At 45.8% G+C, this 52326-nt stretch overlaps 1 long non-coding RNA gene across 1 annotated transcript; it reads left to right on the forward strand.

Moving 5' to 3' along the window:
* Positions 1–23363: 23363 nt before the first annotated feature.
* LOC135821911 (uncharacterized) lies at positions 23364–41986 on the forward strand. Its single transcript, XR_010554407.1, has 3 exons — positions 23364–23434; positions 28825–28896; positions 41935–41986. It is a non-coding gene; the product is annotated as an uncharacterized LOC135821911 (long non-coding RNA).
* Positions 41987–52326: the final 10340 nt, after the last annotated feature.

Below are 52326 nucleotides of genomic sequence, written 5' to 3' on the forward strand. Positions count from 1 at the left end.
TAGTTAGTTTCCAAGTGCACGTGCTGCGGTGCGCGTGCGGAGATAGTGTGACATTATTGGCCATGGTCCCGCGGCCCGCGCGTGCGTATGGTGTAAAATCTACCTAGCAGTGCAGGCTGGACAACCACACACACACAGTCTAATCTAGTCACAGTGCATGGCGCGCCATCTCGTGGCGCCAAACCAGCCACACACACTGTAAAGCTACACATGTGCATGCGCTACGCATGCACTACTTAGCTAACATGTATGTTGTGTCGCAGTTTACCACGACTCACTACGAACTTCGAATCGCAGACACTGTGTTTTGCGTCGCAAACTGCGATGCGATACCGGTTAAATTAGTCCCTGCAGTCCATATGTTCATGTGACGGCCGAGCATATGTTGCCCCATCTCGTTCGATCGGCCGCAAAGTCCCGAAAAGCTGCAGCATGGTGCAAATCTAAACAATCTCAACAAAAGGAATGAGCTTGTGTCAAATTGTCGCCATGAGAATAGGTACTACCTTCGGAACTTCAAACCATCCACAGCCATCACCTAATTAAGTAAGAGACAACCGGCTCCAGTGGTTGTCACCTTTCACCACTGCTGTCATTCACACTATTACTTTTGGATTTGCCTCATAATGCAGTCATCCACGCTTTGCACTGCCGCCGTTCACAACGTTTAGATTTGCGCCGTGCTGCAGCTATTTACACTTTGATTTGTGAGTATATAAGGGGCCGTCCGTAAATATCGATGTTTTTTTAGAGACGATATTGGTGCTTCTCTCCCTTGACCCCCCTCCCTCCCCCCAGAAGACGCACATGTACATCTAGATCATGGAATCAATATTAATTTTTTTGGATGCTCATGAAGTGCCCAGGATGTTGTCATGTTGAGGGTCCGGTGTAGGCGTGAAAATCCCGCCGCACTCACGCAATAGCTGCATCGCCTGGGGGGAGCGAACCGGGTTGGCGCTGCAGTGCAGTGCTCACAGCCACCATGTACTGGTGTAGCCAAAGCGGCTACGCTCGGGCTTGAATTTTTTCAAATCCTTGTTCAGACAGTGAAGACTGGAAGCTCTTGTGGAGTTCGTCCGTGTTTGTTCGCACTGCCTCTACGTCTTGAAAAAGGTCTCCTGCAGGCATCGTTCGGCCGATTTCCACAATCAATAGCTCATTCTTTTGCTCTTGAAATTCGCCATGGGCGTACAGCTTCCAATTTTTGATTTTGTTCTTGTGTCGCGAGTTTTAGCTCCGTGAACGGAAGCTGGTTTCACATTTCTTGTATAGCCATTTAGACGTCCGCGTGCAGGGATCGGCGAAACTTCAGATATTTACATCGATATTTTTCTGATGCTCGAAAAGACGCACATGGCCCAAACCCCCTCCCCCCCAGACGCACCAATATCGTCTCTAAAAAAACATCGATATTTACGGACGGCCCCTAAACCAATACTGATCCAGATTAATCTCATTACTGTTTTCTGATGATCGCTTAGTGCGTGAAACTCGGAGTAAAAACACTTTCTCTGGCCTGTTATTGTTTGTACTTCATCCGTTAACAAAACTTCGTGATGGATTTATGAGGGACTGGTTTGCGCAGAAACTGCTGTGATACGAGTCACTGTCACTTTCTCATCCTTCCCTGGCATGCCATGAAAGGAATACTATGCAAGACAAGAGACCTTTCACAACAAACTGAGCGGAATCGATGGTTGCAATGTGGCAACTTAGGTGATGACAGCCATGGCGAGCGAAACTGAAAACTACTCCCCGAGGGGCTAATGCGCTGCTTGGACTCTCTAGCACTGAGTTGGAGAGTGATGAAAAGCGATGGAACGGATAGGCAAACTCAGACAATGAGCGAGTGATCAAAGCAGCTTCTTGCGATTGCACGATGCAATGAGATTATTATGCATTCAAGTTCTTGTTCAAGCCAAGATTCGATTGCTGGTGACCATGCATTCTGTAGAAGTCTGTATTCCGACTTAAGTCTCGTGGCTAAGAAAAGTGGACGGAACTTGATAGCCGCTGCCATTCAGTGCTGGCAGGAGTAGAGAAAATGGAGTGAGTTTGGCTGTGCCTTTTACTCCTCGTTTCGCGGAGTTCTGGAGAAACCAGAGAGTCATATAATATTTTTCGACTCCCTGGTGGAAACGAGTATTCGCCACTACAGCGACTGTTCTTGACCAGTTCTAAGCGTTTTCATATCTATCAAAGTCTTATAGTTTTTTATTCTTTTTCTGTACTGTGCCGTGCTAATCACGCCCATGTGTTGCAGCTGCATGTATTAGAGGCTATCATACATTCACTTGTAGAAGCCCGAGTTGTGTGTACAAAAAGAATCTGTCATAACCATCAAGTTCTTTTTTATGCGCCGCTGTTTTTTTTTGCTTGGTTTTCTACCCCTTGTTGCGTATGTTCACTGATGATCATAAGGATAAATCTGTCCTGAACATTTGCTTCCTCTTACATGTACATTTCTCTCTCTCTCTCTTCCATTTTCGTGATTGTAGTCATAATAAATAATGGTTACCACGCTGTTTGGCCTATTGGTTGCGATGTTAAGATATTTGCTCCATATTCGTAATATCACATGTCGTATTGTCGCACTGTATACCATTACACACACACTACCAGCGCAGAGCTTTTCGTATGCCTAGCCTGACGTCACAGGCATCTGCCTTGGCAGCGCCAAACAAAATGGTATTGTGCCATGCATGTGGGCAACCACTTGCTTTCTATTTCTTTCTTGCTGTTGGCTTCACTGCAAAGTCATAATATTGGCGACTTTTAGCTTAAACCTCTATCCCACCCATCGTAACCTCTTGCTAATGGTAGACCGAGGTGCTCGAAGTTCGTACACTTTTACAGTGTGTGTTTGCCGAGCTGAAACTCACACTAGCAATGATCACTTGCCAGAATTCTGCTCGTGGATGGAAGGTATCTTGTCCAAGTTTGTTCTGAGGCCAGGCTCGATTGAACCAGGCCATCTTTCGATCCGATCTGTTTCTCTGGAGTTCGCAGATTTTTCATATCAAATGTTGGTGTCGCAGAGGGTACTCTAAGTCCGTACTGATCAGAGGTGACTCGAAATACACACATATTTCTGCTAATTACGACGAAAGCACCGAAGGGATATGTTTGGCATGTGCCTCCACCAGTATTTCTTGCAAAAGCGTAGTTTGTTGCCGAAATGCAAACTGATTTTAGTCGGCTCAGAGAAGAAGCAGCTGCGCTGTGAAAACCGCGGCAAAACAGTGGTGGAGATGCCTGGAGTGTCAACCTTTCTCCAAGGATTGGTGGTTCTCTGTAAATTCTTCTCCTCTGGCCATTGTCAGCTCTAAGCTGGCTCTTGATGATTGAGTGAAGGTCTGTTTGACGCTGTGTCCGTTCGAAATCGGTCTTGGCAAAGTTGATTTTTGCATGAAATGTAACCCAATTTGTATTTCGTATGGACACTCGAAAACCCACTCGCGTGGTATGGGACTTCTGCTAATCGTAGATCCCTGAAAATTGCTACGCGAGGAGAACATACCACACTGTCCCCTCCATTAAATATTTGAGTCGAATACAATAACAGAACATGAAATTATGGGCGTATGAACTTAGGATACCATGTACGGACTTCGAGAACCTGGGTCTACTAGGGAACATTGAGATCTTTTGCTCAAAACTGGTCATTTGCTTCGCTAGTTGGGACTCATTATGAGCCAATTGCAGCTCTTCATGAGCCAATTGCTTCCTATTGTATTTGCATTGCTTGGCAACCCCGCCGTGGCAAGAATGTGGGGTTGGTGCAGCTCCTCACGGACCAGTTGCTGCCACTGGCCTGGTAGTAATTTGCATCACAAGACCAGTTACTGGAAGCAGTACACGTACACTGAACATGAATGTGTGAGGGATATGGTTCTAACCACCAAAAGGTAGTTGAACTGCTGTCTGCTTCCCTGCTTTTCTTCAGCTACCTTGAGAATAATGCACTGAAGGAACTACCTGGAGGAGTGTTTTCTCCGTTAGTGAAATTGCAAACTCTGTAAGTTGTGTAATGAAAGAATTATTGCCGGACTTACCATATTAGGGACCGTCCGTAAACACCGATGTTTATTTAGAAACAAAAGAAACTAGTCATTTATCCCCGCACTACCTCTATGAGAAACGAACACATACAAGCGGTACGTAGTATCGATCTTTTTTCTTTTTCTTGACGTGCCCACACAGACAAACTGTGCATTGATATTTGTTCGAGAAACAAACAGAGGCTTCTGCGAGTTACTGACACTGAATCTGTCCTCAGCACAAACTGTCAACTCCATCCGGAATACAATCCTACGACTCGTAGAGTACAGAACTATATCTGGTCTTAGGGTGGTAAGTGCAACACAGCTAGGGAAAGAAATCTTTGCACTACTGAGTCGGCAAGAAGTTTTCAGTCTGAGGTCGCTGACAGGAGATCAGTCGTAACCAACTTTCGTCTGGGCTGAACGCGAACTTGCTTCTCTCCCGCCTTGCAAAACGAGATGAAGTCAAGCTCATTCGAATTTTCAGTTTGTATGGTGTTTGCAGCAGCGCGGATTCGAATCTCCTCACGCATGTTCCTGACTATGACCCCTAGTACGTTGTGCCTCCAGGTGTAACGTCTCTGGTCCAGCGCTACGCGACAAGTTCCAAGCACGTGATGCATAGTACAGGCCCAGGCACGGCACAAACTACAGTACGGATCCACTACCGTGTTTCCCCAACGGCGTAGGTTCGTCGGAGAAGGTAGCACGTCGAGGGTTGATGTGAGAAGAAATTTCAAATCCTTCCCAGTACCACCGTACAAAAGGGATTTTCACGAGAGGAGAGAGAGAGAGAGAGAGAGAGAGAGAGGGGGGGGGGGAGAGAGAGAGAGAGAGAGAGAGAGAGAGAGAGAGAGAGAGAGAGAGAGAGAGAAAGAGAGAGAGAGAGAGAAAGAGAGAGAGAGAGAGAAAGAGGGAGAGATAGAGTGAGTGTGAAAGTGAGAGGGAGAGAGAGAGAAAGAGAAAGAAAGAGAGAGAAAGAGAGGTAGAGGGAGAGAAAGTGAGAGAGAAAGCGAGAGAGAGAGAGAGAAACACACACACACACACATACACACGACCACAAACGGAGATAGAGAGAGACACACTGATAGGTAGAGAAACAGACAGAGAGACAGGCAAAGAAAGAGAAGCGAGACTACTTGTAGCCTATGGGCACGGTGCTCCAATTTCTGCCGAGCTGAAGTAAAAATCTGTGTACATTATTTTTGCGTAGTATTCCATCCGTATCATGTATGGTGTCACTCACAGGGGATGTGATGGCATTGAGCACACGTCACATTTTAGTCTTGAACGTGATTTCAGCCAAAATAACACTGCAGCTAATTGGTGGCATGCTTCTCCCAGGCTAATATCATAAGAAAACCAAACCAGGATGCCATCCATCCAACAGCCATGACAAACAAAAGTACAAGTGGTCGTGACGCCCTCTGGTCTACTGCCCTAGGAACCACGCACATGTCTTCGGGCCCTATCAGAGCGCCATGCCCTTGTAACATAAATAACAGAGTCCGCCGCGTCTGATCCGTATGGACACTCAAAAAATTGAATTTTTTTAAAGTTTCTGTAAAAAATTGAAAGTTTCTATAACAGTAAGAGTGAGAGTGAGAGTGGTGCATGACAGCAGTAACTTGCCAGCTTACTGTCAGGCTAAGGCCTGTCACAGTGCAATGTGCACTCAGTTCATGTATGAAATAACCTTCTTGTTATAATAGCAATGTCGAATCCAACAGCGCCGTCCTTCTCTGCGTGCTGAACAGATACAGTCACCCAGTACACCATTCTCAGACTGACCATGTGTTCACAGTAGGGAAAAATAGATTGGATCTATATTTTCGGAAAATATTTGGACATAAATATTGGCAGGGGACAAAATATCTATTTGTTATCAGTTAGTGCAACACGTATTGTGAGCTGCCTTTAGTGCTGAGCAAATTCAGCACAATAGTGGTTTCGTGCCGTACATTACTTCCTTCTCAATTTGACTCTGCTCCGTGTTCGTTATCTCCATCTTGTGTGTTGTCCTTTTGTCTGCATCCCTGGCATTCTTCAGGACTTTGAACGACAATCTATTGACTCAATTACCAGCCAATTTGTTTCAACGCACAACTCAACTGGGGTTATTGTAAGGTCTCTAATAAAACAAACAATTAGAGGACAGAGAAAGTGTTTTTACTCCGAGTTTCACGCACTAAGCGACCATCAGAAAACAGTAATGAGAAATCTAGATCAGTATTGGTTTATATACTCACAAAGCAAAGTGTAAATAGCTGCAGCATGGCGCAAATCTAAAAGTTGCGAACGGCGGCAGTGCAAAGCGTGAATGACTGCATCATGAGGCAAATCCAAAAATAAAATCATCCACAGCCATCACCTAATCAAGTAAGAGACAACCGGCTCCAGTGGTTGTCACCTTTCACCACTGCTGTCATTCACACTTTTACTCAGCCGGTTGTCAGCCGGTTGTCTCTTGCTTAATTAGGTGATGGCTGTGGATGGTTTGAAGTTCCGAAGGCAGTACTTATTCTCGTGACCACACTTTGACACAAGCTCACTCCTTTTGTTGAGAGAGAGGTGCTTGTCTGCTTCCGCGATCCGCCAGGTACAGGTTGCACCTTTTGCTTTTGTTGCCGCGTAGGCCGCTGCTCTGCAGTGTACCAGCCAATGAATGCAGCAAGCCTTACCTTCATCCTTCTTGGCCCAGACGTACTGCGATAGACGCGTGTCCTTCTCATGTTGTCTGTGGTGGAATGATGATTGGTGGTTATAGTAGCGTGTTTGAACCAGCTCTACCACTCGGTATTGAGCACTCTCTTGGACAGCCTGGAACCTCTCCGTTTTAATATACTTGGTCCGACTTATTAAAACGTGCGCTTAATTTCAGAACTCAAGCATATGTACAAAGGAGCACCTGTAGTAAAAAATCAACCAAGAGACGGTAGATAGATAACTACTGTGTCGTTTCTTGGCCTGACCTTCTAGTTTTCGTCGCTGCTGGTGTTTCAGGGCGCATCTGCAAGTGCGTCAACCTGCAAAACGTCGACATTTTTTCATCTCCTCCAAGCTACACTGTGCTTCCTTGATTTTTTTTCACTCTATAGGCACGATTTAGACGATCGACTTCGCCTCCTCCTCGTGCAGTACGACTGCCAGAATGGTGGCTGTAGGTGTTTTCGCCTGACGCTCCCACGACACCTTCAAATGAGGCGAACAAGTAAACCACCAAGCGTAAAAAAATCACTTCTCATCACCGTGTGCCGCGCGTACTGTCACTACTGAGTCTGATCTGTGTCGACATGTCATGCAGTCAGACCATGCGTGCTCTTCCCTGCCTGTTTCACGAATCCACTGGCCCCGGAGACTGGCGATCTTGTGACATATCGCGATCGCGGCTCCGAGGACTCCGCACCGTATCCGCCGGATAATTCACCCTTTCTGCACTTCAGTTTTCCAGCCAGGTTGTCGCCTGAAAGTCGACCTCAAGGCCGGTTATTTATTTCGATCAACTTCTCGATCTGCAGAGTTGAACTTTTTTTGGCGGGAAAATCCCTTTTCACTTGTTTTGTGCCATCCAGGGATTTTGCAAAAAATCCAGGGATTCTGCTTGTATTGTCAAGGGATTGAGATTTTTGTGGTTGGTCAGTATGCTACGTGGTCGAAATTTCAAATGATATTCCTGGAAAACAGGTTGCAGCTAGATCCCAAATCATGAAGTGCAGGGCATCGTGCCTCTTCATGGTTTCACTCAAGCAGCATTCCATCATACATCACAGTAGTAGCATAGCAAAATATCATGTTGCTGATCAACCTGATCATCTAGATTTTGATTATGATCTTGATTGTCGATCAAATCGATCAAATCCGTCGATCTGATATGTCACGCGGTGGTCGGCACACGGCCAGCTTCAGGACGTAAAATATCGTGCTTCGATCGCACAAATCGAGATTTGTGTGTGTTAGTGTGTGCGTGTATGTGTGTATGTGTGTGGGTGTTACTATGTGTGTGCGTGTTAGTATGTGTGTGTGTGTGTGTGTGTAGGGGTGGGGGGGGGGGTGTGGTGTGAGATTAAGCGCGTGCTTGTTAGTGCTAGACCTTCGCCTACTGCATCTGCCTCTGAAATAGCCTGACCATGTATACATTCACGCGATTACTCCTCTCGCTATCGTATTATCACACCTCTCTCCGTTTAGATATACCAGCGCTGCCTCCTATTCCATTATCGTTGTCTGATGATTGGTTCAGCCATGAAACTCTGAGTCAAAACGGACTTAATTTGCCAAGGTTTTCATTGTGTGCCTTTGTGTCTTTTGTGTAAATAATAATAATCCCTAGTCGTAACTCGTAATAGGTTGTCCTTCTGCTCTTTTACCATAATTAAATTGGCTCACCACTAGAACTAAACATCATAATTTATTGTTTTACTTCTTATAGAGTTCACTACTTCGAGGGTAAGACACAAAGGGGAACAGACTGAAGAAAAAATTGACTGACACCACAAGGACTCGATCCAGGGACCCTCGCTTGTAGCCAGTAATGCTGTAACCACTGAGCTATGGTGTAGTGGTCATCCCAGCAGAAACAGTTCTACATTTTCTTCAGACTTTGTAACTCACACTTTGAGTGAATCTACACAGCCGGGTGGCACGCAGCCCTCACTGTAACCCACACACTCCACCTACAAACTAGCACGCAAAATAGAGTAATAAGAAATTCGTCCAGGAAGTGATATACATCCTGTCAAAATTCTACTTTGCTGTCGCAGAAATTTGAACGGTAATCAACTTGTTCACCTACCTGCCGGCCTGTTCAAAACCACAACCAAATTACAAAAACTGTAAGTCATGTTGTGCATGTATCGTAAAAAGGCGTTTTTGGCATAGTTCTGTTCTTTTCAGATACGGCAAATGGGTTTTTCGGGATTTTGCATTTCGTTAATTATTGTTACCAACCACACAACAAGCCGACCTGTTTGGGAGCTATTACGCGTTGTATTACCAGGAGATAGGCAACAATTGCCGCATACAAAATGCAATAATCTGGTCCAATGCCAGAGCTAGTATTGCAAGCACCGCTGTGTGTTATTATGGTCAATGCTGACACTAACTGAGGCAACAGTTGCCCGGCGAGAATTCAGACGTGTCAATACACGAGCATGCAGTAGGAATGCATTTGTGGGAGAATGTAGGCGCACTTGGCTGAATGCCGGCCTGATCCACGATCCCTACTGTTGAATTCAGACTTGTCAATACACGAGCATGCAGTAGGGATGCACTTGTGGGCGAATGTACGCGCACTTGGCTGAATGCCGGCCTGACCCACGATCCCTACTGTTCTCCCTTACGGGATGGCTTAAAGGATGCACTTGTGAGCGAATATAGGCGCACTTGGCGCAATGCCGGCCTGAATCACGATCCTCACTGTTCTCCCAAAAATACAACATGACCCAAACATGATTTATCGGCATTACTATATACAGCAATTGATGCGAGCGCCGTCCAATGCGGCTGCCCATTAGCATAGTGGGCAATGCACTCTAAGTACCGGATCTGGAACAACGCTGCTGGCACTGATCAGTCCCTGGATGTAGCTTGCCCTGGCTAGGTTCTGCTCCGCTGCCAGAGCGGCCAAGTCCTCACGTGCAAGCTAGTCCGCGGAGTAGGTTTTGTTCCTGTCAGGTCTAAATTGCGGGATGGCAGTGCGTTTCGCAGCTCAGCAGATCGCATTTTGGCTGGACATCGCTCACTGACAGAGACATGGTTGATCGGATATTGATCAGAAACTTGGCGCGATCGTCAAGCAATTTGACCGTCAACGCAGCAAAGCAAAGACGCGTTATGGCTGGATATCGCTCACTGACACTCACAGAGACATGGTTGATCGGATATTGATCAGAGGCTGGCCGCGATTGTCAAACAATTTGACCGTCACTGCGTTAGCGCAGCAAAGCAAAGAGCGTTTTGCCTGGACATCGCTCACTGACAGAGACATGGTTGATCGGATATTGATCAGAAACTGGCCGCGAGAGACAAACAATTTGACCCTCAGCGCAGCAAAGCAAAGAGCGTTTTGGCTGGACATCGCTCACTGACAGAGACATGGTTGATCGGATATTGATCAGAAACTGGCCGCGAAAGTCAAACAATTTGACCTTCAGCGCAGCAAAGCAAAGAGCGTTTAGGCTGGACATCGCTCACTGACAGAGACATGGTTGAACGGATATTGATCAGAAACTGGCCGCGATAGCAAACAATTTGACCGTCAAATCACAGATGCCGCTCGTCAACATTTACAACACTTTCGTTTCGACATGTCCTCTCTGACTCCATTATCGATACGAGGAAGAACTAGTTTGTTGTAAACCAGACGTACATGACTGTATCAACGTGAGTGAGTTGTCATTTTTCCTGCTTTCGCGCGGAATATTTCTTCGAGTTCACAGTGAGTTTTTCCAGGCAGCGGTGGAGTGCTCATACGGTAAGACGTCAAACTCCGCGGGCGATCGCCAGGATTGCAAATCTTTTTGAAACGGACTGTAGAGCACAAATCCAGCTACCCAGGCCAACGGAAGAAAAGGTTAGAAAAGGTTAAAAGGTGAGTACGAGAGTTCAAAGGTGGATTTGAGAGTAAAGGTGAGTACAAGTCTGTAAAGATGAGTACGAGTCTGTAAAGATGAGTACGAGTGTGTTAGTGCATACAAGTGTGTGAGTGCGTACCAGTGTGCGAGTGTGTGCATATGTGAGATCGTGAACCTAGCATGCCACCCCTACTTGAAAAGACTCCGCGTCCATGTTGAGAAATAAAAAGGAAGGGGAAAATTGCAAATAGATCGAATATAAAGAAGTTTATGGGACAACAAAAGAGAAAGAGCGGGAACAATTAGCCGTAATAAGAGGGAGGGAGCGAGAGAGGGAGCAAAAGAGAGGGAGAGAGAGCGAGAGAGAGAGAGAGAGAGAGAGAGAGAGAGAGAGAGAGAGAGAGAGAGAGAAAGAGAAAGAGAGAGAGAGAGAAACAAACATTGTAAGTGATGTCCAAGATGTCGATTGGCGAAATCTTGCAGCGCGGTTTGCAGGAAAAAGTCAGGGAAGGAAAGCTGCAAAACAGGCCCGCACAAGAAGAACGACAAGGACAACAGAAAACGACAAGGAAACGACAAGGATCCCGGAAACCAACAACTTCCAAAGCCCATGCCAACATACTCCACATGATCACGCATATAACAAACACAGGCATAACGGTAGACAACAAAGGTACAGGCGAGCGCATGGCGTGGCGAAATCCGTCGAACTGTGGCTGTATACTTGAAACAAAAACAGGAATATCAGTAGGCATTAAACAGTAAGGAAACAGGCGAACGCATGGCGAGGCGAAATCCGTCGATCCGCTAGAAAGCGACATCAAAGAAATATTCGTTAATGAGACAACTCACATTAAATTGAAGTGCGAGACAGGGTATTGTACGTGTGTGCAGGCGCAGAAAGAAGTGTTGGTGTAGGCGCAGCAAGTGGTGTGCGTGTGGCAGGTCCCATTTGCGTCAAACATTTCCAAAGGCGATTTCGACGGACTGGGCAAGGTCGATGGCGAAGAGGACTCTCAAATTAAGCCAGCGGTGCAACCTGCACTAGTCGATATTTGCTAGACTTGTTACATTGCTGGCACCGCTGTGACTGGCAACACTCCTGCATTCCACCCAGAGAACCAACCTGGTATCCACTTACCTTAGGGATCCACTCCAGTGCACGGATCTGATTTATTTCATATTGCAACAGTTTTGCCCGATCGGCAATAAATCCAAATAATTATTAGTGCTAATAGTGAAATCTGTGTTCGTTTTCTGGACTTGAAAGTTGTTGCATCGCATTTCTGAGGGTATCACCCCACGTTGTACATAATACAAGTAAAAATAAAACGGTTACGGCATGAACAATGACGGTCGGTTTTTGCTGTACAAATACCTAAAACGGTAAAGGGCTAAAAGAAACGACGTAAAATTCGTAGATGCGTGAACACTCGTATTGTTCGCCAACATCGTCGATGGAAGGAGAACGTCCCAATTCGAATTGGCCTCATCAACAAAAATTTCAAAATATTCTGGATCGTTCTATTCGCTCTCTCAACAACACCATCGCCCTGCGGATGATACGGAGTCGTTCGTGATTGATCGATGTCAAGACGTAAGCATAGCACGCGAAACAATAGTGATTCAAACTGCTTACCCTGGTCAGTGTAAATGCGCTCAGGTAAACCATGGCGAGACACAAACTCTTTCACAAAACATTGAGCGACAGTACATGCACAAATATCTGGCAATGGATATCATTCAGTCCATTTTGAAAAATGGTCAACCACGGGAATATATGCATGTTTCGACGAGGAGATTGGCAGTGGGCCCATCAGATCCGTTGCAACCAGTTCAAGCGGTTTGGAAGAAGCCAAATGTTGCAAAGGTGCACGATCAACCGGATTCTTTGTTTTCGAACGCTGACAGTCGGTACACCTGCGACAAAATTCGTCAATGTCAGCGCGAAACCCACATGATCCAAAAATACTTTTTCACGACTAATGCAATCGTGCATTTTGTGGCGAAATGGCCGGTGACCGCTGTCGAGTGCGCTTTGCGAATAATATGACTACGAAATGTGCGAGGAACAATCAACTGGCTAGCATTATTCTGAAGTCTTCGATAAACCAACCCATTGTCGACAAAATGTTTACCTTTTTCGGTCCAGAGAGCGCATGCGCCTGGACGAGTCGGTTACTTATTGCGGTTGTGGCTTCGTAATAGGTTTTTGATTTCTTTACGATCTCGATCATTATCAGTAGCTTCTTGCCATTCCCTACATGCCTCATCACTGCCTAGAAAATGGAGCGAGTTAATCGTGGGCGACGCTTCATCGACTGGATATCTGGAAAGACCATCTGCGGTTCCGTGTTGTGGCCCGAGCGATGTATCCATGCAAAATCATACTCTGACAAATGTTCGATCCAACGGGCAACTTGTCCCCTTGGATTTTTGAAAGTACTTTGCCATTTCAACGCTTGGTGATCTCAACGAATCTAAAATTGCGCATACAAAATAACATCCGGCCACAATATTTGCTGGCTCCTGTATCTGTCCGATACCGTCCCGTACAAACAGCTGGCCACAATATTCGTCGTATTCTGTATACGACTCCCTGATGTAGAGGGCGATTTGGAAAGAAATAGGAGAGACGAGGAGGAAATGAATTTAGAATGGATGTTAGTTGCCGAATAGATGATAGGATGCGTCAGCAAAACAGATTTTGGAAGAGACATCCTGTCGTCTCCAAAATAAGCGTAAACGAGCGATTCAGCGCCGGTCAACGGAAACATCGGAAGAGAGATCCCGTCGACCCTAGAACGCCCGTGATCGGCAGAGTCCGCGCCGGTCCCAGGAAACGTCAGGACAGACATCCCGTCGAGTCCAGAACGCCTGTGATCGGCATAGTCAGCGCCGGTCCCAGGAAACGTCAGGACAGACATCCCGTCGACTCCAGAACGGCCGTGATCGGCAGAGATAGCGCCGTTCCCAGGAAACGTCAGGACAGACATCCCGTCGACGCGCAGAAAAACTAAATCTGCAGCCTCTTTTGGCGTCAGACAGGATACTTATTTCAGGAGACTGTAAAGTTATGTAATGTGCTCGGCAGGCCACTATGCATTCGGCCGTCCTCATTGGCTCAACAGGTCAATGTATTACTACAAAAAGGCCAGCAAATCCGATTACTGTATTAAAATCAACTAATTTTCGCTCTAATTCGCTCGAGATTGACCAACGGCGTTGGGAGTTCCTTAGTCACGTACTGAGAATGCAGAAGAGCTCTCCCCCACAGCGCGTGTTAGAGTTTTCAGCCAACGCGAGCCTGCGCGGTCGACTGGGCCGACCCAGGACAACTCTCCTCTCAGCTCTTTCCCAGGACTGCCTAGCCCAACTCGGCATTCGATTGGGCACGCTTAGAGGCCTTAATCAGCTGCGGCAGTTGGCAGGGGATAAGTCACGGTGGAATGGCACCCCGCGGCACTCATCTTCCTCTGCCGAGCCGCGTCCTTGACTTATCCCCTGCAGGGTGAACAACGTGCACGAACAGTCTACCGTCTTTCTGACATTGCAACTCGAACTTGACAATAGAAGCTGCTTTTCGTATGTTCAGTTACATTGAGCCATGGTGTTTTTGTCTTATGTTTGTGAATCCTTCCCGGAAGCAAATGCTGGTTTTATGCATTCGTGTAATTACTCAGCGTTATTTGCAATAATAATAATAATTTGAAACTCGGGTATTGAGCCAATAATAAAAGTAGATTGGAAAAGGACATGTGGAAACGAGTTAAGAGTAACTCTCCACCACACTAACTAGATATTATATACAGTCAGAAAGTGCAACAACTTACCCTCTTTGGTCTTTCCATAACCTTGAACCTTCCAAGTTGGAAGGCTGTCGGTTAGTGCTACGGAGATGTGTTGAAGCTAGGTGTCAGGACATTGAATGTCTCAGTACTCTGTCAGTTTTGTGCCAAGTTGTTGCACTTTCTGACTGTGTATAGCATCTAGTTAAAGTGGTGGAGAGTTACTCTTAACTCGTTTCCATATGTCCTTTTCCATTCTAATAATAATAATAATAATAATTTTCGCTGGCGATTTAATTTCGCTGATTTCGTCGCTTGGTACCAACCGGCCAAAGTAAATAGCCGGCCAAAGTGTCATAGAGGCAAATGATGCATGAATGAACAATGGATGCATGTGAGAGCAAAAAATACCGATCGATTTCTTTTTGAAAACTCCAATCGGCCAAAGTTTAATACAGAGCAAGGAATCCTCACTGCATGGCTGACATCGTACCTGTCTAACCGAGGCATACAGTGTGTTGTCGGTGGTGCAACCTCCCGTCCAGACCCCATCAAGGCGGGAGTCCCACAAGGCAGCATCTTGGGGCCAACCATGTTTCTCATATACATTAATGACGTATCAACATGCCTTGCTGGGAACACGCAGCTGGAAGCCTATGCCGACGATACGACATTGTACATTGTACTCTCTTCTCCGTAACGACCTCCCCACTGCTGCTGCCTTGCTTCAGGACACCATCAATCGTCTGTCAGACTGGGGCAAGGAATGGCATGTAGCGTTTGAGCCGTTGAAATCCCAGGCTATGACAGTCGCGCTGCAAAGAGCGCAACTAGCCTTGCCCTCTCTCCTCTTTGGAGGCAACCCTGTGCCAGAGTCATCCACAATAAAGCTCTTGGGGGTGACTTTTGATCCGAAGCTGTCCTTCACGGAGCACATCCGTGCAGTGTCTATACGTGGCAAACAGCGATTGGGCCTCCTGCGGCGAGCTGCGCCCTATCTCTCCCGAGAAGGCCGCCTCACGGTGTACAAGGGGTTTGTACGGCCCGTTTTGGAGTATGCTCCGCTCGTCTGGATGGGAGCTGCTCCCTCCCATCTTGCACGCCTAGATAGCATCCAACGCCGTGCATTGCGCATCATTGGTCCCGGGACGGAGCTCCAGAGCCTCAGCCTACGGCGATACGTTGCTGCATTAACATACACTTACAAACTGCATTTCATCACCGGTCCGACTCAATTGCTAGGAGTCCTCCCACCAAGGCTTGAGCCCCGTGACGCCACTCGCACTCGAAACGATCTCCGCATGCCCGCCGGCCACAGTTACCAGCTACGAAATCCGCCACCGCGTCAAGCACCAGACACCATTCTCCGCAGCTTCCCACATTGTGCAATCCAGCTGTAGAATTCCCTGCCGCCAGCTTTTCTAGACTCCGCCCCAACTCGCAAAAATCTTCAAAAGTTTAAGTGCAACGTCAACGAATACCTCCGCCGACAGGATTGGCGATGGTCCACAGACATTCTGCCTGTCGACCCACCTACATTCTAGTGCCCTGTCAACGACTCCCATTGCTACGATTGCGCTGCACACTAGTACTAGCTGTTGCTTGCCCTTGCTTTCTTTTTATTTTTGCTGACCCTTACAGCTCTATCTTTTGTTTTTGGTGCGTGTTTCTGGCCGTGATGCCGAGACCTCAGGTCGGCAGAGCCATCAATATCCCACCATCACTGCTGCACCTTGGTGCAGCCCCTTCTGAGTAGTTGTCACGTTTGTCCTTGTCTCAGTACCATTGTCTTCTGTATTATTTATGAGTTGGGTATGTGAACATAGCTCACGTTCACGTTCACGTTCGCTCTCCAAGGAAAGTCGAGCTCAGTGACGGAATTCGCGTTATGAGAAGGATTAGCAAACAGAATTCGCACATGCATGACGTTGACACGATGTCCATTGTGTACAGACTACAGCGTGGTAAGTTTATTACTGCCCTGACACGAATCCGCGATTCGTGTTCCGACTACTTTTCCGAACGAAAAATGCGAAAGTTCGCAATCCAGTTCGCGAACTGAAAAATGTTTGCGAACGCGAACGTGAATTTCGTCTTGCTAATCCTCCGTAATGACGGTGAAACGTTTAGTTTCTCATCTGCCAAAGTTTCTCATCGGCCAAAATTTGTTGATTTGCAGTAAAAAGAGTTAAAATAAAAAAAGGAGCAAACCAAAAGTGGATGAAATTAGAGAAATAACAATCCGCAATACATTCTGCAAATACTTTTGCCTAACTCACATTCAAACTGATTGAAACGTTTTTGCAATACAATGATGTGGCCAATCAGCGGAAAAAAAACATTTCCATCAGTTCTAATAACATGTACGATTAGCTAGGCAAAAATGCATAAAAGCATAGTGTAGGGCCCTGAGCTTCCAAGCTCTCTCGTTTCTCAAGGCCAAACGGGCAATGGTGCCCAATTCTATGGAAGCAAATACTCTGCAGAAGCTCCGGACCTAGGTTCCACACAATGAAAACATCATCGATATCGCGCTTGTACAGGATTGGGCTAGCAGGTGCACTACTCAAGAGCGAAATCTCTAGGTCATGCATATACAAGATGGCAAGGGGGGGGGGGGGGAGGTTATTGCCCATAGCCACGCCATCCCTTTGGTGGTACACCTTCGCTCCAAACCGGGGATAGAGCTCAGTATATGTGCGAGGAGCTCATTGACTTACCTAATTTGGAAACTAAACAGGTCAATGCTGCTCTTGTGTTGTCGAAGAACTCTCATGACTGCTGCAATGCCACCGTTAATCGGGACACTAGGGTATAGGGCCAGCACATGCATAGTCACTATGATAGTGCCAGGCGGGGCCTTGAGAGTAGTATGCATGATACTCCGGGCGTAGCCGGTTGATACTAACTGTATCCCGATCAAAATAGAAATATGCATCTAATGCACCTGCATTGACAGTAGGCATTTCCCAAATCGGCCGGCCGAAAAATTCGCCGAAATAAGGGGTTTTGAAGAAATCAACAGCAGTGAAATTTACAAGTGTGAATTTTAACAATGAAAGCGAGAGCAATAACGAATGTGTGTACTAACACTAAACTTGCAACTGAAAAGTGAACAAAGAAGAGAAAGAAAGAAGGAAGGACAAAGTGATAACAGATAACAGCAGTACATTACACCTAGAACATTAACGGCCAAGCTTGGCCGCACCAAACATGACACTTTACTTGAACAATTTCAACCCATAAAACCGACAGGCACGCTCCGGCCTAGGCTATATGGCTTAAAAAAATACACAAGCCCACATTTCCAGTACGTCCAATCCTTTCTATGACGGCCTCGCCTCAGTATTCTATTTCCAAGTGGCTGTGTATTTACTTACAACCAGTGCAGGACCACTATTGCAAGCGCACTGTAAAAGACAGTTTTGATTTCGTCGAAAAGCTCCGCAACAAGCCTGTACCACCCAACGCACACATGTGTTCATTTGACGTCGTCAGTTTATTTACTAATGTGCCGATTGAAGAAACCGTAGACATCTGCATGGATGTTTTGTACCGCAATGATGACATTGACACTCCTTGGATATCTGAAAGTGCGTTTAGACGGTTGTTGTTGCTGGTCCCAACTGGAGTTGAGTTTTCGTTCAACAATGTCATGTACAAACAAGTCGATGGTGTCGCGATGGGTTCGCCCCTTGGTCCAGTATTGGCAAACGTGTTTGTCGGTTGAGCCACCCTTTCTTTTTTCGTTGTTTAACGTCCGCGCCCGCGTACCTTTTTGCCTCCGACCGGAAGAAAAAACAAGAAAGTAGTAGTATATGCGAAGTTGTAAATACATGATGGTGTAGTTTCACAGTGTGCCGATCATGACCTTAAAGGGGAAGTGCATCGATTTTTCAAGTAGGGCTCAGATGAAAGACAATTGGATATCGGTTCCGATGGTATATCTCTCGCTTGCGTACGGCAAGGGTAACTTGCCATATCGCCGATTTCCTGATCCCGTTTCCATTGCGACTACAGGTGATGACGCACATTCTGCTTAGCTCCGTGAGAGAGAAGGTTGATCACTGCAGAATTGTGGCATTTTCAGTTGTCTTCTTGTATTCACGAAGTGAAAGAAGTACTGTGTTCAATGCTGTTAGTGCCGTGAACTGTTTATCAGTAGTCCTCTCCGTTGTGTACTGGGACGTGACACCGACAGGGGAAAGCTGGAGTGCGGAGACGTTAGCTGGCAAGCGAAAATCGTGACGAACCAAGTGCTGAAATCTTGGTTGGGACAAATCAAACGTTCAGCATTTACCTCAACCAAGGACCATGCCGTTTGCTCTTTCCACTTCCTGAAGATGGATGCGCTGCCTGCTGAAGACTCTCCTATCTCTCGTAACATCTTCTGAAGCCAGGTGAGACGACGAGTAGCGGAGATTAGCGAACGAAATAATGTCGTATGTTTTGAAATTTTTGCTGAACATTTCTCAGGAGAGATGGCGAATACCAAGCATCTTCTCCTAGTCTAGAGAAACCATTTCGTAGGCTACATTCCGCCTAGGGAAATGCAGGAGACGGCCTGGCTGGGGAGGACACACTTGGAGGAGAACGAAGTAAGTGATCTTGTTAATGTTGTTCTTTGGTATTGCAATCTTACGTTTGACGAACTTACGGCATGGTGCATAGTTGGTCGTTGAGTGCCTGCATGTGCATGTAGAAGTGTGTGCTGATAAACACTTCCTATGCAAGAATGTGACACCCATGCTCTCTTTCTTTCTTGCAGTATGTGCTCACGTGTGTGTGTGTATGTGTGTGTGTGTGAGCGAGAGAGAGTGTGCAGGAGCAGCGTGGAGCATGCCAGTGTGATCGCTGTGGCCGTTGCTTTCTTAGCTATGGCGTTCTTGCCCGTCACAAGTGTGTGGCTCAGCCCCCAACGACAGTGGAGCCGTGTTGTGGTGAATACTGTGTGTCCTGCGACCGCTGCTTCCGTTCGGTCCAGGGCAGGAATAGACACCGCTGCTGAAGCTCTCCGCGGCCGTACGTCAGTCTCGTGGCAGATGACCCGAACTCTCATTGTGTGTGTGTGTGTGTGTGTGTGTGTGTGTGTGTGTGTGTGTGTGTGTGTGCATGTGTGCATGTGTATGTATGTATGTGTGTTGCTCCCTACATAGACAAACTCTTGTTTTTGTGTCCCGGGTGCCATGGGGCGGCGTTCTCCCATTCTCTCTTCACTGCCCCTCCGGGCCCACGTGGCAGTGACTCGACAGGGCAGGGCAAGTGTGTGTATGGTGTATGGTGCATGGTGTGTGCTGGCATGTCTGTATAAATATGTTGGACAGGAATTAGTTCACCCACAACGTTCACGGGAAACCATGCTAGGTGTTGCTGGGACGTATGGAGTCTGTGAGCACTTACAATAACTTACGTCATGTCACGACAAAGAACGGTGCAGTGTTTGACCCTCATGTAAACATGATGGTGATGGTACCTCACCTAAGCTACCCATGAAGCTAGAAAGAACATCAGGTGAACAGAATTGTACCAGAGGAAAGCATCTATTGCCCGAACTTCTTCATATGAAATGAACAATACCCTTCTCCATAGAGACAACATGCAGATGAAGTGTATGGACAAATAATATAATATATTATTTGTATAAATAGGCCATTCACTGAGGTCATGGAATGATCTCTACGTGTAGATTGGATAGACACATTCATGTCTGCAAGGGAAGCATTTGTTCATGGGTTAGTTCATGGGCTGATTGAGTTCACATGGACTAAATTCATACATGCCATCTCTCCTGAGATATGTTCAGCAAAAATTTCAAATCATACGACATTATTTCGTTCGCTAATCTCCGCTACTCGTCGTCTCACCTGGCTTCAGAAGATATTACGAGAGATAGGAGAGTCTTCAGCAGGCAGCGCATCCATCTTCAGGAAGTGGAAAGAGCAAACGGCATGGTCCTTGGTTGAGGTAAATGCTGAACGTTTGATTTGTCCCAACCAAGATTTCAGCACTTGGCTCGTCACGATTTTCGCTTGCCAGCTAACGTCTCCGCACTCCAGCTTTCCCCTGTCGGTGTAAACGTCCCAGTAGTGAGTACACAACGGAGAGGACTACTGATGAACAGTTCACGGCACTAACAGCATTGAACACAGTACTTCTTTCACTTCGTGAATACAAGAAGACAACTGAAAATGACACAATTCTGCAGTGATCGACCTTCGCTCTCACGGAGCTAAGCAGAATGTGCGTCATCACCTGTAGTCGCCATGGAAACGGGATCGGTAAATCGGCGATATGGCAAGTTTCCCTTGCCGTACGCAAGCGAGAGATGTACCATCGGAACCGATATCGAATTGTCTTTCATCTGAGCCCTACTTGAAAAATCGATGCACTTCCCCTTTAAACTTATAATCTTGCCTCCCGGGCATGCCTTTATCTTGTGTTCTTTTTCTTTTTTTGTTGGCTTTTAAATATCGTACGGTGTGTGTCCTAGTAAAAATCCAGATGTAATGAATTCATGACATGCTAACTCCATGCTATGTACCTGTTTTGTTGGATTCATCAGGCATGTGCTCCAATGTACCATCAAAGAGTGTTGTTCTATGCCTGCAAGTGCCGTTAGACCCAGAAATATTGTATATATCACATGCTTTATTGGTCAAAATGTTTGATTGGGGTTTCCAGTTTTTGGAATGGGCTTTTGTTTTTTTTCCGCCCTCCCGCGTACCTTTTCGCGAAAAAAAGGACGTTAAACAATGAATCAACAAAGGGTGGCCTTACTGTGATTCGAAGATTGATGATTCATTGTGGCCTGACCTTTATGTACGTTTCGTGGACGACTCATTCACATATTTTTATAATGAGGAGCGTAGTAACGAGTTTCTGGACGTGTTAAATGGTATTCACCCTGCCCTTCGTTTCACATGTGAGCATGAACAGTCCAACAAGTTGTCATTTCTAGATGTGCTGGTGGAAAAAAACGAGTAGTGACGTTCTGACAACCGTTTATCGTAAGCCGACGTTTACTGGTCAGTACATTGTATATGACTCTTATTGTTCGTCTCAATATAAAGTAAACTTAGTGCGTAACCTTGTAGACCGTGCGAAGCGTATTTGTTCGTCCTGTAAGCTGCAGGAAGAGCTTGACTTTCTCCGGTCAGTTTTCGTTAAGAACGGGTACCCTGAGTTTTTGTTGCAGAAGTTGTTGAAAGTCGAACAAACTACTAAGGCTCCTTTGTTTGGTCCTGCTCGCTGTCCCGTCTATTTATGTTTGCCTTGGAAAGGACAGGAGTCGACTAAAGTTTGTAGTGCAGTCAAGTCTGTTGTTCGTCGAACATACTATGCAGTACACTTTGTGCCAGTTTTTTACGACGATGCGTGCGTTTACGGTGCGGAAGGATGTCCCACCAGCCCTTCACCTTAGTCATCTTATTTACAACTTTGAATGCCGACAATGCGCTAGTCGGTATGTTGGTAGGGCTGTTCAGCACCTGAACGCACGCATCAAAAAACACACACCACATCACATCCTTCCACCTTGCGCACAACAACAAAGACCGAAGCGAGGGCGACCTAGAAAACAACCGTTACCTACACAACTTGCGGATCCGGGCTCACAGACTGTGCTTGCTCTGCCGTCGCTGGTGGCGGCGGTGGGGGAGGGTAGGCGTGGTGGCTCATCGGGCCGGTTTGTGTCGCCACCTAGACATGTCATATTTCTAGCACTGAGGTAACATGTGTAGTCATAGAAATATTAACACCTAATGTTGGGATGGCCGTCGTGGCCATGTGTTTTTTTATGATGTATTTACTGTTTATTCACTATTTCTCTTAGGATGTGAAATATATAATGTCTCAGAAATTCAGTTTATTTTGGAACGCAATTTCGCGTACATGTGGTGATTTAGCCTACAGTTAGTTCACGAGTCATTTCGTGGGTTGTTTGGTTCTTGCGTTGCACAGTGCAAGGCAAGAATTTGCACAACCGCACAATAGTATTGACGTTGACTCTCAAAATGATTCTTGGTCGCCTTTTGTTTGTTTCTTCTAAGTTAGTTTTGACAAAGGGACATGTATTTTCGTTTTGTCTTTTCTCGCAGTGTTTCCTTTCATTTCTAAGCCGCGACGCCGTCGTGTACTGCGGTACGACGGGTCACGTGCTGCCAACCTACTGCATTCTTTATTCACCTGTTTTCACGGCTACACTGCATGCATTGTATAATGACTCATAATTATGTTTTGCTCTGCGCTGAATCCCGTACTAGTGTAGGGCTTTTTCAGAGTTTGCTTTCGGAGAGGCTCGGCAAGTTCGGTTCTTCGAAAGGAAGAGAAAGATTTGTCTTTTTGTTTTTTTGCGAAATATCTATTTTACTACCGCGAAGTCTTCCCGTTGCATGTGAGAACCTGAATGACACCTAAGAACACCAAATTGTTGTATATAACTTCTCCTTTGCAGACTTCCACTTCATACAGCATCCTGATGAGGGCAATTTGCCAAAAACGTTGAAAATGATTCTGAGAAATGAAAATGAGTTGTGACTTTGCAGTGCACATGGAATGAGCATGTGTGCTCACCAATTCTCTTCGAAAAAAAAAGAGACAATAAAAAGAACTTTCTCTTGTACACACATGGAGGTTGAACAGCTCTTCTGTCCGGCTTTGTTGTTGTTATAAAATCTCATGAAAACAGAAATGGCTAGCAGCTTTTATAGGCAACAGACCACATACGCTAATGTATGGGGATACGCTTACGTACGAGGATACGCTACAAACAAGGCAGGGATACTACACAATGTACATCTTATCCAAGTCATGGGGTGCATATATCGGAAAAGAGATTTTTGCGTAGTTCTGTTATTTTGAGATGTGGCAAATGTGTAAAACACGGTATAAAGAGTATTAAGAAATTCTTCCAGGAAGTGATTATACATCTTATCAAAAATCTACTTTGTTCTTCCAGGACTTTGCGTTGGAATAAACTTGTTCAACTACCTGCCGGGCTGTTTGTTGCGACAACCGAATTGAAAGTCCTGTAAGTCATGTTGTGCATCGTAAAAAGGCTTTTTTTTGGCGTTGTTCTGTTCTTTTAAGATGTGGCATCTAGGCATATGCGGATAATGCTGGCAGAAAATTGGCAGAATTCGGTACTTTTTCTTGTAAATTTCATGCATGTTTGGTATGTGGATAAAGAAATGGAGGAAAATTCGACAAATTGCTCGCCATAAGGTTTGTATCGTTCTGCCAATTTCACTGCTGTTCGAGCAGAATCTGCCACCTTTTCGATGATTATCCGCCAGTGCCCAGTGGCATCTCGTTGGTTGATCTCAGGTACGCTTCCCCACCCTTTATGACCGATACCTGATGACACTCACAAGTTGGTCGCAACCAACGTAAGCGCAAAAGTGGTTCTTCATCCACCCTGTACCGAAACCCGTGCAGAACCAAGAGCAGCCTTGTATCAGATACAGTTGTATGTAGACAGCTACGAATGACCTTCCGTCTGCTAAGGATGATCATGGCCAATGCAGATAGCCATGGAGTTTTGACATCATGGCGAAGGTTCGACACGCTAGCTGCTATTGCTATTCATTTTCCACTCTTCTTGCTCCTGGGTGCCATTGTCCTGATCTGTCAAGGTCTGAACTGAAAAATAGCTACAACGAGATGTGAGGGCAGTGCTTTTCTTCCCATTGCGCCTGGTGGACGAAAGAATGAAAGAAAAGTTCTCTCTTATTTTTTTGCAGCGTTGACAGCCTTGCTCTGTGACGACTGTCGGCTCTCCAAAATATGAATCATGCTTTCCTACGATTCCGAAATGTCATGTCAGTGTTTCAGGTTTACAAAACCAGCGAAAGATAGCAAAATAACAGCAGCGAAAAGTACAAGAGGACAATTCCGGTATATAGATTGATATTGACAATGACCCTCCAGACATCTGTTTCTGTGGTGTTGGTGATGTGAGTGCAGAGTTTGGATCGGCTAAGAGCGCAATGTGGCTGTGTGGTGTATTGCCCTTGATATTTCTTACCAATATCACTGTAGCCGATATATTCTTATATCCGGTCACTCAATAGCCGATACAGACTGTAGTTGTACAAAACTCAATACAGAAGAAAAAAATTCGCGTACAGATACCTCTGTATCGACCTGACTTCACTATCACATTATAGTCGTGCGTCAGAAAAAAACGTTCTCTTTGGCCTCAACTTCTTTGTTGTTCGGTTGGCCATTGTAGCCGTCGACTAGAGCGCAGCATAAAGCCCTAAACTGATGACCCCACACGCTGCCCACTTCGGAGTATGCCCGATGCGTGCCATCCCTGAGCTCCCGCCGCAGTTTCCTGCTCGTTTCAACACGTGGGTTGCCGTCAAGCGCCGGCCGGCAACATAAAACTTGAATCTCAGCATCATCCGACACTGGATCCGCCTCGGACTGCTAAAACCCTAAAACCCTAAATTGGTGACCCCGACATGCGCTCTTCGGAGTTTTCATCATGCCATCCCTGAGCTCGGCTTGCCGCAGTTCCCTGCTCGCCTCAATTCTCGGGATTCAGTCAATCGCCGACTGTTGACTGGAAAACTTGAGCCTCACCATCTCGAAACTGGATCCGCCTCGGAGCTAGTGTGGCCCCTGCCGACCTCCGGGCCCACCTGGATAACCCGCTATCCTGTCATAGCACATCGTTCAGTCGTCTTCGTCCTTTGTATTCATCCTGGCCTCAAGATGGAAATTGGCCACCTCCACCCTAAGTATCAGTTTGCAGGCATACGCCCGGCACAGCACTTGGAGGTACGCACGCCTCCATCAGTCCTCGCCTCACACGGCACGCCTCGCCCCAGTGTTTCCTGTACTCAGTGACTGGTACGTTGCAGCCGCCTCTTACATGATAACACTCCTCTGTCACGCGTACATTCCCTCTTTTCTTTCTTTCCAACTCTGACACCCGCCTCTGTCATGCATCTCTCTCTTTTCCACTTTCTGCTTTCTGAGTTTTGTTTTGGTCTTTGTTGCCACGTTATCAACAAACTTCATACACGCAGCGCTCTCTTGTACATATTGTATTCTATTTTTGCCTTTCCGCCTTGTACATGTCGCGCTTCCTTTCTTTTCTCTCTTTTTCTTGTTTATCGTGCTTCGTGCCTCCCGGCCTCACCAATGGCGGGGGAGTACTGTAGCGGAATGACGTCACTATCACATTATAAGCATGCGCACAATCATAAAACATTCTCTTAGGCGTCACCTTCTTTGTTGTCCAGTTGGCCTTTGTAGCCGTCGTCTAGGGCCCGACGTAAACCCCTGAACCTCTACCGTCTACCTCCATCAATAGAGTGACTATCCGGGATGCGTAGGAATCCCCCCCAGCACGTACTGCAGCTGGCTCCAATGATTATTCCTTTCACGTTGGAATTAGACGTTCTTTTCCTGGAGAGCCCGAATCTCCTCTCGAAAGTCCGCAATCCTTTTTCTGTTCTTTGGAGGCTGTTAGACTTTTCAGGTCCGCAATATCTTCCACAAGAAGGCGCACTGTCTCCCTCAGCTGATTCATGATCGTAAGCATCCTGGTGCTGGCGGCTTGAGGGTCGGTCCATTGGTAGCCCAGTCTGTAATGCTACTCGATCATTTGGCTGGATTTTTTTCCCGGAGTGCTCCGACGAGCTGAACTTGGCTGAGGCTGGCCAAGTTCACATTGTTGGCCCTTGCTAGGCTTTCTGTCCCTAGCTATCCAGAATACCAAAATCTATGGTAGCCATACTCTCCCTGGGAGAGCAGGGAATTGGACGTAAAAGAACCTACCACTGCGCAGGGGAACGACGAAAACAATGTCATGCCCCAGGGGCTGCTGTGGCTGTCGACGTCAGCAAGAACATCTCGCGTGTCGTTGACGTACGCCTGGAAAAGTGTTGGTCCAAGAATGCTTCCCTCAGGGACTCCAGCGGTGGTCGTGTACGTAGATGACGTACGCCTCCAACGAGGCACTGTAAGGAACGGGTGTCGAGGGACGGGGCCAGCCATCTCTGAAGCAGACCATTGATGCCTAGGCTTCGCATCTTGTGGAGGAGGCCGACATGTGAGACACGATCAAATGCTCCTGTGATGTCCACAGCAAGGATACGCGCCGCCCTCCACAGCCCACAGCGCTTGCCCCAGCCAGTTTGGAGAGCTTGCAAAGTGTCTGATGTTCCGAGGCCTCCGCGAAATCCAAACTGGTGCGACGTGAGCAGATGGTGGTCCTCAAAATAGTTTACGATGTGTCTGTTTACTAGAGTTTCCATGATTTTCGAGATTATGCACAGTAAGGATATGGGCCTGTAGTCGAGCGGGAAGATCGCTTGTGGATGAGAACCACGGTGGCCGTCTTCCACATCCTAGGTTGGACTCCAGACCGGAAGCATAAGGCACTGGGACTGGTTCTCCTGCCTTGTTCGGAGGTGATCCAGTTTGTTGGCTGTTTAGACATGTCTGTGTTAGACACCAGTGAGGATAGGAGATATTCAGCAAGCGCAGAATCTGGGTGATTGCATGTTGTGGTGGTAGGAGTGGTTGTGTCCGTGTGCGGTGAGGTTGGATGTTGTCGTACCTGTACCTGTGCTGCCTGGCGGCGTTTCAGGGTGCACAGTCGAGCTGGTTGCCGACATGGGCGATATAATGCCATGTTCGTACTGGTCGTTGACTGGGTCATTTGGTGCGAGCTGGAGAGCAGGTCCGCTTTCGGAGTGGTGTTGGCACCGTCGGAGGCGGTTTCGGATACGGCGCTGGCGTGGGTCAAACTCTGGGCCGCTTTTGGTGCCAAATCGGTACGGTGAGAGTCAGTTTCAGCTCCGCTGTTCCGCTCTGTGCTGCCCGTGCTGCTGCCTTCTCTGCCGGTATGCGTGGAGGTGTGTGCACTGCGACAGTTTCGGCTTTATTTCAACAAGAATGGGTGAGACATTTTCGGAATTTGAGAAATACCTAAAAACCCACTCATAGTGGTCATGACGAGTACTCCCTCTGAACTCCTGAGACACGAACATGTTTCACATTGTCACGAATGGTCTCTAAACCAGCTCCCCCTTCGCGTAAAAGTTTCACGGCTTGCTAATGGTCCCTAGTCATAACTCGTGACAGGTTGTCCTTCTCCTCTTTTAACGTAATTAGCTTGGCTCACCATCCGAGTAAAACTATTTAAAATCATAACTTATTGTTTTACTGCTTATATAGACAGTTTCCTCTGAGACAATAATGCGACAATACTCATAAAAAGGACTTTACGAAAATCTTGAAAGTTCGGTTTCACAAGTATACTTTCACTTGAAGCCTTCTCATCAGGTGAAATAAAGGCAAAGGAAAAGGAAAAGGAACACTAAATTAAGTACGGTAAGGAGGTGGTCAAGCAGCGCAAAGAAGAAGATAGCTAAAGTAAACAGCGAAAATGTGTGACCTGTACACATAGCAATAATGACACAAAAGTGCAAGTGCGAGAAAACTCAATCAGCGTGACATATAATGCGACAACAAGAGACAATCACTGGACATAACTAACGAGGTTTTGACAACCTACCTAACAGCCCAAGTGTGAATTTAATTTGCTTTTGCTTGCTTGCAAAGGTTGGGTTTCTTTGTGTGGATGTATACGGCTTCAAAACAATCTAGCAATGCGTACACATGACACAATCGAACAAAATCATCTGAATACACAGCACAACAATCAGGATGCTCAAACAAATGACTAGCAATGGACGACTCATACTTATCAGAACTAACATCAAAATAATCAGCATGTGCGGTGGGCACATCCGATACCAAATTGCTAGTCATGTGGAGCCTAGCCATTGCCGCTGTCAGTGCTTTAGACGCTGCCATCGCGGTCAGTGCCGATCTTTGCTGTTGCTTGGCGTTGATGTCAGTGCTTTAGACTGCCATCACCATCGTTGCCGATCTTGTCAACATCTGGACGCACGCATCCAACAACAGGAGACGTCCAGCAAAGAATCATCCTGGTACAAGATGATCTAACACAGCAGCATCAACACCAAGCAATGTCACCTCGCATTTAACTAGACCACCCGAAAAACAACCGGACAAGACACTTACTGGCATGGCAGTGACAGGAACCGCATCAACTAGAAGAATGACAAGATCAGCAACGACGGCAATGGCAGCAGGAGCAGTCTGAAGAACAAATTGCCTGACTCCACCAAGACACGAACCAGTGACCCTCGCTTGTAGCCAGCGATGCTGTAACCACTGAGCTATGGTGTAGTGGTCATCCCAGCAGAAACCGTTCAACATTTTCTTCAGACTTCGTAACTCACACTTTGTGTGAATCTATACAGGCGGGTGGGACGCATCCCTCACTGCAATCCACACAATCCACCTACAAACTAGTGCGCAATATTCTTCCAGGATCATACATCCTATCCAAATTCTACTTTGTTCTCCCAGAGAATTGAATGATAATCAACTTGTTCACCTACCTGACGGGCTGTTCAAAGCCACAACCAAATTACAAGTACTGTAAGTCATGTTGTGAATGTACCGTAAAAAGGCGTTTTTGTCGTAGTTCTTTTAACCCTTTAAGAGCCACAGGAAAATTTCAAAATTCTGCATTTTTTCGTGTTCCTTGGATCATAGCTTCAGTTCTACTCACTCAATCCTCACAATCTAGGGCTTCCTGGAAAGGTCTCCGCGAGAGGGAGAGAATGAGGTCGATCATGATAGCCAGCACACCGTCTATCCAGCGCTAGATCGCAGCGACAGTACGAAAAATGCCCCAAATGCGTCCAATTGCGTCCCGCTCCAGATATTTCATTTTACTCGATCGTGGAGTTCCAATTTTTTCGCTGTGTACTCTTGACAATATCAACAGTGAAACCCGTGCAAATCCGAGTAAACCAGCGTGACGAAAAGTCTCAAAATTCTCAATACTAAAGTCGCACTGCGCGCTTTTGAAATTGCCGCGATCGCGGCTCAACTTACGAGTGATTTATCTCGAGAACCGTTGCTCGCAGCGCTTCGCGGATTGTTTCTCCCGACAGGTGAGCGTTTTCTCTTCGCCCTGGATATTTCGATCACTGGATTTGAGCGAGATTGGACTGAGTTACGATCTGTTGAAGTTTTGCATTTGAATGCGTCGTAAACGACGCATTCAAGTATGGGGCGGCTCTTAAAGGGTTAAGATGTAGCAAATGGGATTTCGGGATATGGTATCTCGTTGAATGATTCCCATGTACCCTTTATGACCCGAAGCTAACGCCGCTCGTGGAAGACTTTTCCAGGTAGAACTCCGTTTTGGAAGCAAAGAGCTGAGATAGTGTCTTTACAAGTTCCATTGTGCATTCCTTCAAGAAAGAACTAGCTCCTGCGATTTCTTTTCCACTTAGCCACCTATTTAACCTCTCCTTTACCACAGGCAAGTTCCCTACTGAATGGAAACTGGCTAAATTTGTGCCTATTTGCAAGTGCAAAGGCAGCAAATCCCAAGCGAGTAACTATCGCCCAATTTCCCTCCTGTCCTGTCTTTCCAAACTTTACGAACTGGTCTTCTTCAATCAATTATATAATCATATTTCTCCTGCTCTGGATCCCGCGCAATCTGGGTTTCGTCGTGGTGACTCGACCGCTCTACAGCTCACCAAGCTGATCCAAAACATTGCCGACCATCGTCATATGGGGCGGAAAGTTGCCATGTGCTTTTTCGACCTCGAGAAAGCTTTCGACACCGTGTGGCACTGTGCATTACTTGCTAAACTTTCCAAAGTTTTCGGTGTGTGTGGCGCAGCGCTAGAGTGGATAACAGACTACCTATCCGACAGAACGCAAGTTGTCTTTGTAGTTGGACTTCTCTCAGATGCTTCACCTGTTCTGTCCGGAGTGACGCAGGGATTCATCCTAGGGCCCCTCCTTTTCCTAGTGTATATTAATGATCTTCCCAGTCATGTTGAAGGTGTGTCCTTATTGGCTGACGATACTGCACTGCTCCGGTTCAATGAGTGTCTAGAGAGGCTGCGAGACAGTCTCCATCGCGGCATCAACTAAGTCCATCAGTGGATGACTACCTGGAGATTAAGACCTAATATCGCCAAGACTGAGATATTATTCCTGCCGAACTCTAGAGCCAACCTAATCATTTACTCTTCCCAGATCCCTCACAGATCTCACAGTGGTAAAGCAACACAAGCATCTTGGTTTGGTTATTGACTCAGACTTATCGTTTAGTTGACATGTCGACTATATCTGTAGCAAAGTCAGTAAAGCTGTTGGCTATCTCGTGTCTCATTGCTCCCACCTACCGCTTGAATGCATTTGCCTTTTTTATAGGGCTGAAACAATTATACCGATAACTCGCATATCGATCGTTAAGAGTGCAATCGATAATTGTTAGTGTTCAAAACGAGTGCTAACGATTTTTTATGCATGCATATTAGTGACAGTATTCTAGCCCTTGCACTCCATCCGATAGTGAATACGAGTACAATCATGTACTTTCAAGTGCAGTAAAATTGATTTGTGTCTTTGAAAGAGATCGGGAGAGAAGACGTTGCCTTTTCAGTTCATTCGTGGGAGAAGTCAGAGATGAGAGCAGTTGCCAGAGAGTGACGACAAGATTCTTCGCTCTAGAAACAACATGAAGCTCTCTACTTGAGTAGTTCGTGTTGACAAAACGAGCCAGATATCTACAGATGTCAACAGTGCGGTGCCACAAATTTCTAACGTAGCAAAGGTATCATAGAATTTCTTCATAAACTGGTGTTCGATAGAGCTGACAAGAATCAATAAAACCAATATATCGATCGTTAATGATATTGGTTGATCGTTAGGAGTTATTGAATGATCGTTTCAGCCCTACTTTTTTATCATTGATATATTCTCCCCATTTTTTCTATTGCTCAACCACCTGGTCATCCCTACTAAGTAAATCGTTAATGAGTACCCTGGAAGTCCACAATAAGAGGATACTGAAAGTCCTTTTCCGCAAACCTTCCCTATCTCTAGTCAAGCAGATCGAAAACTGTGTATTGTTGTTCATTCTATTCGTCTTGACAAAGCCCCGCCACACTTGCGTAAATATAACTGGTTTCTTCCCACTCGTTCTACGCGCAATCCCTGCACTTTACCTAAAGCCCGAACATCAGCTTATACCAGATCTCCGTTTTTCGCTGCCTATTCTCTCTGGCTGGCCCTGCCTCTATCAGTAAAATCGTGTTGTACCCTAAATGGTTTCAAGGCCAATATGAAGCTCGTGTTCTAATAGAGAGGTTCTGCATCACGTGAAACGCAGAGAAATCACGTAGAGAGCAGGTGTCTGCGTTAGAGTCTACAGCTCCCTATGTTTTGGGTCCAGATTTCTACGCGGAGATGAGGTTCTCTATGTTGTGGCACACGCAAAGAAAATGCGTACGGATTGGCTGGGTATCGATCAACTGATGCAGAAAACTGCCAAATATAGAAGGGAAAATCCCAGCACTCATTCCACGTGACTTCTCTACGTGAAGAGTAGAGCAGAACAGGATTTCTTTACGTTACGAGAACGTGAAGAGACTTCGCGTGATTCTTTGCGTCATGTTCCCGAAACGTAGAGCAGAACCTCCCTAATACCGTATTTTCCGCGGTATAAGCCGCACCGGGGTATAAGCCGCACCCCCCCCCCCCGTTTTGAGGCAAAATATTGACTAAAAGTTGGTTTTCACACTCATTGACAAATGGCCTTTCTACAAATTTATTATGTATGGATGTGTGGAAACCGGCACTTGCAGTACGCAAAATAGAGTCCCCGTATACGCGTACCGTATGGTGTAGCCCGCGCCGTGACTAGAACTAGTAGAAGTGCCGGGATAGCAACACAGGGTCGAATGACATATAACGTGACGTCAGCATGCATACTGATGTATGCTTAGCATTCATGCGCGCAAGCATATTCGGTGTATAAGCCGCAGGGGTGATTTTGGTCCGATTTTTAGCGAAAAAAAGTGCGGCTTATACCCCGGAAAGTACGGTAACTGCTAATTATTTATCGAGGTTTGTTTCTCTTTGCCTCCAGTAATGTGTAATATTTATTTTTCTGCTTTGTTTTTGTTTACTGCCATGGCTGGCTACTGCCCCCTCCGTCGATATTGGCCTATATTCTCTGGCCACGGTAAGGTGAATAAATAAAAATAAAACAAAATTGCATCACAGCTCAAAGAAACTATTTGATCGCAAAACGAAGTGGGACCCATGCCGCTCGTCAACATTTACAACACTTTCGTTTCGACAAGTTCTCTTTGACTCAATTACCGATACGAGGAAGAACTCGTTTGTTGTAAAGGAGACGTGCATGACTGTATCAACGTGAGTGAGTTGTCATTCTTCCTGCTTTCGCGTGGAATATTTCTTCCAGTTCACAGTGAGTTTTTCCAGGCAGCTCTCGAGTGCTAATACGGTAAGACGGCAAACTCCGCGGGCGATAGCCAGGATTGCTCATCTTTTTGAAACGGACTGTAGGTCCTTCACATTGATTCAATACCGAATAGCTAATGTTTATTGCATGAACCATATAGCTGGAAGTACTTATTGAAGAAATGAAGAAAATCTATCTGGCCGCTTTTGGAAAACGCCCGTCGGAGTACAGATATTTGCGTTCGGAACCGAATGATTCTAGTCAATACATGTTGCCACTCACCGACTTACAATATTTAATACTCGCTCCATAGCAAACCAGTCGGGCAAACTCATTCAAATCGGTGAGTACGACGGAAAGCGCCCCCTCAAGCTCCAACACCAGGCACCGCTCCAGACGCCAGCACGCCAAACACTGCAGCGTGGTCACCTCCACCGAGTCTGACAAGAAATTTGAACCGACAACCCTTGTCACTCCAAACAACAATCATTAATTTACTGAAGAGGGAAACATCCCCGACACAAGTTGTTTCACAGAACACATATTTTCGGTTTTACAAATCTTTTTAAAGGACTGACCAGTTTTGCTGTCTAAGGCAGCTCATCGGAGTGAAGAGAAAATGTAAAACCACAACAGAATTTATGCAGGCGAGATAGGCACTAAATTATACATAGATACAAGTATGCCGCCAAAATGCTAGGGGCCCCAAGAGCATTGGGAGTTCCTAATTTGGAAGTGCTGCAATTCTGTTATGACACATGGGTAATAATATGGGCTGGAATTCCAATATGGATGAATGCTTATATGGAACATGCTTTGTAATTATGAACAAGTTGTATGTTGTACATGAAAAGGCATGCAAGCCCAGTTTGTACATTATATCTGTCTGGTAATGTGTACAGACTTATTTTTCAGGAAAAGGGACGTAAGTCTTAGGGCATGTTCGATTGATGGGATCCGGATCCCGATCCCGATCTTGGATCACTCGGATCCTCCCAGTTCCAATCGAACGATGGCTAGCACGGTTGGTCGTCGTAATGATGACGTACAAAAATGGCGATTGAAAGTTGCCAAGGTTGTCAAGGTACCGATCAATTTTTGTAATAATATTTTGAAATGCAAATCTAAACGCGTGAGCTAGCATGGTTCTGCGATCATGTTGTCGCCTCCATAATAGGACCATTTCAAGTCCATAAAAAGCTGCTGTTCCACTTCCATTCCATTCCACGTGTAGCTTGTGAAGTTAGCTGTTGTTCTCCTTCCTCGTGAGGTCTTGTTCAGTTCCATTTTTTGGTAGCAAGCATCATGGACGAAGGAGATAATGAGATTCGCCGACGGAAAATCCGTGTCGTAGTTGGCATTGTAGCTGTGGTAGTTGCCAGAATCCTGCAAAGTGAGGAGATACCATCTGATTTGTTTGATGAGATTTGTGTACTGTCGCACCAACCTGGCTTCAATGGAGTCCTTGGATTTCGAACACCTCGACGTGTATCAGTTCCGCGGCAGAGGGACTACGTCGAAGTTGTTGTGCCTCTGCAGTCTGATGCAGATTTTCGTGGACACTTCCGTTTGCACCGTGCAACAGTAGAAATTGTATGCACAAAGCTATCCCAGTCTGTCCACATGGCTGTGCAGGGCAATGGAGGTCGGAAGCCTATACCCGTGCGCAAGCAGCTTTTGGTTACTCTTTGGTGGCTTGGCAGTAAGAGCACCATCAGAGAGGTGGCAGACAAGTTCGGTCTATCCAAATCGACAGTATGGCACAGCGTACGGCGTGTGTGTTTTGCCTTGCAGGACATGGCTCCGTTATTGATATGTTGGCCCCAGGGGCAAGGTGCAGAGAGGACGCAAGCAGAATTTCATTCAGCTCAGCACATCCACGGCGTCATGGGGGCGATTGATGGTTGCCATATCCCGATTGCAGCACCAAATGAGGCACCTGAGACATACCTGAACAGAAAAAAATTCCATTCCGTTATTCTACAAGCAGTCTGCGACAGGAACCTGCTATTTACGGATGCGTATTGTGGCTGGCCCGGCTCTGTGCATGATGCAAGAGTATTCGAAAACAGTCCCCTGAAGCAGTTGGTCACTGAAGATGTTCGTCGTTTCTTTCCTGGAGAAGCCTTTATCGTTGGAGATTCTGCGTACCCACTACTGCCGTGGCTGATGACTCCCTTCAGGGATGATGGTCACCTCACAGCAAGTCAGACCAATTATAACTTCAAGCACTCGTCAACACGGATGTGTATTGAAAGAGCTTTCGCATTGCTGAAAGGAAGATGGAGGCAACTCAAGTATCTAAATATTGTGAATGTTGAGAACGCCACCCATATCACCATTGCCGCCTGCGTGTTGCACAATATGGCCATCATGCACGAAGACGATGTCAGTGATTTTCTTCAAGACCTACCTGAAGGTGATGTACCTAATCCAACGTTGTATTTTCAGCCAAACACCGGTGCTGCAGACAAGCGCAACCGAATTGTGGATCTCATTGCTTAACAGAGGAAGGCAGACTTTCACAATTGTTGACTTTCTACTACTCACTTCGCATAATTCTGCTGTATTTGAGTAGGGTCCTCATTTCTTTCCACACTCTACCTTTCATGCAACTGTTCTCAGTATGTGAGTTGTGTGCCAATGCTCCACCATGGCAAATTGTGTTTTGGCTGTGTAGTCTGGACAAGTTAATGATGTCATGAGATGATCATGATGCTATGGGATCGTATTATTTTAATCATTCCTGCATTGCATTTTTAAACACAGACGTCATCGTGCATCCGGAACTCAAATCAAGGCATGTGTGAAAAGCTTTTGGGTGCCAGCTACTGACTGCAGAGAATGGCAAGGAATAGTGTCGTGCAAGTAGGCAGTAGTGTGTGATTGGTAGTCTTCCCTGCCACCCCATGCTTTAACGCAAACCGCGTCACACATACACGCAACCAGAAGATGATACTCGATATTGCGTAGGTAGTACTTTCTCATTATAGGCAGTGAAATAAGCACAAACTCAGCCGAGTATCTTGTTACCCATATCAAAAGAATGATACATCATTGAGAGATGGATAATTATACAAGTAGATGCAAGGTATCATCACCATTGGTGTGTGTGTATGTATGTGCATGTAGCATTGGATGTTATGTAGAAACACATGCTGTATGCTTCACAAACTCACAACAGATACATAAATAAATAGTACTTCGAAGTATGCCTCTACTGCTTTGCAAGCCTATTGACAGCTGCAGTAAGGTCGCCAAGTATTGCCATCTGGTCGTTGTGCTTACGCTCTTGCCAGGTTCGATCTTCACATTTCGTCTGCTTGAGCCATTCCAGGGCGTCACTGGACTGCCCTCCAGACCGCTTTCTCCTCTTCTTTACGCCCTTCTCCTCATCATTAGCAGCAGGGGTTTGCCACGGCTGCTGATGCACCTGCTGTAGCATTGAGACGGACTGGAGTAGCTTGCGGTGTGGTCGGAGCGGATGATACTCTTGCTTCACCATCCTGATCGTCCTCCGAATCCGATAATTCAACTGGACGCTTTGGGGGTCTGGTGACAGGAACCAGCGGGCCACCCACACATTTTGGGTGGATGTTGGGCTTCCAACCAAACGTAGCATTCATTTCATCATAGAAAGCAGGCGGCTGTTTACGGTCAGCCCCAGTTTTTTGCTGCGAATCCACATAGGCTTTGTACGCTTTCATCAGGTTTTTCCATCTGTTTTCACATTGATCTGCAGACGGATGTAGTTCCTCGTCCGGGAATGTTGCTGCAATTCGCTGGGAAATCCTGTTCCACACACTCTTTTTCCTCCAGTTGATGTCTTGAAACAAGCCGTCGTTTTCGGACCGTGCCGAAATTAATTCCAGCGTCAGCCGTCTTGTCCACTGGAAGCCAGGCCTACGATCTTGGCCACTGGGCTGAGAGGGCTTTGACGCAAGACTTTCAGCTGCCATTGTCAGAAACGAGAAAGATGAGGGAGATAGTGAATACTACTCGTGCTGAATGCTTTTTATATGCGAGGAAAAGTTGTCCCTCACGTCATTCTCGCCATACTAGGATCATCTCTCCGGTCTGGTCCGGCCATGTTTGTAATTTCGGTGCCAATCTGGGCAATTTGCCGCCCAATGAGCCGCAGTTGTAGAAGCAGTAACAGCAAACATTGGAGTGAGTTGAATTGGAAGGAAGCACAAATGGAAGAAAGTGAAAGCTCCACGTGTTGATGGCCCAAGTGAAAAGGGCTCTCACAGGTTCCGTATCTCCATATGTTGAATTTCGCTGTACATGTGGGCTATTTGCCGCCCAATGAGCCGCAGTTGTAGAAGCAGCAACAGCCAAAATTGGAGTGAGTTGAATCGGAACGAAGCATAAACGGAATAATGTGAAACCTCCACGTATTGATGGCCCGAGTGAAAAGGGCTCCCACGGGTTCCGTACCTCCATGTCCATATGTGTTGAATTCCGCTGCAAACGTGGGCTAGTTGCCGCATAATGAGCCGCAGTGGTAGAAGCCGCAATAACAGCCAAAATTGGAGTGAGTTGAATCGGAACGAAGCATAAACGGAATAATGTGAAACCTCCACGTGTTGATGGCCCGAGTGAAAAGGGCTCCCACGGGTTCCGTATCTCCATGTCCATATGTGTTGAATTCCGCTGCAAACGTGGGCTAGTTGCCGCATAATGAGCCGCAGTGGTAGAAGCCGCAATAGCCAAAATTGGAGTGAGTTGAATTGGAACGAAGCACAAATGGAAGAAAACGAAACTTCCCCGTCGACTGTTGGTGGCCCGAGGGAAAAGGGCTCCAGGGATCCAACTGGTTCCGCATCTCCATATGTTGAATTTCGCTGCCACTCAGGGCTGTTTGCCAGCAAAGGATACGCAATGGTTGAAACGGTAAACCAAAAAATAACAAAGGAATGAAACAACCAAACTTTTGCTGTGCAAGGCGTGAGGAAAGGCATTCCCGATCCCGCAGGTTGGGTCCCGCCAAATGTGCAGTTGTCGTGCCAAAAAAGGTTGATTGGCAAAAAAGAATCCGTTGGATCCGGTCAACCCTGCTCCCCGAGGTGGGTTGACCGGATCCAAATCCAAAGGATCCGGATCCGGATTCGACCAATCGAAAGGGTGCGAATCCAGTGGATCCGGTGGATCGGGATCCCGATCCTACCAAACGAACATGCCCTAAGATTTCACGAAAAAACTGCTGTTTGATACTGACTTTCTTCTCATCGCTTTTCTTTCACATGTACTTGTACATGATGTAGTCACTTTCGCATGTAGAATATTCCATGTTTACTTTGACGCTAAGTGTTGCCTGAAAAATGGACAATGACGAGGCATTCCCGATCTCGACGGTGTTTGATGATGACGAGACAGAAGAAATGCTGTTCCCTGCTCGGTGCGATATTGCTCCGTTTATGATGTTCCTTGTTTGCACAGCAGTGCCAAGAGTAACAAATTTTGCTGAAGCAACTGTGCCTAGCTATTCTATGAACAATTTTTGCCAGCATTTTCTTCTCCCTCCTTTATTTTGCCTTTCCCCTATTTTGTTGCTGGCAGAGGTTTGATGGAGTTGTGTGCATGTGCATGTGGCGGACCATTTTAGTACCGTCATGACTTTTTTAACACGTGGCTTCTTTTCTTTTCTTTTTTCACATCACCCCATGTGGATCCGTGGAATCGATTCCGAATCGATTCCAGGGCTCACGACATGGAAATCGAACGACTTCAATGCATGCGAATGGATTTATGAATCAATCCAAGTGTGAAATCGAAAGCACTCAGCCGGGCCATCCTCCACTTGCTCTAGCGTTTCTCGGCCGTAAGTCGCAGGATCTGCACTCTGGAACCTGCTGCCAGAAGATGTTGGGACCATAGCAAGACAGAACAAGTTTAACATAAGTTGCCTACCATATTGTTGGTAAGATTAGCCCACCCCTAGCTCTCCTCAACCACACTGTCACCCCTGATACTCGCTTGTCAGATACTTTCGTAATTTTCTAATTAGTGTCTTCTTTTTTCTAAATGCGGCTTATCCATTCGCCTTTATAACATTGGGTCTAGTTCCCGCTTATTGTGTGAATTAGAATAAACCAACTAACCCAGCAACATAGCAGATCGACGGATTTGATTGAGTTGATCGACAATCAAGATCAGAATTAAAATCTGGACGATGAAGGCTGATCAGCAACACGATATTTGCGTACATTTACCCGAGTTGCCGGAGTTCGCAGCATGCAGCAAGGTGTGGGTTTTCCCCAGGTTCGGTGAGGAGCGAGCGTACGTCTGCTTGTTGTAATTTTCTTGTCGAGCAACCATTCGTCTCAAAAAGGTCGACACTCTAATCAGTGAGCTCATCACGTTATCTGGTTGCATGAATATAGATCAGGTGGGAAAAGAGACATTATGTCGATAGGAATCAACTTTATTCTCTTTGTCGAGCTATGTCGCTCCGGCAACAGATGCCATCCATGCGTGAAACACAAAATTACTGTTGGCATCCTAAAAAAATGCACGAAACACACGACCAACTTACCAGATACACGAAATAGCCGTGGATGCATTTCCGTACCCAACAAGTCGATCTCTCCGGGGTGCACCTGAAAAGCAAGTGCTCGAACCTGTCATACCTGTCATACTGGCCAACCCTCCCGGTTTTCCTGGGAAAATCCCGGGAAATGAACACTACTCCCGGGGTCCTGGGGATTTGAAGGAAAATCCCGGACAAGTCACAGTTTCGTCTGATACAGGATTTTCCTGAGATTTGGTTTGAATGTCCCGGTTTTTTTCAAAAATATGTACGGTGCGCACTTGCACTTCGTACTGTAAACAGCACTTTCAAGACCTGACCACAAGATCTGCACTGACAGGCGCTATAGGTGGGCGCCGACGCGCCGACTGATCAAACAGCAGTGCAGGGTTGAACTGTGCCGTACGCAGATCTGCATCTTTTTTTGGTGGGAAAAGCCCTTTTCACTTGTTTTTGTGCCATCCAGGGATTTTGCGAAAAATCCAGGGATTCTGCATGGATTGTCAAGGGATTGAGATTTTGGTGGTTGGTCAGTATGCTACGTGGTCGAAATTTCAAATGATATTCCTGGAAAACAGGTTGCAGCTAGATCCCAAATCATGAAGTGCAGGGCATCGTACCTCTTCATGGTTTCACTCAAGCAGCATTCCTTCATACATCACAGTAGCAGCATAGCATCATGTTGCTGATCAACCTGATCATCTAGATTTTGATTCTCATCTTGATTGTCGATCAAATCGATCAAATCCGTCGATCTGCTATGTCACGCGGTGGTCGGCACACGGCCAGTTTCAGGACGCAAAAATATCGTGCTTGGATCGCACAAATCGAGATTTGTTCAATATGTTTGCACTTCTGCAGAGCGTTGCTGCTAGTGAAATTCAAGTTGTTCAGGGAAGGAAATGGTTGTTGTTTGGAGTGACAAGGGCTGTCATTTCGAATTTCTTGTCAGACTTGGTAGAGGTGACCACGCTGCAGTGTTTGGCGTGCTGGTGTCTGGAGCAGTGCCTGGTGTTTGAGCTTGAGAAGGCTCTTTCCGTCGTCGGGTATGAAATTGGCAATGTTGCAATGTAGTGAAGTGAAAGTATTTGAATTTGTGTATTTCCAGAAAACCTGGAACACTTACGAGACATGTCCTGGGTGGTAGTGGAGTTAGTCCACTATCCTGCAGTGCATGGTTCAGAAAAATAGACGCCGTAAATGGCTCCCGCTATGGCCCTTGACATTTGGCTATTCTAGCGATGCAATTTAGTGATATTTGGAGATGATGGCCATTGCTTTCCTGGATGTAGCCATGGCTCTATGTGGTGGTGATGTGAAGACTGCTCAGGTGAGGTAATGTTGGCATGGTGGTGGTTTGTTTCTAGCTCCATTGCGTACGCTGTACCAGCGCTCATTTTGGACCCAATATTCAGTCGTATTTTGGGCCCATTTTAGCCAAGGTGTTACGAGCGCTTTTGCATGATTGTTGTGGACCCCAAAGGAAACCTACTTGCAAATTTTGAGTGAAATCAGAGAGATGGCCCGCCCAGCGTTTCTGGTTTTCTCAGATAATTATGCTTTCTTAAAAATGCTACAAGATGAAAACCTTAAAAACAAATTGTCATGTTGCGTGGTGATGTCTGCGGCATTCATACTTTTCATAGCTATTATTTGGATGTTTGCTGATATTACATTTCCAGTCGATATTGAGAGGGCCAGCTGGTCACTCAGTGTCAACCCAAGTAAAATGGAACGTACTCAGGTGCTCAGAAGCAACGAAAGGATTGGTGAGAGGTGGAGAATGGTCCGAAAACTAGGATCTCGTCTTGGCGACGAGGCTGACGTAGCACGGAGGAAGCAGCTTGCTTCAGCAGCCTTCACTTCAATGTTTAACCTCTGGAAACGGAGATCTGCTGTGAGTGAGCGTCTGCGCCTGCGATTGTACTCGGCATTCGTCCTACCCGTCCTCACGTACCACTGTGGCACTTGCGGCCTCACGCAATTTGCTCTCCAGAAGTTGGATGCCTTACACCGACGTCAGTTGCCGTCTCTCCTTGGCATCAAATGGCCACAGCGCATCTCCAATGAAGCACTGTACCAGAGGTGCCAAATAGAGGAGATCAGCATCTTCATCCGCCGTGCCAGGTGGCGTCTATTTGGTCACATCTTGCGGCTGCCACCATCAACCCCCGCAGTAATGGAAATGGAATTATTTTCGCAAACAACAGCCCCAGATGGCTTGGCCGGCCACGCGTCACTCTTCCCAACGTGCTGCATCAAGATCTGCAGAAAGCCGGGCAGGGTAGACTCCTGACTCCGGGAGATCTCCTTTCGCTCTGGGCAATAGTTGCCTGTCGTAAGAGCTGGAAGGCTCGGCGTGAGGCAATATGTTCATCCAACTAGTTACAAATCAATGTACTTGTAATCCCATATTAGCCCGGTAGTGCAACATCAAATCAACCAGATACATCTTCTTAATTTGCTCATCTCCCTATGTTTCTCTCTCTCTCTCCCTCTCATCTCTCTATCGTTCTCTCTATCAATCTCTCTCTCTCTCTCTTTCTCTCTCATCTACACCGGTGGGTGAGACGCAGATCTCAATGTAACCCACACACTTGACGTACAATGTACATCTTATCCAATTTCTACTTTGTTCTTCCAGAAATGTCGTGAGGAATCAACTTGTAGACCTACCTGACGGGCTGTTCAAAGCCACAACCAAATTAGAAACCCTGTAAGTCATGGTGGGCATGTATTGGAAAAGAGAGAGAGAGAGAGAATGAGAGAGAGAGAGAGATAGAGAGAATGAGAGAGAGATAGAGAGAATGAGAGGTAGAGATATAGAGAGATAGAGAGATAGAGAGATAGATAGATAGATAGATAGATAGATAGATAGATAGACAGAGAGAGAGAGAAAGAGGAAGAGAGAGAGGGGAGAGGGGGGAGAGAGTGAGAGAGAGAGAGGGGGGGAGTGGGGGAGAGAGTGAGTGAGAGAGAGAGAGAGAGAGAGAGAGAGGGGGGGGGAGAGAGAGAGAGAGAGAGAGAGAGAGAGATCGATCAGTCTGTGAGAGGAGCTCACTGAGTTACTGCTCCGCTGCATTCACCTCTAGATCTAGTGCGCTTGTGAGAGCCTGGAAGGTCCGCTTTCCAGCCTCAGTTCTGACGCTGACGGGAAGAGCATTCCACTGGACAATTGCCACGAACCAGATTGAACGCCGCCCGAAGGGACTGCGGAGAAAATGCACACATAGCAGATTGGACTGCTGCCCTCAAGTTACCCGGATGTTGCTGGGGACGCCAACTGGAGCTGTGCCTGTGAACATCTCCTAAAGCAGGGGGCTAGCTTTGTGATGGAGGCACCGATGAACTAGGACCAGAAACCTTTAATTTAGCAGTTGCAGTAGGCTGAGGACATCAGCAGGGATAGTAGAGGGGCTGTGGGCACGAGATTACGCTGTTGGAGGGTTGACCGTAGACCTCTGTTGGAGAGTTTGGAGACTTGATCAAGAAGGGTTGGACTCCGCAAGAGCTGCTGTCGCAAGGTGGCACCGATGCCAGCCTTGAGCATCTTTTCAAACGGACCAAGCAGGTGTGTGCTAGGTCCTGGAAAGAAACTGTTTGAACCATAACACAGCTGGGAAAGGATCATGCTCAGGAACCATGTTCGCCGGGCAAGCAAACTCAGTCCTCGTCCATGCCTCCAGAGCGGACCAATTGTTCGCGCTGTCTTGCGACCGATATACTCCACATGTGGAGCCCAGTATAAATCATTATCCAGGACTAAATCAAGGTACTGGGCTGTAGGGGTCACACAGAATTTCTCGCCATTGCAGAAGACCTCCGGTTGTATTGCAGCCGTGCCTCGTGGCCGGATGAAGAGCAACTGTGTCTTGGGATAGCTGAGGAGCAGGCCAATGTCCTCCAGCCAGGTAGCAAGGTTTGTCATGGCTTGCGTGAGGGTTCTGCACACCATAGCAGGGTCAGAATGGGAGCAGTCGAAGGCTTTCGACATATCAACGAACACTGTCCCAGGGAACTCTCGTTTGCATCTAGCGGTGGACCATAGATTAACAGCTAACACAAGTGCATCCTCAGTCGAATGTGCCTCCAGATAGGCCGTGAGCTGTCTCTTAACCATTGTCTCCAGATTACGGGAGATAATGGGGTGGAGAGACACTGGACGATAGTTCTGGGGCAGGGTTGGGTTGCCACACAATGGACTGAAATGTGACACTTTGAAGGTAGGCGGAACCTGTCAAGTTCCAAGAGACAAATTGATAATGCTGGTGAGATTCAATGCAAGAACAGAGGCATCTTCAAGTGAAACTGGCTGGAAATTGGATAGGGATGTCTCCAATGCTGGCCCTGCGGGTGGCTGAAGGTTCAATGTCCGAGCTGGGTCATGGACAATACTATAAAAGAGTGAAGTTAGTTCTGTGATGGATGCCTGTGGCTCAGACGACTCTTTCTTCCAACCAGCAACTGCATTCATGATTGACCAAAGTCTTCGCTGGTCACTGGTGTTGCACTGTGCAGTGAAGAACTCGTTTCTGAGCTGATGAACTAGCTTTCCTGCTGCAACCCTTGCAGCTCTATGTGGGTTGCGTAGCTCTTCATTTTGTTTGTCCCGCATCAACAAGCGGTGAAGCCAGCTCCGTTCCCTCAAACGGGCTACTGGTGCTGCATTTAGCCATGGACAAGGACGGGTGTCCTTTTTTTGTCGGTGTTCTACTGGTGCATGTTCATTCAGAGTAGAGAGGAGAGCGGAGAATAGGCAGTTTGCCAATGTGTCCACATCTGCTTGTGCCTGCAGCGTGCTCAGCTTGTTGCTAAGGTCTACATTAAACTGTTCGCAGTTTATCTTATGTAGTCGGCGATTAGGATTCGGGCGGTCGGTCTTGTGATGCACACAAGCAATACGTGCTAATATTATTATTATTATTATAATTATTATCTTTTCTCTTTTTTTGAAGTGCAAGCCTCTTTTACGGGCAAAAATTAACACAATGTATTAAAATGCAATACAACATACACTGGAGAAGAAATCAGGAAAATAAAATATGAGCTCAAAAATGGAACGAAAAATAGCAAATAGAATCAAAACTCACGATGGAATCAAACTCACGATGGAATCAAACTCATTATTATTATTATTGGTTCGAACAAGTTTTCGTACAACACTCTTCAGGAATCACCGTTGTACTAAAGAACAAAATGAGAACAAAGGAAATAATATAGCAATCAAGGTAGGGTGACACGATACCATGACAGCACTGGAATATCGAGGTGCGATTTCTCACAAAAGTGTGCAGAAAACAAGGGTATACAAGTAAGAACTAAGCGTGACAAGTGTGTATCAGCAACAAAAAACAAAAAAGTGAGAACGAATGATAATAATAACAATAATAAACAAGAAGGTGACAAAACACATTTAGGCACAAGTGGCAACAACGTTGCCACACTACACAACAGAACATTATTTGAACAATTTTAGGGTAATATCACTATCTTTCTGGACACACAAATTCGGCCCATGAATGCGCTGACAAACAGCAATTTGAACAATTGTTCAAATAATGTGCGCCTCCGCCTCGACGGGCAGGGAGCTTGACCCATCTCAGACTAGCGTGAGGAAGCGAGGAAGACCATCCCGAAAACCGCCCTTTGTGACACCGGAGCTCACGGACACCGGAAGAGTTACCAGAAGCAAGGTGAAGAGACGAAGTACTGGAGATTTGAATACGTCGGTACTGGAAGTGACAACAACGATCAACAGGAGGAAACGAGGAAGACCGAGGAGTCAAACGAACGCGACCATGAATTCAAAGAACGTTGGAGGTGTCAACAAGCCCAACGGAAGAGAACAACGGCAAACGTCGAAGGTGACAGAGCTAAATGATCGGACATCGTCCATCAAGCGTCATTTGTCGGGAAGTGCTAACTGTCTTGAGTTGTATAGTGATGATGTCTTTTCTCGTGGAAGGTCAAAGTTACATCTTGCTGTGTTAGAAGCTCTGTATATTCGTAAACTAGATCCAGAACTATGTGTACAGAAGGAGAATGTGTTATCGTTGCAGTTGTTTGGTGTCACACCTCGTGAAAGTGTGACAAGTGCTTCTTGATGTGTTCAACGTGTTTGTCTACAACTTGCTGCTATTGTTTTCGAGTTTTTGTTAACACTTTAGTCATTTTATCGCCTTTGTTGAAGTGTTGACTTGTTCTCTATTTTTCTATATAGTTATGTGTTTTTCCAAATTTCCAACATTCCCTGTACTATCCTGAAGAGAAGGGAAAGAAAACGTTTGATAGAAAAGAATTGTCTACTGAATTGTCTGGATTTGCGTCGTTGCATGCGAATACTTATTACGAAACCGTTTTCCCTCCGTCTCCAAGCTACTGTTTGAAATATTATTATTATTATTATTAAAAAGCTTCTGTGGAGATAAAAATGTAATCAACACAATGAATAGAGTAAAGTGCGCACTCAGTACAAACACCATTAGCAAAACTTGTTTTCATGCAAATAAAGAAGCTTGTTCCTAAACGTTTTCGTCGCCATCTCATCAGAGGATTACTGGCAAATCAACAATAGCTCTTAACTCAATATATATACGCACAATGCAAGTAATAATTTAGACCCTGACTATCGCGAGAAAATGAGAGCTGAAAGAAACATTACATCAACCAACGATATCAGGTGACAACAGATGCGATAAATCCACCACTAGAAAGTAACCATGCAACCACAAACGAGAACTACTGATCTAAATCCACAAACAATTTCAACGTAAACTAATTCTTTTTCTGCCTACACGAAATCGCCTTGGTGGTAAAAATGTAGATAGACTCCAATACACGCAAATACCTTTGACTACGTGAACGAGACCAAACAGAAAAGCAATCATCAGTATAACTAGAACGACAATCACTATTTTATTACTTGCATTGTGCGTATATATGTTGGACTCAGTAGAGCGTCCAGCCCCTATATGATGTCCAACCCCTATATAGAGTCCATTGGTCCAAAATCCACTGTACAGAGTCCAAAATCCACTGTACAGAGTCCAAACTTGGAATCAACTGAGAGTTCAAATTTTAGATGGACATCACTCCCTGTATAGAGTCCAGCCAATTGGCTTCACCCCTATATAGAGTCCATTTGTCCAAAATCAACTGTATGGAGTCCAAACTTTGAAATCAACTACATGTATAAGGAGTCTTTATGTGGACAACACTCCCTGTATAAAGTCCAGCCAACTAGGCATCCCCTATCCAGAGTTCGAAATTAGACATAGGATCTGCTGTAAGCAGTGAATATTAACCAGAAAACGCCTCTCCCTTTAATCCTTTACATCATTCACTTCTCAAGATAAAAAATAAATATTGAGGCGCCCCTGTAGCCACTTCATTACATGAAAAACCCTACAAACACCATCCTCAAATCAAGTGGTCTCTTCGCAGACGCTGCAAATTACAATATCTCAATCATGTAGTGTTGCCAAATATTGTGCACGCACACACACACACACACATGCACACACCCACACACCGCCAAGAAAATACCTAGAAACAACCAAGAATCGAAAGAGAATAATGGAGAGCCAAGGATTAATTATTTGTTTTCAAATTATTGTGCGCGCGCACGCGCGCACACACACACACACACACACACACACACACACACACACACACACACAAACTTATACAACGTCAAAAAAACACCAAGAAAAGAGTAGAGACACAATACACACGCAACTCCAACAGCCATGCAAACGTCCACCCATTGACACGTAAAGTCAAGAGGGATAACAAATAATTATACGAAACGAATGCATACATGGACCGGTGCACGCACCTATTAGTGTAAGAGAGTAACATAGTGTAGTAGTCAGCATAGTACTAGCACATGCTGAGAGTGCAATAGCAAGCTTCACCATTGCTCATGGCCATGCAAATGTTCAGCAGCACTCAGTTCCGCAAGCTTCTGAAGATCAGCACACCTGCAAAAAGTAGATAGCACAAGGATACACGCTTATTACCGTAATGATGCATTGGAGCACACAACTACCAAGTGCTTAACGAATGTGATGCTCAATGAAAATCCATCCACACAAAGACCTGTAAACAGGTGACGGTGGGGACAATAATCTATTAGTAATACGAGGAATAAGATCGTTTGTGCACACTCAAGACGCACAGACACACCACCATAAATGTAGTGTACAGTGTTTCACTTCACTGCAACTAAATTGAAATGAGATGATTTAAACAATCTGTACAGTGTTGCAGTCAGTCAGTCTTCCCCAAGATGGAAATGCAATGATTTGTTGTCACGAGGCAGTTTCACTGACACAATGTCATGTTTGTGACATCAAAACGGTTACTTCTGGGAATACGAGTACATGTATTAGCTTGAAGCTTTTTCTTGTCATCGGCATACAAGAAATCCTCCTACTACTACTACTACTAGTACACTGGCACTGCGTTTGTGGATCCCATTGTATTTGACATCATACTAGAGCCTAGAAGAGGAAGAGTGTCGTGGAGTTCACATAATTATCACAGGGATAAAATACTTTTCTCATGAAATAAAATAATAATAATATTTGATGATAGCTAGACGATCGTATACGATTGATGCAAAGTCCTTGCAGTCCTTGAGGACTATTACGAAGTGGTTGATTACTTTTTAGGGCATTCATTCAAGCAACATCAAACAAACGCGATACGATCCTTGAAAATGGAAAAAAAATCAAGCATAACGACAGAACAGCAGACCAATCGAAACGAGTAAAAGCTTCCTTACCTCAGTCATCGTCCTGCCATGTAGTTGGACAGCCTTTTGACACGGTGGTACAGGCAGCTCTTGTCCAGTCAAACAGGGTATCCTTGTGGCGTCGAACGAAAGAGAGTGTCAGTGTATCTGACTCGTCAGATTGGAACTGTGCTGAACTTTTCTCGTTCTCCGCTTTCTGCTTTCATCCCTCGCTCTGATGAAACCGTTCAAACGCCTTCCTGGCAGCAATGCAATTAATGGCCAGCCAAACAGGGGATCCTTGTGGCGTCGAACGAAAGAGAGTGTCAGTGTACCTGACTCGTCAGATTTGAACTGTGCTGAACTTTTCTCGTTCTGCAATTTCTGCTTTCATCCCGCGCACGGATGAAACGTCTTCAGAGAACCACAAGACGCTTTCCAGATTTGATTTTGAACGTCTCCTTATCCTCCTTGGTTACCTCGAGACAGATTACTGTCAGCAACTGCACAGCAGAACTGGCAGCCATGGCTGAAGTGAAGAAAGGAATGCGCTGCCATGAGGCAAGCAAAACTGAAAAGGTGTTTTCTCTTTCGGGCACAACACACAGGACGGCGTGATTGGATAAACTGGACTCCTGGACCGTGAATAGGGGACTTGTAGAAAAAGTGTACTCCTTATAGGGGATTGCGCGGCAGGATGAAGCTGATCAAAACTGAGTGGACTCCTGGACTCTGTATAGTGGATTTTGGACCAATGGACTCTATATAGGGTGCTGGACATCATATAGTGCATGGACTCTATACTGAGTCCTACATATATATTGAGTTAAGAGCTATTGTTGATTTGCCAGTAATCCTCTGATGAGATGGCGACGAGAACGTTTAGGAACAAGCTTCTTTATTTACATGAAAACACGTTTTGCTAATGGTGTTTGTACTGAGTGCGCAGCTTACTCTATTTATTGCGTTGATTATTATTATTATTATTATTTATGAAAGGATTGGGAGAACTTCAAATTCAAAGGAACAGTAGGGGAAGTGAACTGCCTGAAAAGAGAAAAAAACGCTAGACCCACCAGGACTCGAACCCGGGACCTTGCTTGTCATGCGCAATGCATTATTATTATTATTATTATTATTATTATTCAACGCAATAAATAGAGTAAGCTGCGCACTCAGTACAAACACCATAAGCAAAACTTGTTTTCATGTAAATAAAGAAGCTTGTTCCTAAACGTTTTCGTCGCCATCTCATCAGAGGATTACTGGCAAATCAACAAAAGCTCTTAACTCAATATATATATACGCACAATGCAAGTAATAATTTAGACCCTAACTAGCGCGATAAAATGAGAGCTGAAAGAAACATTACACCATTCAACGATATCAGGTGACAACAGATGCGATAAATTCACCACTAGAAAGTTACCATGCAACCACAAACGAGAACTACTGATCTAAATTCACAAACAATTTCAACGTAAACAAATTCTTTTTCTGCCTACACAAAATCGGCTTAGTGGTAAAAATGTAAATAGACTCCAATACACGCAAATACCTTTGACTACGTGAACGAGACCAAACAGAAAAGCAATCATCAGCATAACTAGAACGACAATCACTATTCTGAACAAGATGGTTGGCGATAGAAGATTCATACACCCTAACAACGCTACTAGAACCAGTACATACTTTGGAATTACGTGACAATGTAACCGACCTGACATTCCTTGCCGCTACTGCCAATCCAGACGAGGCCGATGTAGATGTCAGTACCAAAGGCACGTCCGTTACTGGCACTGCCTGCTGCGATGATGCTCCCTTTGACGTTCCAATGGCTGTTGATGTTGATGAAGAGGAGGAGGGAGATGAGGAAGACGCTGACGACGACGATGACGACAACGACGAAGACGATAAAGACTCTGCTAACCTCGCCCTAGAGCGAGTCACTGGTCCCGCAGACACACCATCCGGTGGCTTCTTCGGTGGCCGGCCACGCTTTTTGCCACCGGAGGAGGACACACCGGATGACGTTACCAAGGAAGTCAAAGAAGACGAAACCGCAGATACCAACGATGATGACGGGATAGAAGGAAGAGACGGTAAAGACGAAGGCAATGACGAACAAGCCGATGCCGACGAAGAAGACAACGACACTCCCAGTTGGTTCCGTCCCCAGCGAGGGTGCACCTCCAGTCGCAGTACCAAACTTTTGGGGGACGACCTCGTCTAGGCCTTGACGACCGTGCCTCAACAGGCATAACGTGAAAAGGCACATGCTGGTGGATCCGTGCCTCCAGGTGCTGAAGGGTCCTACCCACATACCGGCTCTCACATTGCCGGCACTCGAAGTTGTAAATAAGATGTGATAATTTAAGAGTGGGTAGGACATCCTTCTTCACCATGAAGGCACGAGCTGTTGTGTAGACGAACCGGACACTAACATTACGAAAGTTCGATTCTACAGCTGACTTAACTCGACGTTGCATGGTACGGCAAACAGCTTCACCCTTCCAAGGCAAACGAAGATACACCGGAGTGGCGTCGGAGGACACTTCCTTCGCTCCACCCAGTGTACTAACTACGACATATTTAGATATCACATATTCTGGGTACCCATTTAAACGAAACAAAGTGCGTAGCCGCTCCAGCTCCTCATCCAACTTTGAAGGCGAACATAATCGACGAGCACGATCCACTAGATTACGAATTAATTTTGTACGACCTCGCAGTAAACGAGTCCCAAACAATGTACAAGCCGGTGAACGTTGGTTTCCGGTACACTGATGTAATTACACCACCCATACCAGACTTCTCTACAAGAACGTCCAAGAAGGACAATTTACTAGCCGATTCAAACTCACAAGTAAACTTCAGTGACGGGTGCAGCTTATTCAATAATTCAAGAAACTCCTGCGCGTCGCTCCGAGACTGAAAGTAGGACCAACTATCGTCAACAAAACGACAATACACCGCAGGCCATTTACATTTGGGGACCAATGATTCGCAGTAACCCACAAATATATTTGCAAGAACTGGACCCAACGGTGAACCCATCGCGACACCATCTATCTGACGATACATAACATTCTCAAACGAAAATTCAACACCAGACGTAACCATATTCATAAGACGGCGAAAGTACGTCTCTTCGATAGTAACAGGAGAACCTACATTACCACGGTACATAGCATCACAGCAAATATCAATCGTAAAATCCAAAGGTACGTTCGTGAAAAGACTCACAACATCAAACGAGCACATAAAGAATGTCTCCGGGAATTCGTGATCATGCAAAAAGTCGGCAAACTCAAAACTATCCTTGACTACATATGTACTGTACATGTCGAGAACAGGCTGTAACAAACGACAAATCCACCTCGACACTTTGTACTGCGGTGAACCACACATGGACAAGATCGGACGAACTGGACAACCAGCCTTGTGAATTTTGGGTAAGCCATACATGCGCGGTCGCGCAGAACCAATTGGACTAAATGAATCCGACTCAGTCTGCGTGATCTGCTTCAGCAATACTAACTCTTTAAAATAGTTGCATAATTGTTCCTCTATTTTAGCCGTTTTATCATGTGTCTCAATGGGCCCAATGACAGTAAACTTCGAACTATCGTTCAGGATGGTATGTGTCTTCGTGATGTAGTCATGCTTGTTATTTATTGCGTTGATTACATTTTTATCTCCACGGAAGCTTTTTAATTATTATTATTATTATTATTATTTGATAACCGCAATCAATAAAACCAGCTGAACCGACATTTGTGTACTTTATTCATGCAATGTAAAAACGGTGGAGACGATGTGCAATAAAACGATGAAAATATGAAGCAATGGTGTAGGGAAAAAATATATGGATTCAAACAAGTTTTCGTACAACACTCATCAGGAATCGTCGTTGTACTAAAGGACACTGAAACAAAAATTGAACTATTATAGAAAATCTAAGTTACAGAAATAACACTAAGAGCAACAACAGTGAAATTTACAAGTGTGAATTTTAACAATCAAAGCGAGAAATGAACAAAGGAGAAAGGAAGGAAAGACAACGTGATAACACATAACAGCAGTACATTACACCTAGAACATTAACGGCCAAGCTTGGCCGCACTAAACACGACACGTTACTTAAACAATTTCAACCCAATTATACTATCTTTCTGTACACACAAATTAGGCTTGTACAGACGCTGATAGATAGCTTCCAACACTTTTAACTGTAGTCCATAACCATGACGACCACGGCACAATACAGTGAACGAAGCGAGGGCGACCTAGAAAACA

Source organism: Sycon ciliatum, chromosome 7, assembly GCF_964019385.1.
Source record: "Sycon ciliatum chromosome 7, ocSycCili1.1, whole genome shotgun sequence".
Taxonomy (NCBI): Eukaryota; Metazoa; Porifera; class Calcarea; order Leucosolenida; family Sycettidae; genus Sycon; species Sycon ciliatum.